General features: G+C 51.7%; 2 protein-coding genes across 2 annotated transcripts in view; both read left to right on the forward strand.

Moving 5' to 3' along the window:
• The window catches only part of FAM180A (family with sequence similarity 180 member A), a 12,675-nt gene extending 5,836 nt beyond the window's left edge, over positions 1-6,839 (forward strand). Inside the window, exons 2-3 of the mRNA XM_056124066.1 lie at positions 3,258-3,358; positions 6,339-6,839. Coding sequence (XP_055980041.1) covers positions 3,258-3,358; positions 6,339-6,764 — 527 coding nt within the window. The 3' untranslated portion in view covers positions 6,765-6,839. The remainder of the gene's footprint in view (positions 1-3,257; positions 3,359-6,338) is intronic.
• Positions 6,840-13,898: 7,059 nt separating this feature from the next.
• SLC13A4 (solute carrier family 13 member 4) lies at positions 13,899-60,410 on the forward strand. The gene is made up of 16 exons (XM_056123991.1): positions 13,899-14,042; positions 21,454-21,582; positions 37,165-37,301; positions 40,643-40,815; positions 41,158-41,212; positions 43,056-43,095; positions 44,009-44,072; positions 46,349-46,547; positions 50,959-51,078; positions 52,619-52,720; positions 55,045-55,146; positions 56,078-56,175; positions 56,408-56,532; positions 57,421-57,582; positions 58,701-58,838; positions 60,227-60,410. Exons 1-16 carry the CDS (start codon positions 13,944-13,946, stop codon positions 60,362-60,364), a joined length of 1,881 nt encoding a protein of 626 aa, XP_055979966.1. The 5' UTR covers positions 13,899-13,943; the 3' UTR covers positions 60,365-60,410.
• The last annotated feature ends 538 nt before the right edge of the window (positions 60,411-60,948 follow it).

Genomic DNA, 60,948 nt, shown 5'->3' on the forward strand with positions numbered 1-60,948 from the left:
GATGTGTGCACTTAAATGGGGTATGAGTATGTGTGTGCCTGTGTGTGAGTGCATCTTTACACATGTGTATATGTGCGCACATGTGTAAATGAGTACAGATGGGGAGTTTACATGTGTGTGTCTATGTGTGTGTTTAAATGAGAGATGAGTGTGTGTGTGCCTATGTGTGAGTGCTTCTTTACATATGTGCATGTGCTTGTGTGTGTGTGTGTGAGTATGTGTGTAAATGGGTGGGTATGGGTGCAGATGGGGAGTTTCCGTGTGTGTCTACGTGTGTATTTAAATAGGATATGAGTGTATGGGGCTGGAGCGATAGCACAGTGGGTAGGGCATTTGCCTTGCAAGCAGCCAACATGGCCGACCCAAGTTTGATTCCTTTGTTCCTCTCGGAGAGCCCAGCAAGCTACCAAGAGTATTTCGCCCGCACAGCAAAGCCTGGCAAGCTCCCCGTGATGTATTCGATATGCCAAACACAGTAACAATTGTCACAATGGAGACGTTACTGGGCCCGCTCGAGCAAATCGATGAACAACGGGAGGACAGTGACAGTGACAGTGATGAGTGTGTGCCCATGTGTGAGTACATCTTTACATATGTGCGTGTGCGCACGTGCTTATGTGTGCTATTGCGAACCCCAGTGTTGCCCGGTAGACTTCTAAACTGGGAACAGAGATGAGGGGCAGCGGAGAGTCAGTGTGGCTGGGAGAGTAGAGGGAACTGAGGACGAGCCTGGAGTCGGAAGCATGAGCTGGGTGGTGGGAGCCGGCAGCAGTGAGCGGGAGTTTTAAATAGAAGCAGCAAAAGTTTGCCAGGTTGGAAGGAGAGGAGGAAGGAATGAGAGAGGAGGGAAAGGGGAGGGCCTCGGGCACAGGAGGGGACCATGGCATGCTCTCGGTCTCTCCCTGTCTCTGTCTCTGTCTCTCTCTGTCTCTCTCTCTCCTCTCTCCTCAATCTCTCTCCTCTTTCTCTCTCCCTTTCTCTTTCTCTCTGCTCTCTCTCTCTGCGCTCTCTCTCTCTCTCTCTCTCTCTCTCTCTCTCTCTCTCTCTCTCTCTCTCTCTCTCTCTCCTCTTTCTCAGCAGGAGTATCAGGCAAGAAACTGGGGCCTGGTTTCGGGGAGGCAGATGGGGCAAGGGGATCCTCTGTTTCACAGGCACCGAGCGAGCGGGAACAGAGAGCTGAACCCTGGCTCAGAAAACAGTAGATGGGTCAGCAGATAGGGAATTGCACAAAAAGTCAGATCAAAACGGATTAAAGACCAAACATCAGGCCAAAATCCTTAAGGCAACTGAAACCACTTTCACTTCCACCTGGCAGGTGGTCTTCCTCCCAGGGTACTCCAGGCCTAGCTCCACTCCGTGGAGGGAGAGAAGGTGCCTTGGCCCAGGAATTTGCAAAAGGAGGGAGAAAAAGGTCTGGGCTGTGGGGAAGAAAGGGATTGGAGGATGTGGATAATTCTCTTCCAGTGCATGTGGGGTTTATGCCACCCCACTGCCCTGTGACTGACAGCAGTCTCAGGACCAAAAAGAATGCCTGAGGTGTGTGTAGGTGAGGGGTAGGGGGAGGCCCCTACAAGCAGAGAACATTGTACCCTCTCAGGGGAGCAGGGTCAAGGGAGAATTTAATCCTCATTGCCAACAAACTGGGTGACCTCCGGGCAGACACATTTCATGAACTCCAAGTTCAGTCAAAGGGGGCACCCTTGTCCAGACACCAAACCTCACATAGGATTTCATGAAACTGTGCCTCACACAACTCCAGGGGGTGCCACTGGCATGGGTGCCTCATAGGCTTTCATAATTCACAATCAAATGTCTGGAAGAAGCTGCACCTTCCCAGAAGCAGCCAGAAGCTGCCTCGCCCATCAGACTGTGCTGATTTGGGGTGTGCGGGGCTGTGGGGGGAGGCTGACTCTCCCTTCCTGCTCTCCCTGACTCCCCTCTGATGCAGTGACCACTCCGTTTCTGTTGCGGTTTGCTTTGGGGCCACAACCGGAGATGCTCAGGAAGTTCTCCTGGAAGTATTCAGGAGACCATATGGGATGTCAGGGATCGAACCCAGGTCAGTGGCAGGTACTAGGGCTCATGCCCCTTTCTTAATGGAGCTCTGGGACCAGTCCAGGAAGCTGCACTCAGGCAGCGCCCTGAGCAGGGAGCCTGAGACTCCACCGTCCTGGCCCCTACTCAGAGCCCGGGGCTGGTGGCTACTTTCTCCTTTGTTTCCTTGGTCACCCGCACACACAGCTGCTCAGGGACTCCTCCTGGCAGTGCTCGGAAACCATACAGGACAAGGACAGGATCCAGGCCTCCTGCATGCGCTCAGATTCCGGGCATCTGGATGTGGATGGAGGGTGGATAGCTGGATGTCTGGAACTCTTATTTGAAAAGCTCTTCTGGCTGCACCAGGAGATAATAGGGCAACTGAGAATCTGGCACTGGGTGGGTTCCCGCCCCATGTAGCCCCTGGGTAGCAGCCTGGGGCCCTGCATTGAACCACCAGCCTAGTGAGGTGGAAACTGAGCTCAGCGTAGGAGCCCCCCCCACCCCGCAACCCAAGAAAAAATATGTTCTGATTTAAAAGCTTGTGAAGATCTCCAAGCACCACTGTGGGGTGAGCTTGGGGTCCCCCACACCCAAGCAGCAGCAGGCTGGGAGTCGATACTTGAGCAGAATGTCCTACTGATGAGGGACAGAGCTGAGCACCAGCGCGGCCGAGGAAGGGGATATTTAGGAAACTCTGGGACTGAAGGGGAGTATCCCCACATTTCCGCTTCCTCTGAGCACAAATCTCTTAAAGGAATCCCTAGTTCCACATATCACTCTTTTTACAACTTTCTACGATACCAAATGACGACTTGGTCAAATTTGAAATCGATGAGATACTAACATCAAACTTGACTGGAAACTTCCTGAGACACACAGTTTTGGGGCTGTCACTTCTCCAGCTTGACATCCATCACCTCACCCCGACTCCCCCATTCAGGCTGATGGCCTGCAAGGCCCATGGGCTGGACTCTGGGTTTGTTTTGTTTGGGGGCCACACTCGGTGGTGCTCAGAGCTTACTCCTGGCTCTGCGCTCAAGGATCACTGCTGGCCATGCTCAGGGGATCATATGGGGTGCCGGGCATGGAATACGGGTCAACCACTTGCAAGGCAAACACTCTCCCCGCTGTGCTATCTCTCCAGCCCCATGTTTCCGGTTTAAGAGCAGGGGTGCACGCAGCCCCTCGAGCTGAGCTTGCCCCTTGCTCCCTTGCAGCTGTGCTGTTCCCTGCTGCCCAGCGGCCAAAGAGAGCCTCAGCGGTGCCCTTGAACCCCATCCTGCAGACCTCCCTGGAGGAAGTGGAGCTGCTCTACGAGGTAGGCACCCGTGCCCACTGCTTGGGAAAAATCACGGCGAGCCCGGGAAAGGCTGGGCTGCTGACAGCCACAGGAGCTCATGGGATCGGACCCATCCCACAAGGACAGGTCAACCTGTGATCCTCATAGCCCTGTGGTCCGTCTCTCCTGCCCACCTGCTGTTGCAGGGGTGTGGCCTGCGATACTCTGGGGAGGCAAAGCTAGAGGCTGGTGCGGCCCAGCACCCAAGCTCCAGAGTGGGAGGTGCGCATGCGCGAGAGACGGTCTGCCCGGGACACCTCAGCTGTGGCACTCGGCAGTCACCCAGACACTCTCTTCCTCCACCTTCCACACCCTCATTCTTGAGCACCCCCTTTCCTCCTCTAACGCCACTGGGAAATTTCCCAAGGCACTCAGCTCAGAGATGAGAGTCCAGCCGGCTGGGGTCTCCAGGCCAGCAATGGGACCCTGCATAAACCAACCCCCAACTCCTGGCTGGACTCCCCTCAGCTGTTAAACAGGAGACTGACACAAATCTGACATTCTGTCTGCCTAAGAGCCAGCCTGCTGTGCCCCCTGGCATGGTGGGTGATTCCAGATCACACCTCGAGGAGCAGACTGGGCTAGAGGTGGCTGTTGTCAGTCTGGAACATGGGTGCGATCAGAACTGATGTGGGTTCCAGAAAGGACCGAGTATGCAGGGAGGCCAAGGGCAGAGTCAGGAGCACGAGGCATCTGCTAGGTTCCTGATACCAGCCCGGCACTGTGCAGGGGGTAAATGATGAATGATGGACCCAGCCCCATCTAAAACAGGTGACAAAGAAGGACAACGTTCTGGACCCCTCTGTGTGTCAAGCACCATTCTTTGCATCCTCCAAATGCCTGGCGACTGACTAAGATGATCCCAAAGAGTCCATGCTTTCTGGGACTGGAGAGAGCACAGCGGGTAGGGCGTTTGCCTTGCACACACCCAACCGGGGTTCGACTCCCAGCATCCCATATGGTCCCCTGAGCACGGCCAGGAGTAACCCATGTGCATCATCGGGTGTGACCCAAAAAAGAAAAAAAAAAGCAAAAAAGAGTTCATGATTTTTGTTTTGTGTGTGTGTGTGTGTGTGTGTGTGTTTTGGGTTTTTTGGGGTTTTTTTTTTTTTTGCTTTTTTGGGTCACACCCAGCAATGCACAGGAGTTACTCCTGGTTCATGCACTCAGGAATTACCCCTAGCGATGCTCAGGGGACCATATGGGATGCTGGGAATCAAACCTGGATCGGCCGCATGCAAGCAAACACCCTACCTGCTGTGCTATTGCTCCAGCCCCAATGTTTTTTCTTTTTAAGAGCATGTTTGTGCTAGAAAGGAGGAAAGAAAGAAGATTCCATCTGGAACACCAGAAAACTATGATGAGTCACATGGCTGGTGACTTTGCCCCCCACCCCCCATTAGGTACTGTCCCTTGGAGTGGAAGGGGGAGGACCAACCACACTCAGTAGTACTGGGAAGTGATTCTAGCTCTGTGCTCAGGAGTAACCTCCGGTGGTGGTCAGGAGACTATATGGGGTGCCAGGATATAAACCAGATCAGAGAAATTCGCACGTTCTTTCTTTTTTTTTTTTTTTTTATTTATTGAATCACTGTGGGAAAGGTTACAAAGCTTTCAGGTTTATGTCTCAGTCATGAAAATATCAAACACATTTCCCTTTACCAATACTTATTTTTTACCATGAAGAACCCCAATAAAACCCCACCCCCCACCCCTCCTGTGAGGCAGATGAATTCTAGTTAACACTCTATTTGCTTTGATTAGATTCATTGTTTCAATAAAAGATTCACCACTATTATTTAGAGTTTACCCCCCCCCCCAAATCAGACATGTTGAAAAAGCATTGTGAAGTGATTTGCTTTCTACGGCTGGGTTCAAGAATTAAATGTTGGTTTTGGATTTCTGCTCTTTTACCTATTGACCCTGGAAGTATTTCTACTGAAAGTCAGATAGTTAAGAAATTGGTTTCTGTGTTCTGGAGTCCTGGCCGTGCTGGAGAGCCGCTCGCGGGGGGCAACCGGTGGCCTCGGTAGGGCATGAAGGGCGGAGCGAAACACCCCCCTTCCCATGAGGTTTTAGTCGCCCCCACACTCCCGGCTCATACCTGCTGTCCACAAGGCTCCCATGTGGCCGCCATCTTTCTTTCCAGAGAGGAGAGGGCAAATGGGGCAACACCCTTTCCCCTCCGGCAGACTTGATGGCCTGGATCAACGCATAGTCCGTTCACTTTTCTGCTCCAAGCTGCTGGGTTCTGCATTAAGTCCTTGTGCTTCTGGGGCCGTGGCCGTCGCACGTTCTTTCAATCTGACCTAGATGTTCTCCTTCTGTGCCTTGTCTTAATTTTTTTTTTTTTAATTGAATCATCGTGAGCTACAGTTACAAAACAATGTTTGAGTTTCAGTCATACAATGATTCAACACCCATCCCTCCACCAGTGCACATTTTCCACCACCGATGTCCCCAGGATCTCTCCCCCCATCCCAACCCCACCCCACCCCACCCCACCCCTCCCCCTGCCTTCATGGCAGACAATTTCCCCCATACTCTCTCTCTCTACTTTGGGGCATTATGGTTTGCAATACAGATACCGAAAGGCCATCACTTCCGGTCCTTTATCTACTTTCAGCACACATCTCCCATCCCGAATGACCCCTCCAACCATCGTTGACCCAGTAATCCCTTCTCTATCCCCGCTGCCTTCTCCCCCAGCTCACCAGGCAGCCTTGTCTTATACTTCCCCTTCTGGTGGAGACTGTTACTAACTGTTTCAGAGGAAGACACAAAGCTCAGAGAGGTTAAGGAGATTGAGGGGTGAGCAAGGCAGAGGTGGAAACCGGGACCCACCGGCTTTTTTTGTTTCATAGTCCTTTTCCCTAGCTGCCTTCCCAAAGTAGGGAAAGAGACTCAACCCACACGCCCCTCTCCATGGGGCTTCCTTTCTCCGCCCTGTGCCCCGCAGTTCCTGCTGGCCCAGCTGGACATCAGCCCTGACCTGGAGATCTCCATCAAGGACGAGGAGCTGGCGTCGCTGCGCAGGGCGGGGACCTTCCGCACCGTCTGCAACGACGTGATCCCCAAGCGCATCCCGGACATCCGCCGGCTGAGCGCCGCCCTGGCCCAGCGCCCCGGCATCCTCCCGAAAGAGGACTTCGAGCGGACCGCGCTGACCTTGGCCTACACCGCCTACCGCTCGGCCCTGTCGCAGGGCCACCAGAGAGACGTGTGGGCCCAAGCCCTGCGGAGCCTCTTCCAGGCCCTCAGGCATGACCTGATGCGCTCCTCGGGGGGCATCGGGGACTGGCCGGCTCCAGATGGTCTGCACGGGGACGCACACGCGCGTCACCCGGACGGTCACCAAGCCCTGTCCCCGGACCCAGACCCCTAGCGGGGACACTCCCCGCGACGCCAAGAGACGGAAAGCCGACAAGGCGGTCTAAAGCTCTGTGCCTGCCCCTTGCAGCTCTCTCTGATCAGGAACCTCCGGCCGCCGTCCGGGTGGGACCTGGGCGGGAAGGAGCGGATGGCAGGGAAATTCCAGATGCTTCCAAAGGGTACATAGTTTGTTAGCAGAAGTCTGAGACAGGCTTGGACAGTTTGCCACTAACACCCAAGAATGGGGAGAGAGGGTCAGGGAGACGGTTCAAAAGGCTGGAGCTCATGCTGTGTAAGTTCCTGAACACCACCAGGAGCAACCCCTGAGCACTGAAGCCAGGGGAGCTTCTGAGCAACTGCCAGGTGGGACCCGCTCTCCAAACAAAACAAAACCAAAGAATGGAATAGGACTCCAGGAAATCTGGCGGGGGCAGAAAATGGTGGGGACATGTAGTTTGACAAAGCTCTCTGATCCTAAAGGATGGAGTGCGGGTTCCAACAAAATTTCTCTTATGGTCCTATAGTAAGATAGGAAGAACCGAGGCTGGAGAGATTGTATGGTGAGTAAAGCATTTGCCTTGCACGCAGCCAATCCCAGTTTGATCCTCCGCATCATACAGGGTCTCCCAGGCACTGCCAGAAACGATCCCTGAGCACTGAACCAGGAGTCAGCCCTGAGCACAGTCCGATGTGGCCCCCAAAGCAAGCAAACAAGATATAAAGGACCTAGAGGAATAGCCAGACAAATGGCTTGTCAGCAAAGGAAATGCTTCTCAAATTTTTCTAAGAGCTGCCGAGAAGAATCCACTTGAAAATCAATAACGTTAGGACCTAGATGCTTTGACTCTTATTCAGGCTGATAAAATACAGAGAACCAGAATCGGAGGGAGTGGGGAGGACCCCAGACTTGTCTTCCGAAGAGAGAAATCACGCTAACATGAAGAGGCTTAGCCTAAGGCAGGAGATGCCCCACCTACACCAGCCTGTCCCCAGGTTGAATTCTCCAGCAGCAACAGAAAAGTGCAATAAAAAGTCAATGAAACAAGTTTTCAGAAGGCGGAAGTGTGTACTTCCAAATGTCAAAACTTTTTGTCTTCGATACATTGACTTGATATCATTCTAGCAATACATATATGTCTTGGGCTTGTATTTAAAGAGAGAATATATTTTAATATTAGTATCTTAAGATAATAATTTGAGGAACTGGGGTGGTATGATAGCATAATGAGAGTGCTTGCCTTGCATGTAGCCAACCCAGGTTTGATCCCTGGCATCCCATATGGTCCCCTGAGCCCACCAGGAGTGATCTCTGAGCACAGAGCTGGAAGCTAGCCCTGAGCACCCCCCCTAAAAAGAATTAAAGATAATTTGAGACACCTGAATTAAGGTGTTGGAGTCTCTGTGTTTCTTCCTCCTCTGGAATATCCACCGCTGTCTAATGTCTGTGTGATGCTACAGAAAGGACGCCCACATCAGAGGAGTTTTCTGGACACACAAAGTTTTGCTGATTCTGTGTCTGGAAAGAGTCTTCCTGCCGCCTTCTTTGCAGTTGGACCCCTTTTCTTTGTTACCAACATAACTTGATCTTAGCCCTGCATCTTTCTGAAGTTGCCAGCTCCCAATAACTCAATGATCACTAAACAGGTTCCACGCTAATGTTAAGTAGGAGATGATGGGGGAAGGTCTCTGCTAGGAGGAGCCCAGCTGGATGCTGATAAAGGTTCCTCACAGCTCCAAGGACTCTGCGATGCTCTGCTATGCCAGAGGCCCCCAGATGCTAACAGGATGCTGAAGCCTGCAACACCGGCCTTTGCATTCATAGGGTAAAGCCTGGGTGTACAGTGGGCATTCAGCCACTGTCATGGGATGGTGACAAAAGCCGGTCTGGAAATCTCTGGACACAGTTTTTCCCAGCAATACAAACTTTGTGGTCTTATGGAAAGAAATCCTAGGAGGCAAGAAGAAGGACGTCATCCCCCAGGAAAAAATATGCTTTGCACTCAGATGTTCTCAGACTCAGCCCTGCAGTGCTCCCTTCAAAGGCACATGCTCAGATCAACCTTTCTCTTCAGCTTTTCTCTTCCACATCAAGCATTCCCTCTCACACTGCCACTACGCTCGCCACTTTCCATTTTATTTGATGTCTCGATCGGTCTAAATTGTGGCTCAATTCTCATTGTCTTCAGAGCCTTTTCTTTTTCGTAGGGAGTGGGAACTCCCCCAAGTGGTATCTAAGAGGCCCAAGGAGCTCTCATGGGGATTCTTGGATTAGAGGCTCAAGGATGCTTGAGTCCATCAGTGTCAGGGACCACCAGGACTACCCTAGCAGTGCTTAGGGGCTTTCAGGGCTGCAGATAGTGGTTCTCAGGGGACCCTTTGGTGCCAGGGATTGAACTGGGTCAGTTGCGTGCAAGGCAACCCCTGGACTAGCTATCTGGCTCTGTACCTATTGATTTGTTTTGTTTGGCGGCCACACCCGGTAATGCTCAGGGTTTACTCCTGGGGATGCTCTGGAGACCATGTGTGGTACCCAGGATCAACTTGGGACCAGCTGCATGTAAGCCTTAACCTCTTACAAACTCTCAGGCCTTGTATACATTTCTTGATACAAGTTTCCTCTAGACACCTCAGGCTTGTTCTACTCCAGTCTCTCTGTCCTCTCATCTCAGCCTTTAGACCCTCCAGGGCCACTTGCTGACTGGTAAAAGCAGAGATGTTAAGTGCAGCAAGGAAGTCCCAGGGCCAACCAACTCCAGGCCAACCTTCACTATATTGTTTTTTTTTTCCTGCATGAGAGGTGGGGAAGGGGCCAGTAGGGTGCCATCCCCATGCTCTTGCCTCCCGCCCCCTGTAATCACCCCATCATAAGGACCTGAGCACAGTGGCTTGGTCACCAGGACAGACTTCCTGTGGAGCTCCATACCCACCTCGTGTGGATCTGGATTTCTGCTCCCCTAATGGTGGCAACTCAGGAACGGCTATGAGGACCAGGAGAACCGTGCAGGTCAGGACACCCAACAATAACCTGTACTCAGGAATGGGAGGCCTTATTTCAGGGACCCTCAATCTTGGGTTGCAGAGGGGGAGGAGTAGAAATAAGCACAGCATGACCTTTTCAAGAACAAATGAAAAGTTCCTTTCAGTAATTGATTCTTAATTGCCATGCAGGAGCCATGGGGGGTAGTGTCTGTGCTGGCCCACGATTCCTGGTTCATCAGTACTTCCAAGAATGGAAAATATGGAATAATAAAGTTGCTCGGACACAGAAAGATATCAAAGTTTACTGAAAGGCATAAAAGAGAGAAGCCAGAAGAGGACTTAGTATAGGACTGTCAAATATCGATCTTTGGGGGGTGGGGGAGAGGGGAGGCAGGGAGTTAATAAGAAAACTGGGCCTTTGTATCTCTTATCAAAGCATCAGGACTCCCATTTGTTTCCCAGGGTTGTCTTGTTAATATAGGGCCCACTTGTGTTGTTCAAATCAGATGGAAGTCTTGCGTTTCCACTGAAGCTGGTGGGGACTGCCTGTTTATTTAAGACCTCGTAGGTTACTTCTTTGACCATCTGTCCAGGCATTGCCCGTTATCTCTTAATCTTCTGTGACCCAAGACCTGGGGAAGAATTTATGGTCTTGGGAAACTATAAACTTCCTCGGCCTCAGAGAGAGTCCAGACATTTGCAGGAATGCTTAAAACGTAGAACAGCTGAAACAGAGGCAGGCGGCCAGAGGAAACTGAGGCTTCCTCTTTCAAAACCAAGCAATTCTTTTTCCCGCAGAAAGGCTTGTAATCATGACCTCAATTCAAAATCAAATATGCTCACTACCAGCACTGCTGAGACTTAAGCAGCACTCCATTTTGTCCTAGCAGAAAGCATCAGGCTGAGCAGAGATGGAATCCTAGGGCCTCCATGAGCTGTGCCGCAACCCCCTCCCCGAATACAATCGATCACATTTTGTCATGGTTACTCACATAATAGGAACTGGAGCGATAGCACAGTAGGTAGGGCGTTTGCCTTGCATGCAGCCGAGCCGGGTTTGATTCCTCTGCCCCTCTCAGAGAGCCCAGCAAGCTACTGAGAGTATCCCACTCGCACGGCAGAGCCTGACAAGCTCCATATGACTTATTTGATATGCCAAAAACAGTAACAACAAATCTCACGATGGAGACGTTACTGGTGCCCGCTCGAGCAAATCGATGAACAACAGGAGGACAGTGCAGTGCTACTGGCATAATGATGTGGGAATACCATGGGTGTTGTGGCAATGTGTCCGTGGTTAGTGAACCCATTCTGCCGTGCCTATATGGCTGTGATATTCTCGGGACCTAAAGACTCTGGAAGTTTCCTCTAAGGTTAGCACTTCATGGCTACTGGTATCACTGGTGTCAAGGATAAGATGCTGAAAAACACCTCTCATATTGTAGCTTTCATTGCCCTGTTCTTAAAAGAGAACTACCTGAATCAGTCAGAAGCTGTTTTCCAAGTAAACTGTTCTAAAGTGCTTATTAAATGACTTTGCATGGGACCTCTGATTTTTCCTAACCCATTTTAATGTTTTTACTTTCTGTGATCGAGACAACTGAGTAACATAAAATTTACCAGCCGAGACTTTTTTTTTAAGTGTGTGGCTTAAGGGGGTCACACTGCAAAGTCCACTTTTATTCAGATTGTTGCATGATCTGGAACAATGGATCTTGGTACAATTCCCCTGCCCCTCCTTAGTTCCTGACAACTCCCATTCTAAGTTCTGTTTCTAAGCCTTTGACCGCTTTAGATATCTCTCGATACATCACTTAGTGGGATTTGTCTAACAATTTTTCAAGCATTGTGCTCTGGCAAAAGTTCTCCTTGTGAGCTCAGATAGAGAAGAGCGCACCAAATAAAGGGTGTTGGGAGGATCCTCCCAGGGTGTGAGAAACATGCTGAAAGTAGACTATAGACCAAACATGACTGCCACTCAATGCCTCTCTTGCAAACCACAGGACCCAAAAGGAGAGAGAGAGAGAAAACAAAAGGGAATGCCCTGCCACAGAGGCAGGGTGGGATGGGAGGAATAGGGAATGGGAGGGATGATGGGACCCGTGGTGATGGAGGATGGGTGCTGGTGGAGGGATGGGTACTTGATCATTGTATAACTGAAACCCAAGCACAAAAATTTGTAAGTCTATAACTGTACCTCATGGCGTTTCACTAATAAAAGAATAAATAAATAAATAAAAGTTCTTCTTGTGGCATGAAAATAATGGAATCCTGAAGGAGAATTGCTGGCCTCAGTTTCTCTCATCTTATCTGGTTTAATATAACAAACATTCACTCGTGTAATAAAAATGCCTTTATGAAAGTCACTAGGTTCTGTGGAGTCTTTGGCTCCAGATTATTTCACTAAGGCATCTGCAAGTGGTTCCTGGGTGCGAGAATGATGTTGACTTCGTTATTTATCCACAGCTGTTCATTATTTTCTCGGCTCTTCAAAATATGCCACCAAAACATCACCCATATGGTACTCGTTCATTCTGAGTTTCAAAATCATCACCAAAAATGAGGCTCAATGGTAGTAAACACAGAGCCAGTCTTCAACAAGCATCTTGTAAGAACAACAGAATGTCAGAGGGACTTGGGTTCTCAAAAGGTAAAGTGGGGATGAGTACAGAAGGATAGTTCAGGGGTTAAGGTGCTTCTATGCATATGGCCGGCCTGAGTTGAATCCCCGCCACTGCATAAGGTCCCCTGAGCATCACCAGGAGTGACTCCGGAGTGCAGAGCCAGAATAACCCCTGAGTACCACGAGGTGTGGCCCGAATACCCTCCCTCAAAAAACACCCAGAAGGAAACAGGGAAGATGGTTCAAAGGGCTTGGGCGTATGCTTTACCTATAGGTTCAATCTCTGGCATCGCAATGCTCCCCCCTCCCCCATCCCGCGCTGAGCTGGGAGTGGCCCCCAAGCACCACTAGTGTAATCTAAAAAAAAAAAAAAATAGGGGTTGGAGTGATAGTACAGTGGGTAGAAACATCTGAGCCACTGCAGGCTGAAAGGCCGTTGCCATCTGAACTTAAAGGAGCTAGAAATGAAGTTGGCATATAGACTTTGACAGAGTTCCCTCTAAGAGACTCTGTGTCTACCCTAACAGGCTAATTCTTCTGCTGGGTTGGGCACGGTGCATTCACCCAGGTGGCGGGAGCAAATGAGGCCACGTGAACGTCTACTCTTTTGCACCCTGGGGCAATTTCTCTAGATTTAATCATTCTTCCTAAGAACGAGTCGGCTGTGGCCATCCCAGGGCATGCTCTGCGTCTACAGCAGGGCTTGGGGCAGCGACGTTCTGCTGAGGAAGACGCGGTCATCGCTCCAGCCCCTCAGATGTTTGGGAAACAAAAACAGCTTTGCACTTTGCCGAGGTCCTGCAGCATCAGCGGGACCCCGCTGGGACCAATCAAGCAGGGCGTTTGAAAGTGATGCCGACTCCGCCCTTGCCGTGCGCTGATTGGCTGTGGCGAGTGGGCGGGGCCACAGCCTCGGTCCGGCTTCCCATAGGTGAATGAAAGTTAAAGGTGGGCCTCCAGCAAGATTTTGTCCCATGACAACAAGGAATGTCTTGGGGATTTTTCCCCCCCACCCGGGCTTTGGAGGCTCTGGCGGCTCCAAGGCCAAGTGGGAAACCAGGTGGAAAGAAAGAACTTTGAGCTGAATTAAGGTGCCAGGGCCTGGGGGAGAAGTGCAGCCCATCTGGTCTAGCCTCGGCTGCACAGGGGGATCTGTTTTAAGGGGAGAAAGGGGGTGCTGGATTTCCCTCTGCACGGGGGAAATTGATCCTGCCCCCCAACACAGGCCTCCAGGGAGGAAAGATGACGGGCAGCGCCCTAGGTTCTTGGTAGCTTTATTTTAAGTCTTTCAATGACGCTTTGGAAGAGTGAGGCGTGACTTTGACTGGCTTAAAGGTGCTTTTGCTGAGCCCTTGCATGAAGTTGCTTTCTCACTAAGCAAGCCGGGAGGGAGCCCCACTATGCACCCCTCGGTCCTCCTTTCCCAGTCCCTGTTTGCTGCCCTTAAGACGATGCTCCCCAGTCCCACCTAAGAGCAAAGCCCACGCTTTGGTGCCCACGGGGCAGCGGGGAGCTCCGTCGCTTCCCAGTGAGGGAGGTTGAAGAAGTCTTTCCGGCGGGAGCCCGGCGCGGCTGCTGAGCGCGTCCAGGATGGGCTGGCTGAAGAGGCTCCTCCGGGCCAGGAACCTGCTGCTGGTCATCTTCGTGCCGCTGCTGCTGCTGCCCCTGCCCATGCTCCACCCCAGCAGCGTGAGTACCGCCTGCCCCCGCGGGCTGAGGGAGCCCCACGGGGCCCAGATTGGAAGCGGGACCTCAGCGTGGTTTGGGGGTGGCTTGAAGGAATGGAAATGGTTTTTTTTTTCTTTTTGGATCACACCCGGCGATGCACAGGGGTCACTCCTGGCTCATGCACTCGGGAATTACTCCTGGCGGTGCTCCGAGGACCATATGGGATGCTGGGAGTCGAACCCAGGTCGGCTGCAAGGAAGGCAAATGCCCTGCCTGCTGTGCTATCGCTTCAACCCCTAAAAGACTTTTTTTTTATTTTGGGGTCACACCTGGCCATGCACAGGGGTTACTCCTGGCTCTTCACTCAAGAATTACTCCTGGCAGTGCTCAGGAAACCATATGGGATGCTGGAGATTGAACCTAGGTTGGCCGCGTGCAAGGCAAACACCCTACCGGCTGTGCTATTGCTCCAGCCCCAAGACTTTTTTTAAGAGAAAATTTAGATTCAAAACAAAATCTAAGAGGAAGATAGAGACATTCCCCAAGTCTGCCTTGCTGCTACTGGGAATCAAACCCAGGACGGCTGCATGCAAGGCAAACACCCTACCCACTGTGCTGTCACTCCAACCCCAGGAATGGAAATGCTTTTTCTGGAAGGGGGGAAACCCTCACTTTCTGCCCCTCTCGATTCTGAGAGGCGAGGAGGGGTCACAGCTGGTGGTGCTGCCAGCCTGCCTGGCACGCAGAAAAGGACACTGGGGCAGTGTCCCAAGGGTTCATGTGGCCCTCTAAAGTTTTGAGCCCTGGAGAGGGAGGGGGAAAGTCCCTTCGGACTAGAAGGAGGTGGGAGGGGGTGGGTGGACCTTGGAACTTGGACACCCCGGACAAGAAGTTCCCCATCTCCCAAATTGCCTCTGAATTTCAAGCGGGAATCACGGAGCATGGCCTCTGGCCCAGGTCCTGTGTGCGGGGTCCTTGCATTTTCACATCTTGTTGCTGCTGCCAAGGAGAGACAAATTATAGAATAAAAAAGAAATGGGAGCACTCCCACCCCACCCCCCATGACCTTGACCTAGTTCTGTGCCAGGTCGGAGAGGGCTGACACTTGGTTTGCTTCTTGAGCCTTGGCTGGTTCCTTCCCTTCCTTTCTCTGCTGCCCTCCCCCCCCCACGCTCTCCCCTTCACCTCTTCCTCCCTCTCTTCCCCTCCCCTCCTCCTCCTCCTCCTCCTTCAAGTCAGCTTCCACCTCTTCCGCCTCTTCTACTTCTCCCTCCTCCTCCTCCTCCTCCTCCTCCTCCAGCTCCTCTCTCCCCACCCCTGCCCTCTTTTGCTTCTTCACAGGGGCTATGAAGTCCTCCTTGAGCCCCCTCAGGGAAATAAAGCTAAAACCAGCTCACTACTCTTTTTTTTTTTCTTTTTGGGTTACACCTGGCCATGCACAAGGGTTATTCCTGGTTCTGCACTCAGGAATTACTCCTGGTGGCGGTGCTCAGGGAACCATATGGGATGCTGGGAATCGAACCCGGGTCGACCACGTGCAAGGCAAACGCCTTACCTACTGTGCTATTGCTCCAGCCCTAAACTCACTACTTCCACGGGGCCCAGATTGGAAGCGGGACCTCAGCGTGGTTTGGGGGTGGCTTGAAGGAATGGAAATGGTTTTTTTTTTTCTTTTTGGATCACACCCGGCGATGCACAGGGATCACTCCTGGCTCATGCACTCGGGAGACTGCCTTCTTCTCACCTACCAGAGTAACTTGGTAACCAAGATTAAGATTGTGAAGTTAAATCAAGAGGCCTATGGGGCTGGAGCGATAGTACCCCCCCCAAAAAAAAATGCCCCAAAATAAAATATCAAGAGGATCAAGAAGTTCTTAAACACAAACTAGCTTAAATCCTTTGGGGGGGGGGGGGGTTGAGATTGGGGCCACACCCAGCTATGCTCACAGCTTACTCCCGACTCTACACTCAGGGATCACTTCTGGTGGGACTCGGGGACCATATGGCGTATCAGGGACCAAACCAGGTCATCTGGGTGCAAGACAAGCCCATCCTACCTGCTGTACTCCTGCCCTACCCCTGACTTAAATCTTTAGAATGAAGACAGCAGAATGCCAGAGATGTTGCTCAAACCCAGGCTGGACTGGTCTCCAGGGGTCACTGCAGAGGGCTTCCTGGGTCTGAACCATCCAAAGGGTTGGGGGGTTCTTGATGGTCTCTATCCTGGTGCTTTCCCCGGGGTCAGATGGATCTAAGGGAAGTTCCCCACAGCCAGCGCCTCTTCCTTCTCATACAGGACCAGGAGCACCCACAGTCCCCTTCAGCTAGCCTCATCTAGGGGGGCCTTGGCTGGAGGCTGCAATGTCCCCCACATCTCAGTGGGGGGCCTTCTTAGTTATGCATGAATGGAAAAAAGTATCCACTGGAAGGGGAAAAAATTAGTTATTAAAGTAAGCAAGTGGGGATGGAGCGATAGTAGAGTGGACAGGGCATGGCCAACTTGGGTCAGATCCCCGGCATTCCATATGGTCCCCTGAGCCATGCCAGAAGTTATTCCTGAGTGCAGAGCCAGGAGCAAGTCAGGAGTGCTGCTGGGTGTGGCCCCAAAACTAACAAAACTAGGTTGGGAATGTAATCTATATATTTGCAGGAAGAACACTGGGAGAGAAAGTGCAAGGCAAGCCAGTCCTGGAGAGATGTTTGAGAAGGAGACCCCACCTCAGAGGACTCGGGGCCACTCCTGGCTCTGTGCACTGTGGACCATGTGGTGCCAGGCTGGAACCCAGGTCTGTGTGCAAAGCCTGCACTCAGGTCTAAAGTGATGTTTAAAGCTGGGCTTGGGGGTGTGAGAGATGTAAAAAGGCACTTGTGTTGCACCCAGCACACCTGGATTCCGTCCTCGGCACTGCATTTGGTCTCCTGAGCCCCACTAGGACTTATCCCAGAGCATTAAGTCAGGAGTAAGCCCTGAGCACAGCTGTGTGCGGGACCCAAACCAAGATAAATAATCAATGAAGCTGAACTTGGTCCATAAGCAGGTGCCCTTGTGATAGTCTCTTCCCTGAGGACAGTTTCCAAGTGGCCACATGTGATTTGGGGCCAGAGTGGGACTTCTCTGGCAGGGCGAGAGGCTGTCCCATGTCAGGAGAGTTTAGCGCCCAGTACCTGAGCACGCTTGCATCAGCGGAGCTCACGGGGGCAGCCAAGGGAGCCCCAGTGTGGGTGCCCTCAGCCCCCCCGTAACCTGTCACTGTTCCTCCTGAAGAGGCTAGCCGCACAGGAGGGGGTCGCCACATCAGCAAGGATGCCGTTCTTCCTCCTCCTCTTCAGGGAGGCTAAAGCCCCCTGGGACCCCTGGGGCATGGCAGCACCAAATGAGAGGAATGGTCCTCTCACCTCTTCCCTCTCCACAAGCCACGGCACCATCTGAGGAAGGGAGGGCTACCTCCAGCACCTGGCCTCAGTTTACCCTGCTCCAGAAGAAAAGGGCCTAAGTATAGGGGCCAGTCAGCCCAGTTAGTAGGGAATATCCAAGTGTCTCTAGCTTCCAGGTAGCAGGTGGACGGTCTCCCAAGGCCTGCAGGGAGGCGGAGGGGTGTCATGGTCTCCCAGTCGGGCCAGATCTCCTTCATCTGTGAACAGGAGCCAAGAGAGAACCAGCCACAGGGTCATTATAGACAAGTGCTGGGACTCGCCGGCCTCTCTCCTCCTGCTGAGCAGTGGTATAGTGAGGAAGGGCTTTCTAGAAATAGGGTTTCCAGATGGTTCTGTCCAGTAGATAAGAGAAGGGACCCCGATTCTGTCCACCCAACATTGACTAGCAGCAGGGACGTGGGACTTTCACATGCACATTTTGGCCATTGGCAGTGCAGCCTTTGGGATACTCTGGCTTAGAGTTTACCTATTGGGTTTTGCTTGTTTGTTTGTTTGTTTGTTTGCTTTTTGCTTTTTGGGTCACACCCAACAATGCTCAGGGGTTGCTCCTGGTTCATGTACTCAGGAATTACTCCTGGCAGTGCTTGGGGGACTATATGGGATGCTGGGAATTGAACCTGGGTTAGCTGTGTGCAAGGCAAATGCCCTATCCACTGTGCTATCAAGTACAGCCTCTACCTATTGGGTTTTGAGGGGGTTAAGAAGAAACAAAGAAAATTTCTTTAAATTCAAAGTGAATAGGTGGAGGGATGGGTGTTTGATCGTTGTATAACTGAAACTCAAGCACAAAAATTTGTAAGTCTACAACTGTACCTCATGGTGTTTCACTAATTAAAATAAAATAAAATAAATAAATTCAAAGTGAATAGAGTGGGAAATATACTGAGGACATGTAGTGAAGGACCCTGAAGGTGTCCGTCCTTCTGCACTCAGCACAGTACTGAGAAAAATAACAGCTCATCCTGTTCTTAATGCTTCAAGATGGATGAAGATGACTTCGTTCACGAGCTGCTTCAGTACCTGTGATTAATCATAGCTGAAAAGTTTACTCTGGGTCTAGGGCCAGAGAGATAGTACAAATGGGTGGGTAGAGCACTTGCCTTGCACGAAACTGATCTGGGTTTGATCCCCTGCACGACATATGGTCACCAGGAGTGATTCCCTAAGCATAGAGTCAGGAGTAAGCCCTAAGCACCACTGGGTGTGGCCCAGAAGCAAAAAATCAAAAAGTTTATTCGGGGATGGGGTTGGGAGCAGAAGATTGTGTAGGGGTTAGCGCTCACGCCCAGCATGCACCTGACTTGGATTCAGTTCCTGGAACCTCATAGACCCCAGAGCAACAGCCCCTGAGCCCACTGGGGTGACCAAGGATCCCTGGCAGTGCAGAGCCCGAGTTGTACACATCCTTGAGCCTTTGCTTCGAACCCTTGGCTGGATTGACCTAGAATTGCCCAAAGGGGACCCCCTACCTTCTAAGCACTGCTTGGTAAGCCCCCAAGCCTCCCACAGAATGTTTACTCTGGGGCTCTGATGATTCAAAGAGGCGATTCAAAGGGTTGGAACACGTGTTCCAATCCCCATGCTGCAAAGCCCCCCACCAGGCACTGCAAGGAGCAATCCCCTTCTCCAGCACAGATGTGACCCCAAAACAGTCTGTGCTGGCCTGCCACGATTCTGAGCAAAAATGGCCCAAATAGAGGAAAGCTGCAGTCTCTCTCTGTCTCTCTCTGTCTCTCTGTCTCTTTGTCTTTCTCTGTCTCTCTCTCTCAGTGGATTGGTAATGGCTGACATAACCCCCCACCCCGCAGGTCCCAGTGTGGAGGGAGCAAGGTCCCTTCCTGCCAAGCCCTGTTCTCTCCCAATACCCCTCATGAATCACGCGACCTTTTGTAACTTTTGTGTCGGGAAGGCTTTGAGGACCCATGTTCTGAACCCAAGGGAGAGATCAACAGAACCAGAAGTGTCAAGTTCCAGATCCCCAGAGTCCCTGGGGTGGCTCGGAGCCAGCGCGGATGGGTCAGAGCCATGTGAAAATTGAGAAATGCAAAGGCCAGGGTGAGAACACAGCGGCTAGGGCCACCTGCTTCCCATTCCCCCAGTGCCAGGCCATCCTCATCTCTAGCACTGCAGGGACCCCGCCACCACCACCACGTGGCCCTGGTGGCCCCGGTGCCACAGGGCTCAGACCACACCACATCCTTCGTGGTCAGTTGCCAGCCTGGGTGGCTGAGAACCACCAGGAGTGGCCCTGGAGCCCCTCGAGTGCTACTGGGAAGCCCCCCACCCCCAAAGATTGTAGGAATGCAGTGGCCCTCCAAGTCCACCTTAAGGAACTTTCAGACCTCTCTCCAGAGAAAGCCAGTGACCTTGGTCAGCACCATGAGTCAGTGCCAGGACCCACCAACAGCAGTACTGGGGACTGAGGTCAAGGGCGCTGAGCCTTTGGAAAGAACCGTGGTCGGAAACGAGCCGCTGGACAAGACTAAGCACTGGGAGTAGGCAAAGGGCTATACCTGGTTACCTTTCAGGATCTTTATTGCAAAACCACAATGCTCAAAAGGAGAGGTGGGGCGGGAAGGAGAGAAAGAGAGAGACAGAGAGACAGATGACAGAGAGACAGAGACAGAGAGACAGGGAGGAAAAGTGCCTGCCAAAGAGGCAGGAGGATGGGGACATGGGAGGTGGGAGGGAAACTGGGGACATTGGTGCTAGGCAACGTACACTGGTAGAGGATTGGGTGTTAGGACACTGTATGACTGAAGCCCAATCCTGAACAGCATTGTAACGGTCAAATAAATAAATAAATGGTGACCTCACGGGCTGGAGAAGGAGCACATGATTTGTGTGCAGGGGGCCTAGCTTCTGAGGGTCCCCCCACCCCCGCTTCCCACCCCAGCACAGCCAGGAGCAGCCCCTGAATACAGCCAAGTGTGCTATCCCACTCTCCCAAAAAGCACACACACTCCCAAAAAGCAGCACGTAAGTCTGGTGTGCTCATTCACCCTGGGCACCCCTCAAGGCCTCACGGCCAGCAAAGCAAGGGTACCTGGTCAATGTCCATGTCCCCCTTGCAGACAGCTGACCCTCAGCTCCCCCTTGCTGGAGGAGGTTTCCTCTGCACTGGTGGGTGGTCAGGAGAGCAATGAGAAGGAGACACTGCCTAGGGCCCGGCTCTCTACCCCCTCCGGCGACATTTGGTAATTGGAAGGTGCTACTGACATCTAGTGGGAAAGACCAGGGATGCAAGGAACCCACCCCCACCCACCCACCACCCCCACCCCAGCAAGGGAATTTCCAACGCAAACAGGAGGATCTCGCACACAGGTGACCCTATCCCTACTTTCCACTCCCCAGAGCTTCTACTGTTGGATGAATGTAACACCAAAATATTTGATCCTAGTTCAAGTGGAATGTTAATCATAGCACAGCGGGTAGGGTGTTTGCCTTGCATGTGGCTGACCCAGGTTCGATTCCTCTGCCCCTCTCGGAGAGCCTGGCAAGCTACCGAGAGTATCCCGCCCTCACGGCCAAGCCTTGAAAGCTACCTGTGGCCTATTCGATATGCCAAAAACAGTGACAAGTCTCATAGTGGAGACATTACTGGTGCCTGCTCAAGCAAATTGATGAACAATGGGAGGACAGTGCTACAGTGCTACAGTTCAAGTGAAGCCAGGAACCACCCCCTAACATCCCCCGCCCTCCCAGCCCACCCATACTGGTCCTGGTCTGCATGCTGTCATTCATCTCCATCCGCCTTCCACAGCCTTGGGGTCCAGTCAGCCCGGCAGCCGACACCCCACCAACAAATGCCAGACTTGTTCCAGACATGTTTACACTCCTTCCACAAAGTAGGGGACAACATAAGGCCATCTGACTCCTACACCTCCCCAGGCTGTGTCTCTGCACCCCTGGGGGGTCCCCAAGCCCTGGGGTCTCCCTCCCATTCTCAGGGTGGTGGCTGAGGCAGTGACCCCAAGCTCCCTCTCGCCCGCTCCAGGAGGCCGCCTGTGCCTACGTGCTGATCGTGACGGCTGTGTACTGGGTCTCGGAGGCCGTGCCCCTTGGAGCTGCAGCCCTGGTGCCCGCCTTCCTCTACCCATTCTTCGGAGTGCTCCGGTCCAATGAGGTGAGTTTCACAGGCCGACGTCCTGCCCGGGCTGCTGGTCAACCCCAGAAATCAAAGATCAGAGTCCAGGGCAGGGTCAGGGAAAAACGGAGAAGAGTGAGCATCAGAAGGATCTTTCTTTCAATCTCTAACACTAAGCTTTTGTTTGGGCTGTTCCAGACCCTGAGTTCCTCCTTCAACCGATGACTCCCCCTCTTCCTCCAACTCGCTCAAAAGGCATCTTTCAGGAATCCTGGTTGGATTAATCACACACACAATGGCTCCTCCCCTCTGAAATCCTTTAAGCACACCACACAGACCCTCGGCTGCCACTGATCCTTCTTAGTCCTTTGTTCATCAGCCATGAGCAGTAAAGCAGGAAGGGACATTCTAGAACTCTAATCTCACTAGAAAGCTGTACCTCTGTAGAGTAGGTGCTTGATAAATGTTTCCAGAAACACTTCCCATGTAGCCTGGGGACTGACAATGCCTTCACCCACCTCCCCTTCAAACACATTTCCATGACATCTTCCCTGTTCATTGGTTAGATGCCACAAAGTAGGTGGCAGTGCCTTAACCGTATGCATGCTGCAGGCCAAGCAATAGCCCAGCGGGTAGGGCATTTGCCTTGCACATGGCTGACCCAGCCAACCCGAGTTTGATTCCTCTGCCCCTCTTGGAGAGCCTGGCAAGCTACCGAGAGTATCTAGCCTGCACGGCAAAGCCTGGAAAGCTACCCGTGACATATTCGATATGCCAAATACAGTAACAACAAGTCTCGCAATGGAGATGTTACTGGGCCCACTCAAGCAAATTGATGAACAACGGGACGACGGTGCTACAGACAGTGCTCCCCTGTTCAAGGAGATTGCAGGTCCTTCCTTTGCTGTCTCCCAGGATCTGCCCTGTCTGGGTGTGTTCTCCAAAGCACAAATGCACGTGGTCCATGGGAAGCCCCAGTGGTGGCTAAATTAAATCATATTTCATTCCACAGAGGAAAGACGCAAAGCCAGGAGAGACAAAGGATGGGTCCTATTCACGGACACTAGTTCCATCCCTGATAAATTCCATCCCGAGAGTCTCATTCTAGTACATGGTCTTTGCTTAGAGTTTCTGATGAAGACCAAATGATAGAGCTTGAGCAAAGAGGCAGAGAAAAAAGAGAAAAGGGGACCAATATTTAAATACCTTCTAAGAACCAGGCATTCTACCACAAGTGCTATATCTGTCATTAGAACTCTGCAAAGCAGCTGTTACTATCTACACATTGGTGTTACCAATCTACAAATGATGGTAGAGGCTCAGAGATTAGATTCCAAAGTAGGAAGTCGCTGAACTGGACTAAATCACATACCCATTAGATTACAAAGTATATGGGCCAGAGAGTAGGGTAGGGTGCTGGCCTTGCACATGGCCCACCTGGGCTCAATCTTCAGTACCCCATATGGTCTTCCAAAGCCCTCGAGGAGTGATCCCTGAATGCAGAAGCAGAAATCAGCCCTGAGCACTGTCTGGTGTGGTCCTGAAACAAAACAGAATATATTTGCCAACTTAAAATCCCTTGAGAAATTCGTGCATCACAGGTCATATGACTTCATGCAGAATTATCACTGAACCCTGAGGCTATGAGGAAGGAAGGAAGAATTGAGCTCTGTGATGCCTCAACCATGGATAACAGCTTTCCTGAAAACTCAAAGGCAGAAACCGTATGTCCCCTAATTGTTATACTTGATGGACTCAGCTAATCAGTTTCTGTTTGTTTGGGTTAGGTATATTTTCTTTTTGTTGCTTTAGGGTTGCATGTGTACATGAGAGAGAGACAGACAGACAGAGAGACAGACAGACAGGGTGGGGGGGGAGAGAGAGAGAGAGAGAGAATAATGACAGAATCCCAAACACCCTCTGCAGAGTTTTTATTTCTGAAGATTATGACAGCATAGAATACTCACCCCCAAACTAGCCTGTGGCTCTAACCTAGGCGCCCCCACACTGTCCCCATCCCTTTGTGGAGAAAGAATCAGTAGTTGGGTCTGGGAGCTTACTGCAAAGAACAATCCTGATTGTCACTTAAGAAACACTTGAAGTGAACTTAGACTCTGGTTTCTCTTTACATCCGTGAAAACAAAAACCAGCAAGATAGGCAGGGTGAAGAGAAGAAAAACGAAGTTGTAGAAAGAAATGAATCTTAAATATGTTGGGGAAAAGGGGGACAGGGATAGTATCAGGTAAGGCACTATCTTTGCATGCGGCTGACCCGGGTTCAATTCCCAAGAGCCTATAATACCCCAAATAACACCAGGAATGATCCCAGAACACAAAGCCAAGAATAAGCACTGAATACCACTGGGTGTGGTCCCCTCAAAATAAAAATATACATTCTGGGGGGCTTCTAATTAGTGCTCTGAGTCCAGAAGCCACTCTTGAGTCTCCACCAACCAGGCTGTTGGTTCAATGTAGGGGCCCCAGGATGGTCCTTTGTCATGCTGGGACTTACTCAAGGGCCTCTAGGACCATATGCAGCACTGCTGTGGCTTGATGGGTCAGGGGGTGGGGGGACATGTGCTTTGGGGAATAGAAATGAGATATAATCCCTGTGCTTTCTCCTTGGCCCTTAAATAAAATTTAAAAGTGAGCAATCCTCAGTGGGTTGGAATGTATGCTTTGCATGCAAGAGGTCCAGGTTCAATTCCTGGTACCACAAGGTCCCTCCCAAACCCAAAAGGAGAGATCCCAACTTCTGAGTCAGAAATAGCCCCTGAGTGAGGCTGGAGAAATAGTACAGCAGATAGAGCACCTGCCTTGCACACGGCTGACCTGGGTTCAATCTCCAGCACCCCATATGGTCCCGGGACCTCCAGGAGTGATCCTGGAGTGCAGAGCCCTGAGCACTGCCAAATGTGCTCACCTTTCAAACACACACACACATGCACGCACATATAAATAGCCCTTGAGCTCCACTGGGTGTGACCCAAAAGGCAATCAATGAATCAGTCAGTTGACTAGTGTGGCATATCTTTTTTGCATACCATGCATGGCAGCTGGAGCACGTCAAGAGCGGGCATCTCTCTATAGGGGCTGCCAGTCAGCGCTTCCTCTGGGTGGAGCTATTGCCAAGCGATGCTTCATGCCAGTACCATGCCTTGCACAGCTCAGAGTATAGGGAGGCAGCCCTTTGCCTTCCGGAGGAGAAAAGGAAGCCTGTGTGGTCAGAGACTTCATTGCAGTGGCATTGCTAGAACAGAGTGCCATTCCCAGGTGAGAAACACTGGGGCAAGTTTGGTTATTGGAGCGAAAAGCCCTACTCCAGCCGTCTGGCCCAATGGCCTTGGCTGAGGGGTACTAGTAAGCAACTGAACTCTAGTTTAGCCCAAATGGATTCGCTTTAGCCTGGTTTCAGAGGAGAGAGAAATGCTGGTGAGGGCATGCTGACAGGGAAAGTTAGAACTTCACAAGTGTGAGAGAGAGAGAGGCAGACAGAAAAAGAGATAGAGACAGAGAGAGAGAGACAGAGAGTTGGAACAGGTGTTAGAGCATTGTATGACTGAAACCCAATCATGAATAACCTTGTAACTGTGTATCTCACTGTGATTCAATAAAAACAAAAAAAATTAATAAAGGCATTTGCCTTGCATATGACTGACCTCCATTCAGTTCCCCATGTATTACCAGGAGTTACCCCTGAGTTGAGAACCAGGAGTCAGCCCTGAGCATCACCAGGTGTGCCCAAAAGTCAAACAGTAGAAACCATAGTTGGTCAAGTCCTATGTAACGGCTCCTGGTGGCCGTGTGAGCCTGCATGCAGTCTGGCTCCCAGAGCTCCATTCAGGTCCAACACCCACCCGACTCTCCTCAGATTCCCCACTCAGGGCCCTCACTGGGACTCTGGTCTTCTTTCTCCTTGGAATGTTTCCATTCTTTTCTTTTTTTTAAAAAAATTTTTAATGGAATCACAATGAGACACACAGTTACAAAGTTGTATGGTTGGGTTTCAGTCAATGTTCCAACATCCATCCCTTCAGCAGTGTACATTTTCCACCACCAACATCCCCAGTTTCCCTCCTGCACCCCTGCCTGGGAGGCGGCAGGTACTTTTCTTCTCTAATTCTTGTTCTCTGAAAAATCCTGCCTGACGGCCCCCTCCATGGAGCCTCTCCAGAGACTGCAGCTCAGAGAACTGTTTCCTCCTTGGAGCTGATATCTTTACTCTGAGAGAGGTACACAGCCGGGCCAGACATCTGCCTCCTGGACACAGCCAGGGGGCCCTGCTTCCGATTCCTCCCCACGGTGTGTCCTGGTCTGGGTCCATCTCCGCAGGAGGCCATGTCGGGGTGACGGTGCTACCTGGGCTCTCATCCTCCACCCCCCCTTTACCCTTCAGCATGCATGAAACTGTTTATGACTCTTCCTCAAGTTTAAATGGGATGTTTCAGGTCCCAGAAGGTGACTCAAAAGAAGGAAACCCTCTTTACTGACCCTTAAATCTCTTTTTTCTTTTTTTTTCTTCATTTTATTTATTTATTTTTGTTTGGGGTCCACATCCAGCAGTGCTCAGGGCTTATTCTTGGCTCCGTGCTCAGGGATCACGTCTGTCACAACTCAAGGGACTATATGAAGTTCTGGGGCTCAAACCCAGGTTGGAACACATGCACGGCTAGTGGTTTACCCACTGGACTATTGCTCCCACCCCTTTCTTAAAAAAAAAAAAAAAAGCATTAACACTTTAATTAAGCTCAGAGAGGTTTTTTGGGTCACACCCGGCAATGCACAGAGGTTACTCCTGGCTCATGTACTCAGGAATTACTCCTGGCGATGCTTGGAGGACCATATGGGATGCTGGGAATCAAACCCAGGTCGGCCGCTTGCAAGGCAAACGCCCTATCTGCTGTGCTATAGCTCCAACCCCCCAGTGAGATATTTAACGGCCACCAGGGGCCATTACATAGGGCTTGACCAACTATGGTTTCTACTGTTTGACTTTTGGGCACACCTGGTGATGCTCAGGGCTGACTCCTGGTTCTCAACTCAGGGGTAACTCCTGGTAATACATGGGGAACTGAATGGAGGTTAGCCATATGCTAATCTTTTTAATTTTTTCATTGAGTTTTGTGATTTATAAAATTGCTAACAGTAATTCCCTATGCATATGATTCCAATACCATAGCCCTCACCAATGTAGGACCCTTATGCTCCTCTCTCTCAACTTGCCCCTCAACCCCTGACCCTCTTGAGTCTCTTGGCTGGAGCTCCAGGTCCCATGTCACGGACACACAAGTAAACGACTCACTTTCTTATATGGCGGCTATGGGTGGGTGGCTTGGAGTTCGCTCTGTATAGAGCGTTGGTGGTCTTCAGGGAGCTCACATGCTGATGAGAGATACAAAAGAATAGAAGCGACCCCCAGAAACTTTCTCTTCTAGCAGGATCAGCCACACTCAGCCCCTATGTAAACAGCACCCAGCTTTCTGGTGCTACAAAGGATTTAATAAATTGTCTCTGAGAATTCTCCCTGAGTAATAGATGGGATTCCCCTTGAACACGTCCAGACTTTGTGCTAGCTAGTTTTTGATTAGGGACTTTTTTTTTGCTTTTTTTTTGGGGGGGGGGGTCACACCCAGCGATGCTCAGGGGTTACTCCTGTCTCTGCACTCAATAATTACTCCTGGTGGTGCTGGGGGGACCATATGGGATGCTGGGAATCGAACCCAGGTTGGCCATGTGCAAGGCAAACACCCTCCCCACTGGGCTATCACTCCGGCCCTGATCAGGGATTTTATAAAAGGCTTTATAATGACCTTGAACTTTAATGCACAAATCATTGACACATGTAAATTAACTTTTTCTTTAAAATTTCCCTGGGTTGTGGGGTGGGGTGGGCACCAGGGGACACACTCTCAATGAGAGGGGTCCAGCAAACTGATGAGAGCACCCAATGGTGCAAAACTCATGTGCAGACTGGACAGCTGAACTTAAAGAGTCTTGGGTGACGTGTGGGCACTGGACTAGCAGGAGAGCTCAAAGGAAGATGCAGTTGGCCTGGCATCGAGTTTCCAGGTGGACCAAAGCTGCGTGGAATGATCCATGATGACCCATGATGGCTCAGTGTAGACAGGGTGAGAGCGTGCACTGATGCTGACAAAATAAAGCTGAATAAGGACAAATGTGAGTGGTTTGTATAAAGACCCCTGGGAAGGGGCTGGAGTGATAGCACAGCAGGTAGGGCATTTGTCTTGCACGAGACTGACCCAGGTTCGATTCCCAGCATCCCATATGGTCCCCCAAGCACCGCCAGGAGCAATTCCTGAGTGCAGAGCCAGGAGTAACCCCTGTGCATCGCCGGGTGTGACCCAAAAAGAAAAAAAGTTTTTTTTAAAAAGGCTCTTGGCTTTGAGCTGAGGAAAGACTCCGTCTGAAAACATGACCCAGCATGATCTGAAGGTGCCTTCTGCAGCATCAGGAAGATTAAATTATGCTTAACACATAAAAAAGGAAAGACTCGGAAGGAGTCATCTGTCAGTCTATAGTGACTGCCAAACCCTCGAGGACTTTTCCTGTGCCGGGTCCCCTGGGAGGTCCTGTACATCACAGATCACTGAATCCTCTGGAAACTGGGCTGTTAATTTTATCTTCAGATTACAGGAGGAGGTTAAAGTGCAGAGAAGGTAAGAGACTTGCTCAAGGTCACATAGCAGAAATGTAAGGAAACCAGGATCATAAAATCCCAGGAAAATACTCTTATCTTTTGGTTGTTATTGCTCCTGTTTGGTGATGTTGTTGCTGCCAGCATTCGAGGGATTACACCCAGTAGTGCCAAAGATTGTGCTCACTGGTGTGGGACAGAACCCCCAGTGTTTGGGATTGGCCACAATGCACTGAAATCTTGACCTGAATCAATAAGCCTATGTGTCCAGCGCATCAAATTCTGGCCACGGAGTGGTAGCCAGAGGTGGGACCCTTGAGGAGTGAAGTGCTAAGAGTAGTGTGAGTTCCAGGCTGGGAGCATCAGCCCAGGGCCAAGAGCACCGAGGAGAGAGCCGGAGAGAGAGGACAAGGCTTTGTTTCATGTTTATTTGTTTGGGACCCACACCTGGCGGTACTCAGGGCTTAACTCAGGGATCACGGCCAGTGGACTCAGGGGACCATATGCAGTTGCCAGAGCTTGAACCCAGGTTGAAGGCAAGCGTCCTTCCCACTCTTACTCTCTCTTTGGTCCCAAAGAAGATGCTTGCCGTGTCAGAGACTGACGCAGATTCCATCCCCCATGTGTGGTGCCACAGACCCCACTAGTAGTGATCTCTGAGCTCAAAGCCAGGGGAGCAGGCCCTCAGCACAGCCGGGTGTGACCCCAGAACAAGATAAAAAAGAAAGTACTTTCAGGGAGACTCCATTCCTTGTGAGGAGGCTGGGCTGGCAGCCGCCCGAGGACCATCTGTCCTGGTTCAGCCCAGAGAGCGGGGCCTGGAGTGGGCGAAGGGTCCCTTTCACCTGCTCCTAAGCAGCCCCTTGCTCCCTGGCACCCGGTACTTCCCAGGCTGGCACAGCATCTCAGCCCTGCACCTAGCAGCGTTCTTCTGGGTGGGCTGCCACGAGGCTTCTTGTCATTCACAGCAAACTTTCTCCTTCCATCCTCTGAGCGCTTCTGATCTGCCCGCCAAGGCCAGGGTCTGTCCAGTGAACTAAGACCCCAACTGAGGAATGGAAGGAGAATAGAAACCTCCTGGTGGGGACGGGGGGAAGCCCTGGGCCCAATTCCTGGCAAGAAACCCCAAGCAAAGCCCACCACCTAAATCAAGTCAGACTAAGATGGAGTGTTTATAGAAGAGTGGGCGAGGTGTGCTACAGGGTCCTCTGGGGAATAAACTGCATGGAGCTGGCTTGGAGCAGCCTCTCAGAGGGGCAGGGTTAGGAATTACTTCCGGTAATGATCCTCTCATTTGCTTTCTTCTTCCTTCCCAGTACTGTTGCATGTACACACACACACACACACACACACACACACACACACACACACACTCACTCACCCTGTCTCCCAGTCTACTTCTGGTAGTGATCATTTTTTCCCCCCGCTTTTTGGGTCACACCCAACAATGCTCAGGGGTTACTCCTGGCTCTGCGCTCAGGAATTACTCCTGGCGGTGCTCAGGGGACCATATGGGATGCTGGGGATCGAACCCCGGTCTGCCATGTGCAAGACAAATGTCCTACCCGCTGTGCTATCGCTCCTCTGGCCCAGCCAGTAGTGATCATCTTGTTTGCTCTCTTCTTCCTTCCCAGCACAGTTGCGCGCGCGCGCGCGCGCACACACACACACACACACACACACACACACACACCGTCCCCCAGTCTCCCAGCCCCACACCACAGTCCACCAGCGGGTGGATCTCCCGTAGCTTCTCACACCTGCCAGGACCAGCCATGAGGAAACTCAGCCAGGCCATGCACAGCTGGGAAAACAGCATCCCGGTGCGGCTGGAAGCCACAGTCGGCCGAGTCCAGCTCCCCGCTGGCTCCTGCTCCTTCTGACCCCTGGGTTCTTGACCATTACCCAGGACTGACTCTGTTTGCTTTAGCCCGTGGGTGTTTTGCATCACACTCTCTCCTCTCCCTCTCTGGCTGCCTCTTGGCAGGGAGGCCTCACCCCTGCCCAGCCACCTGCCTTCTGAGCCCAGGCTTCCTGCCTGGCCCCACGTGTCTCCAGACATGGCCCAGCACTGAGCATCCCTGCACAGACCTCCAAAGGGGCCTGAGCCCGTCGATGACAAAGGTTGAAGTCCCACTCACATTTTCCCATAGGGGAAGAACCGCCCTATTGGAAACTGTTCTCTGGTTTTGTTTATTAGTTTGGGGGCCTCACGGGGTTAATCTTGGGGCTTACTCCTGGCTCTGCACTCAGGGATCATTCCTGGCAAAGCAGGTGGGATGCCGTGTGAAACCCAGGTCAGTCGTGTGCTCAGTGCCCTTTCCACTTCAGGCCAGTCCCTATGACTCCCCAGAAAATGGGGACAGTTGATGCATCAGTATGTCCAGTTCAGCGGGAGGAAGTGGCCAACTTTGGGGCGAGCTCAGCATTGACCTGGGTCTCTCTGCTCTGTCCACTCCTGTGCAACAGAATTCGCAAAGAATCTTGAAGCAACAAAACCTTTTTATTATTATTATTATTAGTGAAACACCATGAGGTACAGTTGTAGATCTACAATTTTTTGTGGTTGGGTTTCGATTATACAATGATCAAATACCCATCCCTCCACCAGTGCCCATTTTCCACCACCATGGATAATATCCCCCCCACCCCCATCCCCCCCATCCTACCCTGCCTCTGTGGCAAGGCAATCCCTTGTGTTCTCTCTCTTCTTTTGGGTGTTGTGGTCTGCAAAAGAGGCATTGAGTGGCAAACATGTTCAGTCCATAGTCTACTTTCGACATGCATCTCCCCTCCTGGGAGGATCCTCCAAACACCCTTTATTTGGTGCTCCCTTCTCTATCTGAGCTGCCCTTTCCCCTAGAATGCCCAGCTGGCCTCTAAGCTATGGAGTAATCCTCCTGGTGCTGATCTCAGCTATTCTTGGGTATTAATCTCATATTTTGTTATTTTATATCCTCCAGATGAATGCAGTCTTTCTATGTCTGTCCCTCTCTTTCTGACTCATTTCGCTTAGCATGATACTTTCCATGTTGTACCACTTGTATGTAAATTTCATGACTTCATCTTTTCAGCTACATAGTACTCCATTGTGTAGATGTACCAAAGTTTCTTTAACCAGTCATCTGTTCTTGGGCATTCAGGTTTTTTCCAGTTTCTGGCTATTGTAAAGAGTGCTGCAATGAACAAACAAGTGCAGATGTCACTTCGACTATACATTTTTGCCTCTCTGGGATATAGTCCCAGGAGTGGTATTGCTGGGTCAAATGGGAGCTCAATTTCTAATTTTTTGAGAATCGTCCATACTGTTTTCCAGAAGGGCTGAACCAGTCGACATTCCCACCAACAGTGAAGGAGTGTCCCTTTCTCGCCACATCTGCGCCAGTATCGGTTGCTTTTGTTCTTTTGAATGTGGGCCAGTCTCTGAGGTGTGAGATGGTATCTCATGCAACAAAACCTTTTTAAACCAAATCCTAGAAGACGCCTCATGTAAAACAGATGGAAGAGGAAGTTGGACTCAGATTGGGAGGAAAAAAGGCTAGAGCTCAGACTGATCCAGAATCCAACCCACAGAGCCAGATTAAATGAGAAAAGGCAAACTTTAATTATGAGCACAAGAAGGGCATCTGATACCCGTGGACCTTGACCTTTCAGTGAGATGACAGAGTTTCTTAGAAGGAAGTAATAAAATCTGGGAGAGAAGGACAACAAAGAACTTTGCAACTGAGAGAAAAAGGACTTTCTAGGGGCCGAAGTGATAATACAATGGGTAAGGCATTTTTCTTGCAGTTGGTCAAACTGGCATCCCATATGGTGTCCCAAAGTACCACCTAGATGATTCCTGAGTGCAGAGCCGGGAGTAATCCCTGAGCATCGCCGGGAGAAATCCCTGTGCATCGCCGGGTGTGGCCCCAAAACAAAAACAAAAGAACTTTGCCAGGGTTTATTTATATATGCATGGAAAATGCACCCACCCTAGTACAGAATCTGGAGGGCTCTCTCCCTGACAACCCAAGACTTCGTTATATCCTGTCCTAAGGAGATAGATGATGAGGCTCAAACATCATTCTTGGATCTTATCTTTCAATTTCTTTCAGCTTGCCACATAGGGACTTTGAAGACATCTCTTTGGTTCCATCAGCTCCAGAGCCCTGGACAATGGCCCTTTTCTCAGGATCTTCCTAACCCCAGAATAAAACAAGATTGGCCACACTAAATGAGGTCATATTACCAGCCTAGAGTCTAGAGATTTTGATGCAGAGTTTTTCAGATGAGTATAACAAACTTAAAAAAAAAAGGTGCATTTCCCAAGAGGCTGCAAATCTCCCCCCATTTGAAGAGGCATCCCTTAGCCAGGGGGATTCTGGGAAATGTGTCATGGGTGAGCCCATCGTTGCTTGAACATCTTAGAGGTCTGGTGACATAAAGCCTAGATGGTACCACTGTTGCTCAGCCAGGCTTCACCTGGCATGCACCGACCTGAATCCCAACCCTGGAACCGTAGACCATAGAGTGCTGCAGACCCAGAGAGTCTGGTGGGTTCTCTGCAGTGTAGAGTCTGAGCAGCACTGCACCAGGTCGAATCCCCACCCCAGCACTGAATCCTACCTCCTGGTTGGCTGAGAAAGGAAAGGGACCCTGCCCCCCCCACCCCGCATTCTGCTAAAAAAGTGTGGTCCTGTATTCTCAGTTTAGGAGGGTTTCTAATAAGATATATAAGATGTTTTCTATCTTCTCCTCTTAGTTTTTGTCACAGTATCATAATTGAAAAAATTCTCCTACATAGGCTGGAGCGATAGCACAGCGGTAGGGCATTTGCCTTGCACACAGCCAACATGGCCAACCCAAGTTCGATTCCTCCGCCCCTCTCGGAGAGCCCAGCAAGCTACCGAGAATATCTCACCCGCACGGCAAAGCCTGGCAAGCTACCCGTGATGTATTCAATATGCCAAACACAGTAACAACAAAGTCTCCAATGGAGATGTTACTGGGCCAGCTCAAGAAAATCGATGAACAACGGGAGGACCATGACCGTCTGACCGTCTCCTACATAGTTTACTTCAAAAGAGACATATCTCATGGTACAATTCCTTCCCTGATCAAATATTATTCTTCTGGCAGTTAAAAGTAGGGTTTTTTGTTTGTTTGTTTGGGGCCACACTCAGCAATGCTCAAGGGGTTACTCCTGGCTCTACACTCAGGAATTATTCTTGGTGGGATATGATCAGGGGACCACATGTTCCATCACCACATGTGATGCCTAGGATCGAACCCAGGTCAACCATATGCTAGGTAAGCTCCCTAGTTGCTGTACTATCACTCCAGCCCCCAGTTGATCTTCCTGGGATTGGGAGCATTCAGGGGTATGTATCAGGACACTGTTAGGGAGGAGTTTCTAGAATATCACTTTTGGAGACATTGAGTTATTGCTCTGGCTGTTTTTTTTTTCTTTTTGGATCACACCTGGCAATGCACACGGTTACTCCTGGTTCTGCACTCAGGAATCACCCCTGGCGGTGCTCAGGGGGCCATATGGGATGCTGGGAATCAAATCCGGGTCGGCCACATGCAAGGCAAACACCCTACCTGCAGTGCTATTGCTCCAGCCCTCTCTGGTTGTTTTTAATATTAAGGAATTGTTGTTGTTTATTTCCAGGACCTGTTGGTTCTTTGAGGCCACTTGAGGGTCGCTTTCTGCTCAGGGGCACCCTTTGGTGTCGGGGACCTGAATCTCCCATCAGGGAAGCCTGTTTTTCAGTTCTTTGAGCTCTCTACAGCCCTAAAAAAAGATTTTAAAGAATATAAGTGCTGGGGGAAAATTTAGTTTATTAACTTATCATTGACTTACAATTTTGTGGGATTTCAGGAGCTAGGTTCCATTTATCTGTATATATGTAGGTGCTGCCACTCCGCAGCAAAAGAGAGGAGTAAGCAGAGTCCCACAAGTGTGATTTAAAAAAAGAAACACAGTAAGGGGACAGCAAATGGCCAAAGCCACAGGAACTGGAGACTAAAGAACTGAGCTTACATGGGGTTAGGAGTGGGAGAGCTCCTTGGGACACTGGTGGACGGAAGCGGCTCTGGTGATAGGTGTCATTGGTGGGGGGGTGATATATACATGAAAAGTACAATTAGGAACTGGAGCAATAGCACAGTGGGTACAGGGTTTGCCTTGCACACGGCCGACCTGGGTTTGATTCCCAGCATCCCATATGGTCCCCCGAGCACGGCCAGAGGTAATTCCTGAGTGCAAAGCCAAAGCCAGGAGTAACCCCTGTGCATCGCCGGGTATGACCCAAAAAGCCAAAAAAAGAAAGAAAAGAAAGAAAAAAGAAAAGTACAATAAACAGTACTATAAATTCCAGTCCCTTGATAAAAAGGGTTAAAATTAATTAAATTTTTTAAAAAATTTTAGTAGTGAAACACCATGGGGTACAGTTGTAGACTTACAAATTTTTGTGCTTAGGTTTCAGTTATACAATGATCGAGTACCCATCCCTCCACCAGTGCCCATTCTCCACCACTACCAGTCCCAGTATCCCTCCCACCTCCCATCCCCCCATCACGCCCTGCCTCTGTGCCCTTTTCTTCTCTCTCTCCTTTTGAGTGCTGTGGTTTGCGAAAGAGGCATTGAGTGGCAGTCATATTTGGTCTATAGTCTACTTTCAGCATGCATCTCCCATCCTGGGAGGATCCTCCCAACACCCTTTATTTGGTGCTCCCTTCTCTATCTGAGTTGCCTTTTCCCCTAGTGTGTGTGGCTGGCCTCCAAGCTATGAAGTAAACCTCCTGGTACTTATCTCAGCTATTCTTGGGAGTACTATGTAGCTGTTAATTAAATATTTTTAATTAAAAAAGTAACTTCTAGACACTGCAGAAGCAGTACAGAAGGTAAGTGCTTCTTTGCATGCGGTTGACCTGAATTCAATCCCTACTTCCCTGAACAGAGAGCCAGAAGTAAGCTCTGAGCATCACCAAGTGTAGCTCAAAAGCAAACAAACAACAAAAAAAATGACTTCAAGGAGGCCTCCCTAGCATTCCTGGGAATGACTTGGACGTGTGGGGTCAGATCACTTTTACAGTGCTCAGGAGCATGCGGTGTAGGGGATCTAACTCAGGCCCTCATACACGCCTGACTCTATACTCAGAGACTCTTCGGTACTTTAGAGTTATTTATTTTTAATCGTTTAAGTTTTAAGGCAAGTTATGAAAGTCTCTGAGAACTATATTCTAAGGGAATCATCAAATTCGTAGGTGGCTTTGAATGGAAGCATTAAGCTGTTGTTAGCTCCATTTTAATAGATAAAAAATTTAAAAAGCTGACTAGTCAATCAAAGAAAAATGACTAAAATTCTAATGGTATGTTGTGCTGCTACCAACATGCATTTTCCCAATAATTTTCTCATAATAAAAATGACAGGGTAGGGGCTGGAGTGATAGTACAGCGTGTAGGGCATTTGCCTTGCACACGGCTGACCCGGGTTCAATTCCCAGCAACCCATATGGTCCCCTGAGCACCACCAGGGCTAATTCCTGAGTGCAGAGCCAGGAGTAACCCCTGTGCATCGCCAGGTGTGACCCAAAAAGAAAAAAAATGACAGGGTATAATGGTTTGGGGGGGAAGGATCTAACTAAAGAAAATATATCAAATATATATCAAAGTATATATTATAGTAGTAGGATGAAGGATAAATCTTGTCTTTAAGAGTTTCTATATCCTGGAGTTTTCCATGGTGAGCATGCATTTGTTTTCTAATAAAAATGCACATTATTTCCGAAAAAAGCTGAAAGAAAAGAAACATTAAAAGATGTTTTTTGAGGGGCCAGAGAGATAGCACAGGGTTGGAGGGGGGGCTTGCCCTTGCCAACCCAGCTTAAATCTCCAGCACTATATTATGGCCACCCCACCAGTGGCCCATAAGTGCAAGGACAGGAGGAACCCTTGAGCATCATCCAGTGGTCCAATACCCACAAAAATCCCTTTTGGGGACCAGAGAGAGACTTCAGTGGACTGAGTGCAGGCTTAGCTTGCAGGAGAGCCTAGGCCGATCCCCAGCACCACACTACCATGGTTTCCTGAGCACTGCCAGGAGGAGGGACACTGGGACACAGGGTGGGAGCACCCCCAAGCACTAGCAGGAGTGGTCCCCAAAACAACATTTTAAAAAACAGAGATTTGAGGTTATCCTAATTTTTTAGGATTGATATAAAATTCTAGCTCTGTTTATTCATTGAAATTATATCCATGTGATAAAAAATTATATATTTTTAAAAGTTGAAGAGAATACTCTCTGGGGTAACTAGGTGAATTAGTGAAATACACTTTGTAAAGTGCTTAAGCTGAGTACTTCCTTATATAGTATTATATAAAAGAGGTATATGCTGTATGTTAAATATAATAAACACATTATTTTATTAATATATTACTATGTATTCAATATATTGATAGCACTAAAATATGATATAGAACAATATATTGTGATATGTAATTAAATAGTACATAGTGTATTGTATAGGATATAAAGTTATATTACGTTACACATAAATTGAATGTTTTGTTGATATAGTGATATATTTATAAACTTGTTGATAAAGTAAAGGTAAGGTAAAGGTAAAGGCTCTCCCATTGATCGTCGATTTGCTCGAGCGGGCTAGTTATTTATAAGTATAGTGTGATATATTACGTATTTGTGTTTTATTAAAATATGTAAATATTTTTAATCTATCATGTTTTAATAATTAACTCATATATTAATGATTTGATGGTTATCATTTAATGATTAAATTCTATTTTGATGATGTATTAAACTGTATTTTAATAAATTAAAATCTATTTCATATATTTAAATATTCAGAACAGACTGGTGCATACAGTCGCCTATTTTTCGTTCGGCCCCTCGGTGATGGGCGTGGGCAACGGCCACTCCCTGGGCTCCCTGCGGGATTGACAGGCCTGTCTTCCGCAGGTGGCGGCCGAGTACTTCAAGAATACAACGCTGCTGCTGGTGGGCGTCATCTGCGTGGCGGCAGCCGTGGAGAAATGGAACCTGCATAAGCGCATTGCCCTGCGCATGGTCATAATGGCCGGAGCCAAACCGGGCATGTAAGTCACATGCGTGGGCACCCAGCCACAGTGGGCAACCCCCAATATGCATCTCCGAAGGGGAGCAGAGCGCTGCCCACCTCAGTCCGCCTTTCTCGGTTCCGGCGCAGGTGGTCCCAGCATCAAGGGGCTCGTGGCCGCGCAGTAGAGATAGGGAGTGTGGACCTGGTATGGGCATCCCCTGGGTGGCCAGTTTACACCAGTGCCCGTTTAGATCAGAGAGGAGGGACCCCTGTACACTGCTGGTGCTCAGGACTGACTCCTGGCTCTGCAACTCAGGGTTTGGGGGCCACACCTGTCTGTACTCAGGGCTGACTCCTGGCAGGCTTGAGGGACTCCAGGGTGTACCAGGGCTCTAACTTGGGTGGGCTATGTTCCAAGCAAGCACTCTACCCCACTGTCCTAACACACACACACACACACACACACACACACACACACACACACACCTGTGTACATTATTGCCTGAATTTTTTCTGCTATATTGAGGAACAGAGCCTGGACAGTGAAAGGGGCATCTTTTCCTTCATCCTTAGAGAGATGATGCTTTCTGCCATCCTGAGTTTTTATTCTTATAGGTTCAGGCGCAGTGAGAGGCAGGTGCTGCCTTGGACCCCAGGACCCCAGGACCCTAGGCAAGACCTGCCCTGGGCCACAGCCCCAGGCACCATGCAGAGAGACCCACTTGGCAGAGTGGAGAAGACTCCCTCCTGCTCCTAAAGGTCTCTGCCTTTATCTCCCCACAGACATCCTGCTGTTTACACCATTTTGTAGCCCTGAATACTTTGGGAGTCACAGAGTCTAAATACTGTGGCATTTGCTTTCAACATCAAGATATGCTTTAAATGTGTCTGCTGGGACATTACAGCTTCTTTGGGCACAGTTCACCCCTCATGCAGTCACCACCCACACCCCACCTCCTAGGCATGCAGGCAGTTCAGCCTGGGAAGGGGGCTGTGTGCTCTCTGCCTCAATGGACCTCACATTCTTGTGCCTCAGAGAGTCCCCACTGGCCACTGTGAATCCAGGGCAGGCAAATTCATTCCGCTCTCAGCCTACACCAACCCACACCTGGACAGGAGCCAGCCCCAGACAGTCTCTGTGATACCTATGCAGCCCCCCAAGTTGTTAAAACCAGCAGACCCCACTGGAAGCAGTAGATAGGGACCGTGTTGGCATGTCCTGATATCAGCACATGAGGCCCATATCTGCAGAAGCACACGTGGCATATTTTCAGTGCCCATGAGAAAGAACATCATCAGTGGGCAAACTTGAATCCTTCAGGACACAGTGCACAGTGACCTGCGGCTTCCTGAGTGACTTGGAGGAGACTGTCCTCTTAGGGGGCAGACAACAGAGAGCCACAGGGAGAACCGTGAGCTCCATACTTGTCGCTAGTCACGAGGGTGACTTGGCTCCAACGCAAGGAATGTAATGGTAGGAATCCGAGAGATAGCACAGGGATAAAGCACTTGCCTTGCACACAACCAACCCCCGTTAGATGCCCAGCAACCCCCCAGATGATTTTCTGAACACCAACAGGAGTGATCCCCAATATAGACCCCAAAGTAAGAACTCCTGGGGCTGGAGCGATAGCACAGCGGGTAGGGCGTTTGCCTGGCACACAGCCAACCCGGGTTCGATTCCCAGTATTCTATGTGGTCTCCCAAGCACCTCCAGGAGTAATTCCTGAGTGCAGAGTCAGGAGTAACGCCTGAGCATCGCCGGGTGTGACCCAAAAATAAAAAGAGAACAAAAAAGCAAAAGTAAAAACTCCTGAGTACTGATGGATGTGTTCGCCCCCCTCCCCCCCAAAAAAAATAATAAAAGAAATGAAATGTAAGAGTATTCATAAACTTTCAGGCTACAAGAAAAAATGAAAAATAATAATTCTCAGTCACAAAACATAGAATCACTGAGCTATTGTCCACAAGGAGGACTGAGCGGCTGACCAGGGCGTTCTGCCTGGGAGTGACCACCAGAGCTGGTCTCTGCTGAAGCCGTGTGATTCTGTGCCCAGCCAGTAGGATGGTCTGTTCACTGAACAAATATAGGAGCCTCCAGGGCCGGAGTTAGAGCACAGAGGGCAGGCACTTGCCTTGCATGCAGACAACCCAGGCTCGATCCTTGGTGTACCATCGGATCCCTGGAGCCTGCCAGGGGTGATCTCTGAGTGAAGAGTTAACAGCAAGCCCTGACACTGACAGGTGTGGCCCCAAGTCCTAGGAGTGCACTGCTACATAGCCCCGGCATGACATACTTATCTCGCCCATTTCCTTTTCTTTTTTTAAAATGTCATTTATATAAAGTTGTTCACAACAATTTATTACACTCACTGTTCCAATACCAATCTTATCACCCCTACACCTTCCCACCACCACTACTTTGAATTTTTCCTAAACCACCCAAGCCTGCTCCAATAGCAGGCCCTAAATAATGCTTTATTTTGCTTGTTACACATAATTTGCTAAAAATGATCCCCCAAATTTTCCTTACAAGAAGGTATGTGGAGATTGTTGTGTCTTACCCTGGAGCGATTAAGCCCTCGTGTAAGAGATTACTAACATGTTGTTTACAGGGTGAGTCTTGTGTGCTAATATTTTTTTTTAATCGAGATGGATTGCCTTCTACTTTAAATCCCATTCAATGTGGTGTGCTATTCCTGGTATATCAGTGGTGTAGGGTATGAGATGTCATGCTCCAGGAATTCTAACACTTTAAATAGGATGATGCAGCCAGAGTTAAATTTTTAACTGGGGGGGGGGGGGGGGGGGCGCTAGAGTGGGTAGGGTGTTTGCCTTGCACGTGGCCAACCCGGGTTCGATTCCTAGCATCCCATATGGTCCCCTGAGCACTGCCAGGAGTAACCCCTGTGTGTCACCGGGTGTGACCCAAAAAAGAAAAAAAAATATTTTAACTGGATGGTGACTTTGGGGGTGTGAAGGCATCTCTACAGCGTGTTGATCTCTTCCGAGATTTATTTGTGAGTCTCTGGATCATGACCAGTTAGTGAGCTTATATGGTGCCAGAGGCAGTTCATGGGCATGCTACCAGGATCCCAGAAGAACAGGGGGATGGGGGAAGGTTGCCCATCCCTGACTCTGTGAGATCCTGGAGATTTTGGTTACAAAGCCCTCATACCTGGGTTTTTCAGCAGATTCACTCACGCATGAGGCTCCTCCCCAGCCTATGGAGGTCAGCCTGGAATCTCACCCGTTTTCTGAGCGAATGTTAGCTGTGGTCCTTGAGCTGGCCTGGTAGGGTTTGGGGGTGCAGGACAGGACCCCCGGGGGCGTGGCTTGCCCACACTCTACTACCGCCCCCCACCCCACCCCTTGCAGGCTGCTCCTCTGCTTCATGTGCTGTACCACGCTGCTGTCCATGTGGCTGTCCAACACGTCCACCACCGCCATGGTCATGCCCATTGTGGAGGCCGTGCTACAGGAGCTGGTTGGGGCCGACGAGGACCAGCTCGGGGCGGAGGACTCCAGCGCTGAAGAGGCCGAACCCATCAGTACCATTGGCTGTGGTTCACTGCCCTTTGCTCCTCCACTGTCCTCTTGGGGCCCACCGGCCTTGAGCACCCTCCCCGCTGTCCCTACTCTTCTGCTCCCCTCCCCTCGAGCCCACCCGCAGTGTCTGGATCCTGAACCTCCTCCCCCCTACAAAGCACAAGGGTTATGGCCACCACCACCCCAAGGCCTGGGTGTGCACCCATAGACCCACCAGGCACCTTCAGAGCATGGGAAGGACGTGCCGGCACCCACCGGGCCTTGGCTTCCCCAGGGAGCACCAGCCCTGAGCCCCCACTCTAGGGAACCAGCTTCTCAGGTGCTGCTCTCTCTTGCTACTCTAGGTCTCACAGTGAACACCAGCCAGCCCTCTCTGGAGCTGATCTTTGTCAACGAAAAGTGAGTATACCCGTCCCCCGGCTCAGACAGCCTCTCTGCAGCCCCTCGAGACACTGGGGATGGATTTTTTTTTAGGGGGTGGGGTCACACCCAGTGATGCTTAGGAGTAATTCCTGGATCTGCACTCAGGAATCTGCACTCAAGAATTACTCCTAGCAGTGCTCAGGGGACTATATGGGATGCCGGGAAGAAAACCCAGATCAGCAAATGCAAGGCAAAGGCCCTACCCACTGTGCTAATGCTGCGATCCCAGAAAGGGAAGGCTGGAGCCTTCAACTCCTTAGACGGCCAAAGGCATCATCTTTGTTGTTGTTGTTTGTTTTTTGTTTTGCTTTTTGGCGATGCACAGGGGTTACTTCTGTCTCTGCACTCAGGAATTACCCTGGCGGTGCTCAGGGGACCATACGGGATGCTGGGTATCAAACCTGGGTCGCCCCGTACAAGGCAAACGCTGTGCTATTGCTCCAGCCCCCAAAGGCATCATCTTGCAACACCTCCCCCTGCCTTGACTTCTCCTCCCTTTGGCCAGGATCTTGAGAACAGCTCCCCACATCACGGAGAGTGATGAGAGAGGAGAGAACAAGGCAACACCCAATCTAATTATCCAACACTTCCCCCATAGAGTTCCCTCTACAAGAATATCCCTAGTAGGGGGAGCCCGTGTCTGTCAGTGGAAACTTTTCACATGGCAGAAGTCACTGGAGAATCTTAGGAGCACCCCAGGCTGTATCCTGGCTCTTAGAGATGGATGGTTTTACAAGGCTTGGTCTTGTCCCAGGTACAGAGACAATTAGGTGGCAAGTGGCAGTGGGTCAGGGGAATCAGAAGACAGGGAGTGAGGGAGAGACCCAGAAGGGAGATATGGTGTTCAGCATGCAGGTGACCACCTCCCTTCACCCCATGCCAAGAACAAGTTCTCTCTGCAGAGTCTGTGTCACCAGCTGTTTGGTGGTGCCCCCCAAACGCAGTGTGGAGTACATGCAGTGATACAGTATGGTGTGCAGTGACACGGTGTGGAATGCATCACTGCACTCACTCCAGACTGCATCATCATACTCACTCTACACTGCGTCACTGTACTCACTCCATTCTGTGTCACTGCACTCCATACTGCATCACTGCATTCACTCCACACTGCGTCACTGCACTCATTCCACACTGTATCACTGCACTCACTCCACACTGCATCACTGCACTCATTCCACACTGTTACTGCATCACTCCACACTGCGTCACTGCACTCACTCCACACTGCATCATCACACTCACGCTACAATGTGTCACTGCACTCACTCCACACTGCATCACTGCACTCACTCCACACTGCTTCATCACACTCACTCTACACTGTGTCACTGTACTCACTCTATTCTGTGTCACTGCACTCCACATTGCGTCACTGCACTCACTCCACACTATATCACTGCATCACTCCACACTGTGTCACCCCACTGACTCCACACTGCATCATTACATTCACTCAAGAGAGAGTGGCCTTGGCCCCGTGAGCAGGTCAGAGTGTGGCCCAGGCCACAGCACTCAGCACTGGGCACTGCGGGCAGCCCAGCCTCCCCACTCTGAAGACTGAGAAGGGGCAGGGCAGCTGAGAAGGGGCGGGAAGAGTGGTGCAGTGAGGGGAGGTGTCCACAGTGCCCTATGGAAACAGCTGGCAATGTCAGCCAGAAGGAGCCTCTGGCTTGATGCAGGAAGCGCTGTCTGAACACGAGGAGGGCACAGGCTCCTGTCCCCCTGCTCCTCAGTCTCCCGGCCTGCAGACAAGGGAGGGGAAGCTCCCGCCTGTGTGGACTCTGCCCCTCCACTCATTCCCTTTGCTTCATTCCAGCACATCCACTGCAGACCTCACGTCACTGGTGCAGAACAAGGTACGATCTTGGGCTTCTCTGTGCTCTGAGTCCCCTGAAAGTCCCTCTGGGCAACAGTCGCTGCTGGGTGACAGACAGACCGAGGCCCAGTCCTGAGTCAGGTGCTCCTGGGAGACCCAGACTTTCCCAAGGACAGCTGCCCAGGGCTTCCATTCACAAAAATCTTTGTTACAGGGGCCCCTTGAGGGGCCAGCGGAGTAGGGCAGAGATTAAGGCACTTGCCTGGTATCTCGTGCACCCCAGTTTTGATTCCTGGAACCTTGGGTGGTCCCCCGAGCACTGCCCGTTGTGACTCCCCAGCACGGGACCAGGAGTAAGGCCTGAGCACAGCCAGGTGAACCTCTAAGGCACAGTTCCAAGGGACCCCAGGGAAGGGGAAAGTCAGTTCATCTGTGTACTGCTCCTGGACCATACCCCACCTGCCCCCACACTGCTCTGGGCTCTTACGTGGGTCCAAACGGAAAAGTTTGGATCTATCTAGATGATGTGCCCTGTTATGGGAGATGCTTCTTTTCATTTCCTCTACATTTTTGTAGTGGTTGGTTGGTTGCTTGGTTGCTTGGTTGGTTGGTTGGTTGGTTGGATGGCTGGTTTGGTTTGGGATCACACCTGGCAGTGCTCTGCATTTAGGAATCACTCCTGGTGGTGCTCGGGGGACCAGAGGGGGGATTGAATCTGGGTCAGCTGCATGCACATGGCCACCCTCCTGGCAAACTCCCGCCCTACCCGCTGTGCTGTTGGTTGCTCTCAGCCCTTTTGCCTCTGGGTTTAAAGGACAACAAAGCAACAGGACAAAGAGCTTCTTTAGCTTACACAGGTCTGGAAAGTCACATTCTCCATAATGAGAGCTGAGGCCTGGGGCGTTTCCAGACCCACATTCTCCTCCTGACACTAACAGTCTTTGTCCCGGCAGAACCTGAACGGAGTGTCCACTGTCACCAGCCCAGTCAGGACCACCAGTCTCCAAGGCAGGAAGCAGCTCCCAGGCCTGGTAAGGCACCCGCGCTTGCCAACACACACACACACACACACACACACACACACACACACACACACACACTCACTCACGTTTTCTGCCGTGGCTTCTTTATCCACCAGCATGTCTGGCCTGTCTGTGCCCGTGAGATAAAACTCCAGCTCACTGGGGACATCAGCAAGTCATCCAGCCTCTGAGGCCCATTTTTTCATCTCCAGGAGCTGAGGCTTGGACTGGACAGATAGACCTGGGGTTAAAGCACTTGCCTTGCACACAGATGACCTGCCATAGGGTCCCCAAACCTGTCCAGGAATGATCCCTGAGCATAAAGTCAGGAGCTAGCCCTGAGTACTGTCAGGTGTGGCCCAAAAACTGGAAAGGGGGGAGGGGGAAGGTTAAAAACTGAGGCTTGGTCTGACTCGGAGGTGTTCAAACTGCTCCTCTGGTAAAGGTAAAGGTAAAGGCCCTCCCGTTGATCGTCGATTTTGCTCGAGCGGGCCCAGTAACGTCTCCATTGGAGACTTTGTTGTTACTGTGTTTGATGGCGAATATTTTATTTGCTCATCCCGAAATTTGGTTTTGTTTGGGGTCACATTTGACAGTGCTCAGTAATCACTCCTGGTGTGCTTAGGGGACCATATGGTACCATATGGGATATGAATCTGGATCAGCAAGGCAAACACTCTACCCACCAGACTATCTCTGCAGCCCCGTGAGCATTCTGAGACTTGAAGGCAAACTTTTCTGTGCAAATAAGGATATTCCAGCGACTCTCCTACGAAAACAAAGGACAGACTAAAGTAGGAGTGTGGGCTGGATGGAGTTCAAAGGGAGAGGAGTGGGGTTCATATGTGTGAGGCCCAGGATTCGCTCCCCAGCACTGTATGTTTCTCTGGGCACTGCCAGGAGGAACCCCTGAACATTGAACTGGAGGCAGCCCCCAAGCTCCAGGGATATGACCCAAGAACAAAGCAAAACAAGGGGACCGGAGCGATAGCACAGTGGGGAGGGCATTTGCCTTGCACGCGGCCAACCCGGGTTCGATCCCTGGCATCCCATATGTCCCCCAAATTACCACCAGGAGTAATTCCTGAGTGCAGAGCCAGGAATAACCCCTGAGCATCACTAGGTATGACCCAAAAGGCCAAAAACAAACAAACAAAACCAAAAACAGAACAAATGGTCAAAGAGATAGTGCTGAGGTTAAGTGCACTTGCCAACTGCAATTCAATTCCAACACTGCCTATGGTCCCCTGAGCACTGCAAGGAGGAGTGATCCCTGAGCTCAGAGTCAGGATTAAGGCCTGAGCACAGCTTGGTATGGCTCAAATCCCACTACCACTGGGGGAAGAGGGGTTGAAATACACACACACACACACACACACACATACACACACACATATACATTTATATATACATATTTATAATTTTTGCTGGGATTCAAGTCAAATGTAGAATATACTGCCAATATTAACAACATTAATAACAGAGGCACTAATACCTCCTTATTTTATTAAGTAGCACTGTAGCACTGCAGCACTGCCCTCCCATTGTTCATTGATTTGCTCGAGTGGGCACCAGTAACGTCTCCATTGTGAGACTTGTTACTCTTTTTTTTATATTTTTTATTAATTTTTTTGACTTGTTGACTTTTTGGGCTGGAGCGATAGCATAGCGGTAGGGTGTTTGCCTTGCATGCAGCCAACATGGCCGACCCGAGTTCGATTCCTTCGCCCCTCTCGGAGAGCCCGGCAAGCTACAGAGAGTATCTTGCCCGCACAGCAGAGCCTGGCAAGCTACCCGTGCCGTACTCGATATGCCAAACACAGTAACAAGTCTCATGATGGAGACGTTACTGGGCCCGCTCGAGCAAATCGATGAACAACGGCAGGACCGTTGACTTGTTACTATTTTTGGCATATCGAATACGCCATGGGGAGCTTGCCAGTCTCTGCTGTGTGGACAGCAAGCCCGGTAGCTTGCCGGGCTCTCCGAGAAGGATGGAAGAATCGAACCTGGGTTGGCCATGTGCAAGGCAAATGCCCTACCCTCTGGGCTTCAGGTGCATTACTTCACAACAGTCTGGCAGAGAAAAGAGGACTTTGCCCCTTTAAGGAAGCAGCTGCAGCTCAGAAAGGGCTGCCCTGTTTGGTAAAGGGTAGAACTGGGGCAGGGATTCTTCTTTCGGACACACCCAAGTTCAGGACCAGGCCACGGCCCTCAGTGCCCATCTCGGGGGCTCTGCGTGCTGGCAGCTACATGCGAGACTCTCACTGACTTTCCTCTGGCAGGCAAAACCAGGCACGCTGACCTCCAGCGCCAGGCCCCAGGAAGGCCACAGGAAGTACAAGTCCCAGCATGACCAGATGATCTGCAAGTGCCTGTCTCTGAGCATCTCTTACGCTGCCACCATTGGGGGCCTCACCACCATCATCGGCACCTCCACCAGCCTCATCTTCTTGGAACACTTCAACAAGTAAGTAACTTGCTGTTGACGAGCATCTGCTGACCCCTGACCCCGGTGGCAGCCGAACTGGACTGGGAGGGTGGGGGGGGAACCACAGCACTAAGGCACCAGGAGCAATCCCTGTGGGAGAGGGAGAAAGAAGAGTGGATGACGTCATTGCTCTGGAAAAGATGAGGCTGGGCCCGGAGAACCCCACCAGGGGCAATTCCGGGAGGCAGAGGGAAGAAATGACCTCCGAAGGGAGCCCCCCAGCAAGGGTTGGGGTCAGACACAATCCTGTCTTCGCAGAGCTCGGAGCCACGGAAAAGGGGATGAAACTGCCTGCAAAGATGCCGGGACAAGGGCTGGAGTAATAATTCAGCGGGTAGGGCGTTTGCCTTGCACGCAGCCAACCTGGGTTCGATCCCCGGCATCCCATATGGTCCCCTGAGCACCGCCAGGAGTAATTCCTGAGCGCAGAGCCATGAGTAACGTCTGAGCATCGCTGGGCGTGACCCAAAAAGAAAAATAAAAGATGCTGGGACATGACCAGTGAGGCCAGGAAAAGACTTGGAAGGATCCCCAGCAGGTTGTGAGGTGTCAGATGCACAGTCTTGAAAACTCACTGGAGGATGACTTGGAAAGGAGACAGCGGGCAGCAGGAAACCGTGTGGGCATAGCCAGAGATGCCCAGGAGAGAGCTGCTGTGGGCCCGGGGCCCAGCGGCCAGTGGAGGGACCTTGGTCAGCTCACGCAGAGACTCATGGGGAGGATTAGGAAGAGCAGGAGGGAAGGAAGGGCCACGACAGGTTGCCGGCACCCCGGTGCCCAGGCCTGGCTGATGCCCCTGAGCCTCCCGAGGGAAGCAGTGAGATGTTGGCACTGAAGCTGCGACGTCTCTTTAGCGATGCAGAGCTGAACGTCAAGAGAAACACTGAGTCTGAAGGTGTTCGTTTAAAGTCCCGGGATGGGTGCTGGAGTGATAGCACAGCGGGTAGGGCATTTGCTGCGCACACGGCTGACCTGGGTTCGATTCCCAGCATCCTTTATGGTCCCCCGAGCACCACAGGAGTAATTCCTGAGTGCATGAGCCAGGAGTAACCCCGGTGTATTGCTGGGTGTGACCCAAAAAGCAAAAGGAAGAAAGAAAGAAAGAAAGAAAGAAAGAAAGAAAGAAAGAAAGAAAGAAAGACAGCCCCGGGCTATCGCCCAAGGCCACTGTGCCTGGAGGGCCCCACACACTTGGCTCAGTGCTCCGCCATCAGCATCCTGAAGACCTTCATCCTTTTTTTTTTTTTTTTCGGTTCTGTGTTGGGACTGCACCTGGCAGTGCTGGGTGATTACTCCTGACTCTGTGTTCAGGGATCACACCAGCACCAGGCAGGGGCCGGGGGAAGTGTAGGGGATGCCAGAGATGGAACTTGAGCTGGGTTCTTCTGCTAGGCAAGCTCCCTGCTCTATGTGCTTCCCCTCTGCACCCTTTTTTTTAATTTTTTTTAGTGAGACATCATGAGGTACATTTGTAGACTTACAAATTTTTGTTTTTGGGTTTCAATTATATAATGATCAAATACCCATCCCTCTACCAGTGCCCATTTCCCACCACCACGGATCCCAGTATCCCTCCGACCCCCCATCCCCCCCATCCCACCCTGCCTCTGTGGCAGGGCATTCCCTTCTGTTCTCTCTCTCTCCTTTTGGGTGTTGTGGGATCACACCGGGCAGGGGCCGGGGTGACAATGGGTGACAATCATGTTTGGTCTATAGTCTACTTTCAGCATGCTTCTCCCATCCTGGTAGGATCCTCCCAACACCTTTATTTGGTGTTCCCTTCTCTATCTGAGCTCCCTTTTCTCCTAGCATGTGTGGTTGGCCTCCACGCCATGGAGTAAAATTCCTGGTACTAATCTCAGCCATTCTTGGGTGTTAGTCTCCTATTTTGTTACTTTATGTTCCCCAGATGAATGCAATCTTTCTATGTCTATCCCTTTCTTTCTGAGTCATTTCGCTTAACATGATCTTTCCATGTAGTACCACTCGTATGTAAATTTCATGACTTCCTCTTTTCTAACAGCTACATAGTACTCCATTGTGTAAATGTACCAAAGTTTCTTTAACCAGTCATCTGTTCTCGGGCACTCAGGTTTTTTCCAGATTCTGGCTATTGTAAAGAGTGCTGACGTGCATCCTTTTTGTTCCCTTTTTTTTTATGCTTTTTGGGGTCACACCCAGCAATGCTCATACTCATTACTCCTGGCGGTGCTTGGAGGACCATACAGGGTACCGGAAATTAAACCTGGGTCAGCAGCGTGTAAGGCAAACACCCTACCCGCTGCACTATTGCTCCGGCCCCCGTGCATTCTTTTTGAACAAGGAGCTCCACGTTCCCGTTTCTCACTTCTCCCTCCCGCACTCCCGAAGGAGATGATGGCCCTGGTAGCAGTGACGCTCCCCACGAGAGGGAACAGAATGTGGCCACAGTTAAGCACCAGTGTGTAGAGTTGATGAGAAAAAGAATCAGGCGTCTCAGATGGGACAGAGAAAATTGGGAAGCCATCTCAGAGGGGTGCTGCGCCCAGCCCACCCGGGAAGAACCCCGAGGGAAGGGAAAGGTTGTGTGAGGCCCAGAGAATCCTGGGAGGAAGGAACTGCCTTGGGGGTCACCTCTGGCTCTTGCAAATAGCAGCGGTTGGTTGGTGAAGGACTTTGGCCACAGTTAACTCAGGGCTTTCGGAGGCTCGGAAGCCTGAAGGTCTCCTGGTGCAGCCCTGGGTGCACCCTGCCCTGCCCTAACTCTGAGCAGGCAGGCCACAGTTGACCCTCACCACCCCCCCTCCCCCGCACTCTCTTTTCTTTTTTTTCTTTTTTTGGCTTTTTTTGGTCACTCTCAGCAATGCACAGGGGTTACTTCTGGTTTTGCAGTCAGCAAATTACTCCTGGCAGTACTCAGGGGGTACCATAGGGGATGCTGGGAATCAAACCTGGGTTGGCCATGTGCAAGGCAAACGCCCTACCCACTGTGCTATGGCTCCAGTCCCTGGGCTCTCTTAAAACCCATGTGCAGGGGCTGGAGTGATAGTACAGCAGGTAGAGCATTTGCCTTGCACACGGTTGACCTGGGTTCGATCCCCAGCATCCCCTATGGTCCCCCCCGAGCACTGCCAGGGGTAATTCCTAAGTGCAGAGCCAGGAGTAACCCCTGAGCATAGCTGTGTCTGACCCAAAATGAAATAAATAAATAAATAAAAGAAACCCATGTGCAAACTGACCACCTCCTTGTCACTAGGAGCAAACAGCCCCAAATACCTGTCATGAGGGCCAAGCACGTCCACCCCAGTGGCAATCTCGGCTGTGACTGCTCAAACCCTTCGGACCTGCGTCTTTCCCTGCCTTTGGCAAGGGTCATCTGTCTGGGTGCCCTGGGACCAGACGTGAGCTTGACCGTGTTGTGCTGCTGGCTGCGGCTCCAACAGCAGATTGTGGCCCCACACACTTAGCCAAGGGGCTCTGTGGACTGGCACTGCTCTTGCCATGGAGATGACCCACACGCTGGCCAGGGGTGCTCCTATGCACTGGGGTGCAGTGTTGCCAGCAGCCACAAGGGTATTCATGCAGTGCCCGCAAAGGGTTGGTATCCGCATCATAGAAAAAGGCAAGATTTCATCTTGTTCCTCATGGCTGAATCATACTCCACTGCAGAGACACTCCAGGCAGCCTCTTTCTCCATCCACCGCTTGCCGGACACTCGGGCCTGGCTCTCACACAGGGCGTAGCAGCGAGCATGCATGTGCATAGTTATAAATCCACGTCTTGAGTTATATGCCCAGAAGTTCACTCGCTGGGTTCTAAGGGCCCTTCTTAGTCTACTTCCTGCTGCCTGGCTGGACTCTTCACACTTCACAGCTGTGAAACAAGTGACTTCTGGGTCCCCTCTTACAATATGATCGTGTGGGGCTGGAGCAATAGCACAGCGAGTAAAGCATTTGCCTTGCACGTGGCCGGTCGGGGTGCGAGCCCCAGCATCCCATATGGTCCCCCGAGCCAGGAGTGATTCCTTAGTGCAGAGACCCTGAACATTTCCTGGTGTGACTCACACACACACACACACACACAATCCAATATTATCACAATCTGCATCCTTAGTTCCTTTTTCTGGCGGGGGGGGGGGGGGACAGAGGGCACACATCCCACACCCAGCAGTACTCAGGGCTTACTCTTGGCTCTGTGCTCAGGGATCACTCCTGGCGTGCTCAAGGGACCATCTGGGATGCTGAGGATTGAATCCGGGTCAGCAGCGTGCAAGGCAAGCGCCCTCCCCGCTGTGTTATGGCTCCGGCCCACACTGTAAGAAGGCTCAGTTCTGAAGGAGCATTTGGCCTTTCCACCTCTGGGCCGCCAGAAAGCCCTTCTCTAACCGCAGCCCTGCTTCTCTCCCTCACAGCCAGTACCCAGCCGCCGAGGTGGTCAATTTTGGCACGTGGTTCCTCTTCAGTTTCCCCATCTCCCTCATCATGCTGGTGGTCAGCTGGTTCTGGATGCACTGGCTTTTCCTGGGCTGCAAGTGAGTCTGGGGGCCGGGCCCGTGCTGCACAGGGGCTCCCCGTCCATCTGGGCCAAGGCGATGGGAACTGCAGAGGAAGCAGCAGGAGGTCCTGGGAGAGAGCAGCAGGCTGGACATGGTCAGGCAACGCCTGGCCTCGACGCTCCAAACACAGTACCCTGCGCTTTACCAGAAGCTCCCTGCAAAGCTCCCTTTGTTCCAACGTGCTGCTCAGAGTACTTGTTTATCAAGTTTAAAAAACTGGGGCCAGAGAGATAGTCCAGGGCTGAAGGCATTTGCCTTGCATGCCGCCAACCCTGGTTCAATCCCTAGCATTCCCAAATGGTCCCCTGAACACTGCCAGGAATGATCCCTGAGTCCAGAGTAAGGAGCAAGCCCTGAGCATTGCCAGGTGCTGCCCCAAATTCAAGCCCAAACAAAACAAACCAGAGTTATACAGTCTACACCAGAGGTGCTGTTTCCCTGCTCTCAAGGTCTGAAGGGTCCTTTTAACTATGTTCTAAAGAAATAAGATTCAAGTAGAATTTGCATTAAGACTTCATTTTATTGCCACACCCAGCTGTGCATCCTCCTGGCTCTGTGCTCAGGGATCACTCTTGGAGGTGCTTGATGAACCACATGGGGTACCAGGGACCAGCCTGGTGCAGCTCCTGGCCAGAGTGATCATACAGCGGGTGAGGTGCGCTGGCCTTGCACTGGGCTGACCCGGGTTGGATCTCCAATCCCCCAAATGGCCTCCCAAGCCCTCCAGGAATGATCTCTGAGTGTAGCACCAGGAGTAAGCCCTAAGCACAACTGGGTGTGGTCCCAAAAGAAAACAAACAAACAAAACCTGGGTCAGCCGCAGGCAAGGCAAGTTTCCAGCACAGACTTCATTTTCTAGACCCAAGGGATCCATCCTCAGCAGCTGTCTGGAAAATGCTCATATTCCTCAATGGAACAATGTTGTATCTCTTGCAATGATTCGGGATATTAACGGACTGAGCCAGCCTTCTCTACATAACTATCTCTACGCCAAGTTTGATCAGTTCCACCATATAAAGGGAAGATAGAGAGGGTGTGATGCTATTGTCCGAGGAACCCAACGCTCATATGGGCCAGGGATTAGCCCCTGAGCTTTTGACATATTCCTCCTAAGAGACTGTTGTCAAACCAGTGTTCGCTGTTTGCTTCTGCACCTTCCGTGGTGCTAGTGGGGAGCAAAGCCCACTCTCCCCTCTGACCATAAACACACACACCTGGGCGTGTGAGTGGCACTCAAATAAAGAAGAACGTAGACACCTCCACCCTCACCCCCGCCTCACTCTAAGAGACACGTGTGTGGAAACAACTGCCTACCGATGCCTGCCCAGATCACGAGCTCTCACACTAACAGACAGAGATGCACGAGACAGACATGCCCTCAATGCCAGGGTACAGGCAGGGGCTGTGACCTGGCGGGTGGCCCCAGAGGAGAGATGGGAGTGGAGGGCACAGGAGAGCTCAGGGAAGTAGCTGCTTACGGTTTCATCTGCGTCTTTCTCCCTGTGCTCCTCTGCAGTTTTAGGGAGACCTGTTCCCTGAGCAAAAAGAAGAAGACCAAGAGGGAAGAGGTGTCCGAGAAGAGGATCCAAGAGGAATACGAGAAGCTGGGGGATGTCAGGTAGGATGCGGTCCCAGCCGCCCACTGGCTCAGGGGTCACAAGCCAGCCATGTTCCGAGGCCCCGGAACCAGGCAAGTCCCCACAAGGATGAACACACACATTCAGAGGTGTTGTTACTGCCAATCCAGCCCGCAGGCACCCACTGTTCTGCCCAGGGACTCACTGAGGTGTGGGGTGAAGTCTAGGAGGTGGGTGGGAAGAGGACAGACTTACTGCCCTCTCTCTCTCCACGAAGTCAGTAACCCCCACAGTGCTCAGGTGGATCTGCTCCCACCACAGTGCTCAGATGGACTCCTCCCCATAAAGTGCTCTGAGAGGGGGTGGCTCCCCACTGTGCTCAGATGGATTGCTCCTCACATAGTGGTCAGGAGGTCGCTCCCCCCACACCAATGCTCAGGGAGTGGATACTCTCCGGGCACTGGGAGTTTGCTCTGAGTATGGGACAGCAGGCAATGCTCACCACAGCTTGGTAAAACAGGAGAATTCTTTCAATGACCCTCAACACCCCGCAGTCCAGGGGCCATTTAGTGCCATTTCTATGGCAACTGACATGTGCGACATTGGATTAGGTTTCAGGTCTAAGCTACAGGTTTTGAAAGAATGGTGGAAGTTCGAATTCAAGTCCTAAAGCTGCTCCAGATGTTTATTAAAGAAATAGCTGTTCCTGGGGCTGGAGCGATAGCATAGCAGGTAGGGCGTTTGCCTTGCACATGGCCGACCTGGGTTCAATTCCCAGCATCCCATATGGTCCCCCAAGCACCTCCAGGAGTAATTCCTGAGTACAGAGCCAGGAATAACCCCTGAGCATGGCTGGGTGTGACCCCCAAAAAAAAAATAGCTGTTCCTTGTGGGAAATACAGGAAAATAGATTCTTGCAGTAGACCTGGGTTCCAGCCCCCCGCACCTGAGTACCACCACCAGGGGTCACTCCTGAGCACAGAGCCAGCAATAAAACCAGCACCACTGGAGTGACCCAACCCTGCCCCCCCACGAAAAAGAAAACCAGAAAAATATAATTCAAGTGATTTCATCACTGATTAGCATCTCAGGGTTATGTAGCTTCCTTTATGCTTTTTTAGCATAAAATCGCTTTTTTTTAATTGCATTCTTGTAAAATTGAACCAGTCCCTGCTGAACCAAAGGACACGTCAGGTCTTTGTGCACCTGGCATTAGGGCACCCCTGGCTCCGGCCACTCCAGGGTGCCAACAACATGGAGTAACACTCACATGTCGTCGGTGTTTGGGTGTCACTGATAGGCAGGTTGCTTCCATCTTTAAATGATAACTTCTTTCATTTAATTTATTTTTTAAATGGAATCACAGTCACAGTGAAATACACAGTGACAAGGTTGTGGATGATTGGGTTTCAGTCATACAATGTTCCAACACTGTCCCTCCACCGGTGGACATTTCCCACCCCATTTGACAATCTCTTTCTCTCTCTCTCTCTCTCTCTCTCTCTCTCTCTCTCTCTCGTTTCCCTGTGCGTTTCTGGTTATTTTCATGGCTGCAAGGAATGGTGGGATTTCCAGATGCATCCCGGCCCCCCGCATGTTGGAGGGAGTGCTGCCTGCCTTGCAGGCCACTTCCACAATAACAGAGGTGCAGGGTCGGAGAGATAGTCCAGTGGGGAGAGTGCTTGCCCTGCTCGCAGCTGCCCGGGGTTCGATCCCAAGCACCTCATATTGTCCCCCAAGCACCACCAGGAGTGTTCCCCAAGCACAGAGCCAGGAGTAGGGCCTGAACACCTCCGGATGTTGCCCCCCACCCAACCAAAACTTCTAAAAGGCCAAGATTTATGAAAAATTATTCTAGTCGTTATAAAATCCAGCTCCCGGAATCTTATCAGGACATCTTTTTATGACATCTTATTATCTCATTCCTACTTTGGACAAACTTGCAGGCTATCGAATGTAGCCTGCCCACAGGGCAGAGTCTGGCAAACTCCCCGTGGTGTACCAAATATGCCAAATACCAGTAACAATGATGGGTCTCATTCTCCTAAAGAGCCTTGAATATAATCTCAGGGCTAGGATGAAAGAGACATTACTGGGGCCTGCTCGAGGCAATTGACGAATAACAGGATGATGAATGAATGAATGAATTCTAGTCGTTAAGCACTTCCTTAAAGAGCAGCACCCAGGTGGACACAGAGACAGCCCAGAGGGCTGAACGCATCCCCGCGGGACCCTGCACCTGGGGTTCCCCCCATCTCCCAGCCACCCTCTCCAGCGGGCAGAAACACCCCCCCACCACAGTGCCAGGCGGGGAGCCCCCTTGCTGAGCAGGAAGTTACCGGTGCGACCCCTCTCTTTTCCCCAGCTACCCTGAGATGGTGACCGGATTCTTCTTCGTGTTGATGACCGTGCTGTGGTTCACCCGGGAGCCTGGCTTCGTCCCCGGCTGGGACTCGCTCTTCGAAAAGTGAGTGACCGAGGGCTCCCCGGCTCAGGGCCAACCCAAACTCTGCCCAGACTCAGGTGCACGCAGGTACCCGGGAAGCACTTGGCTTGCAGAGGGGCGGCAGAGTGGCATGGAGAGCTGGTGTCGCCACTTTCCACACGCTGGCCCTTGGCCATGTTTGCTTCCGCCCAGGAGAGGGCCCCAGAAGTACAATGCCTATTAGAAAGTGTCTGAGTCCTGCATATCCCCACTGGGGCCGAGGTCTCACACACACACACACACACACACACACACACACACGCACGCACGCACGCACACGTGCACACACACACTTATACACACTCATACATGTATACACACACTCATACATGCATGTGCGCACATACACACACACTGTAGCCAAGGTCACGTGCATGCATGCACACACACACATGCACACATGCATACACACACACACTCATACATGCATGCGCGCACACACACATACAGATACACACTCACACACGCACATGCACACACACTCAAACACACACACTGGGGCCGAGGTCACACACACACATGCACACATATGCACTCATACACACACGTACTCACACACTTACACAGATTCTCACAAACACCCACATGCACGCACACAGGACACACACACATACTCACATATGCACTCACACACATGCACACACATCGCCAGCTCCCCCAGCAAGGCCCTCTCCTGAGAAAGGAGACTCCTGCCTGGTGCCCTGCCAGGAGGCATCTCCCCCTCACTCCTTGTCATGGGCCTGTGCACCAGACTCTGGTCCACCCTGGCCCAGTGCCAGCCACTGGAGCAGAGGCTGCTGTTGCCCCCGACACAGTGGCTGAGCAGAGACCTCAGGTTGTACAGACTCTGCCGAGAGCCGAGCCCCCCTGGGCTTCCCAGCCCCTTCCTCTAGCCCCGCTATCTCTTGGCTAGGAAAGGCTACCGCACGGACGCTACAGTCTCCATCTTCCTTGGCTTCCTCCTCTTTCTCATCCCCGCCAAGAAGCCCTGCTTTGGGAAAAAGAACGAAGGTGAGTGACATTCAGGGGTAAGAGACTGGTGGGGAGGGGGGCAGGAATCCCCCCAGGTTCGAGTCCAGAAGAATTTCCAGGAGGAAATCCTGCCCAGGCCCTCCTGTCCAGCTTGACCCCAGCACCAGGGAACAGAGTTGACCCCGATTCCTCTGTGGCAGATCAGCCTAACCCCTGTGATCCCACCCTGGGGGGCTCACCCCGCTTTCCCTGCCTGTCTCCCGGAACTCAGGGGAGAGCCCAGAGTCCTCGCTGGGGATGGAGCCCATCATCACGTGGAAGGACTTCCAGAGGACCATGCCCTGGGAGATCGTCATCCTGGTCGGGGGAGGCTACGCGCTGGCTTCCGGCAGCAAGGTAAGAGGAATTCTGTCCTGCCTGGGCCGAGCACACCCCAGGCTTCCTTCCCTGGAGGCATTCAGAGGTGCTAGAGGAGGGGCGACTGTCCAGCTAAGTCCCTGGGAGGAAAGGAAGGAGCCAGGACACTCTGCCCTTCCGTGTCCTCCTCAGCGGGTCCTGCAGTCAGATGTGAATGACACATGGTCGAGCCTCCCTCGTGGGCCCACACGCCCACCAACAGGTTTGTCAGCTTCTGTGGCTGGCTCCTGCCAGGACTCGAATGTGGCCTTAGGACAACTGTCCATAAAGGCCCAGAGCGACAGTACAGTGGGTAGGGCATTTGCCTTGCATGTGGCGGACCGACCTGGATTCGATTCCCAGCATACCATATGGTCCCTCAAGCACTGCCAGGAGTAATTCCAGAGTGCAGAGCCAGGAGTAACCCCTGAGCATCTCTGGGTGTGACCCAAAAGCAAAAAAAAAAAAGAATAGAACTAAGGATCACAGCTGGGGGTTTGTAGCTATTAATTGGATGGAGAGAGAGAAAGTGTGTGTGTGGGGAGAGAGGACGGGGAGGAAGTTACCAGATTGAAGTGGAGGGGCTGGTTAACCCCAAAGATCTTCAAGCCCTAGTGACAAAGTCTTCACGAGGATGGTGACAGTTGGGTAGGGGCCCCGCGGAATGTGGCACAGTGCTGAAGACTGTCCTGGGCTACACAGATGATCTCACTCATCCTTCAACTCAGGACGGCTACAGGGGCCAAGGGATGCGCCCTGGGCGTCCCTTCCAACCCCATCCGCTTCCCTCCACTTCTGAACTCCACGGGGCGGGGGGGGGGGGGTGGCTCGCCAAAGGGACTTTCCCTCCTTTCCTCTGACTCGGGTTCGATCCTTCTCTGCCTCCAGAGCTCGGGCCTGTCCACCTGGATCGGCCACCAGATGTTGTCCCTGAGCAGTCTCCCGCCCTGGGCCGTCACCCTGCTCGCCTGCATCCTGGTGTCCATCGTCACGGAGTTTGTGAGCAACCCGGCCACCATCACCATCTTCCTGCCCATCCTGTGCAGCCTGGTGAGTGTTGCGGGCACCTTTGCTCTGCAGGGGTTTGAGCACCCCAGAAACAAGCAGGCCTGGGGCGACAGTTTGGGGGCCGGGGACTGCCGTCTGGCTTACTGGGGCGAGCATGGGAGTGTCCTTAATTAGAACCTCATCCTGTCGGGCAGGAGACAGGGTGCCAGTGGGTAATGGCACCAGCCATACACATAGCCAACCCTAGTCTGATCCTTGCTACCAACACTGGTTCCCTCTGGTGCCCTGAGCACTGAGCAAGGATTAAGCCCTGAGCACAGCCAGGTGTGGCTCAAAGAACAGAAAACCCTAAGAGACCCTGACCATATCAAATCCCACGTATCTTTTCTTGAAGAAAACTTTACTTCCGGGGGCTGGAGTGATGGCACAGCAGGTAGGGCATTTTGCCTTGAATGTGGCCAACCCGGGTTCGATCCTTGGTATCCCATACAGTGCCCCGAGCACTGCCAGGAGTAATTCCTGAGTGCCAGGAGTAAGCCCTGAGCACTACTGGCTATAACCCAAAAAGTTAAAAAAAAAAAAAAGTGTTTACTTCTGCACACACCCCCGCCCCTAGGGGTGGGATCTTCATTTGACCAAAGCAGGATATTCATGAGATCTGTGTTTAAAATGTTTCCCACAGGGCTGGAGCAATAGTACAGTGGGTAGGGCATTTGCCTTGTATGTGGCCAACCCAGGTTCGAATCCCAGCATCCTATATGGTCCCCGAGCACCGCCAGGAATAATTCCTGAGTGCACAGCCAGGAGTAATTCCTGAGTGCACAGCCAGGAGTAACCCCTGTGCATCACCGGGTATGACCCAAAAAGCAAAACTAAAATAAAATGTTTCCCATGAAGGGATAAAACTTTAGAGCTGCTTCCTTAGACCAAGAAATGGCAACTCCTTGGTGGCCCCTCACAGTCTGGGGTCCCCGGAGGGAGCTGGTGCTGGGCACCCTTCTGGGTCGGCCACCACTGCCCGCCCTGCAGGGTGATGATGTAACTGCCGGCATGTGGTTTCCAGCGGTGCTGGGCATCGCTCACACACACAACGAGGCTGCGTGCACAGGCCAGGCGGGTGTGCCGCCCGCCCCAGCACCCCCGTGCATTCTCTCTTCCAGTCGGAAACTCTGCACATCAACCCTCTCTATACCCTCATCCCCGTCACCATGTGCATCTCCTTCGCGGTGATGCTGCCCGTGGGTAACCCTCCCAACGCCATCGTCTTCAGCTATGGGCACTGCCAGATCAAAGACATGGTGAGTGGAGAGAGAGAGAGAGAGAGAGAGAGAGAGAGAGAGTGTGTAGGTGGGGGGGTCACGGGCAGTCAGTGCGGGGACGACACGATCCACAGCTTTCCTTCAACTCTTCTGCCTTGTGGCTGTCTCGCTGGTGGGTGGGTCGGTACTCAGTGAGGTACTCAGGCGGTAGGCGCGGTCCTGGTGAAAGGCTTAGCAACATGCCCTCCCTAACATCTGGCCTCTCGACCCCCATCTGGAGTAAGTGTGTTCCCATGGACAAAGACAGGTGGGGCAGACAGAGGAGGTGGCCCTGTTCCAGAAGGTTCAGCAAGCATGAAACTCTGCCTCCACTTCTCAATGGTCCTGGGTGGACAGTCTGAAGCAGGGCCCACTCTGTTTTGCTGAGGGTCTAAAGGAGACTTTCCACGTGCGTTCCAACTCAATCCGGCATACCCCTGTAAGATCAAACTCTTCATCCGAATCACCTGCAGGGCTTCAGGAAAAGGGGGAGGGCTTCCTCTATCCACTCTGACCTTCAGCCATGCCCCAACCCTCTGCTGTTGTGGCCCTGCTAGCAGGGACTCAGCCTCCGGCCCACAGTCCCATGATCAAGCGTGGCCCAGCCTGGCACTTGTGTGAGCCTTTGGGATCACCCACTGCTGGAGGCCCAGGGGCCCCCTAACCCCTCGCATTCAAAACCATCTTTATTCATCTCCTCCAGAAGAGGCGTCGTCATTTCTTGAGAGGGTTTCCGAGCGCTTGGCCTTCCCCTGTGACTTTTCCGACGTAGCTCTTTAGTAGACCTGTGGCTCTGGGCTGCGTTCTCGACCTCTCCCTGGCAGGATGCCAACCATCTGTCCCCACTGGACACTGTGCCATCTGGTCCTGGCTGTCACCCCGTCGCCAGCACCCCTGCTCAACCTGTGTGTCTTCCCCTGGACCCAAAGCCAGGCCAACGGGCCCAAGCCACCACCTTGGTGGGGGCAGCTGTCCCGGGAGTGCCAAGAGCCGGGACCCCTGGGAGCCACTCCACAGTGGCAGACGCTGCCCCCCCTGGGGGTCCCCATGGGTCAGTCCAGGAAGGCCGGGAGCCGCTCCTGCATCAGAGGGCCCCGCTTAGTCTGTAGCATATCTGCCTATCAGGAACCTTATTTTAGCACAGCTCTTAACATTCCAGAGCCGGTGGGCTGTGGGCTCTCCTCCCAGACCCCCCACAAGAGCAGGAGAGGGCTCAGGTGCTGAGAAATCCGAGGCCCGCCCTTCCCCCACATAGCGACAGGCACAGCAGGTCACAGCTCAGACGGGCCAAGGGGGTGCTGAGCCCTGGATGGGGAGTCTTGGGGGGGGGGGGTCCCAGGCTGCTGCCTGCTGGAGTGACAGGTGGTGCTGGCTTTTGCGTCCTGCAGGTGAAAGCTGGCCTGGGTGTCAACGTCATCGGCCTGGTGATCGTGACGGTGGCCATCAACACATGGGGAGTGAGCCTCTTCCACCTGGACACCTTCCCAGCCTGGGCAAAGGTCAGCAACCTCACTGACCAGGCCTGACGCTAAGGGCGAAGTTGCCAGCCTACAGCCGCCACCCTCCCCCCCACCAGGGGCCCCAAAGATCCCACCACCGCCCCCCTTCAAGTGTAGGAAACCTCCGAACACCCACGCCCCATGCTGGGCTGTGTTTTCCCTGCGCCCCCTCGTTCCGCCCCAGAGCTCCAGGAAACGTCAGTTCTGCCCACCTCCCTGTATCTCCCTGTCGGGAGACCTCAGCTGCCCTGCCGATCGAATGACGAGCCTGTCCTGGGTTGGCAGGGCTGAGCTCTTCAAACTGCATCGGGGCAGAAGGAGAAACCCAAACCCTCCAGGCTCCGTGCAGTGAAAGCTGCCGAGCCCCCGCTCTGGGGCGGTGGTGGGGGACGGCACCCAGGCGCTTTTCTCTGAAGTGTTTCTTAGGTTCTCTCCCCCCACAAATAAAGGGCATTTCTTAGAAGTCCGCCTCGTGGCACTTGAGCCTCTTTTATCAGGACTCCGGCTCCGTTTTCAGCCTCGCTCTTCAATAGCTTCCCTTGACCTCGGCCCCGTTTCTGTGCAGACACAGTGCTCCCCTTTAGAAAAAAAAAAAGGCCAGGGCGGCTGTC

This window comes from Sorex fumeus, unplaced genomic scaffold (assembly GCF_029834395.1).
Source record: "Sorex fumeus unplaced genomic scaffold, SorFum_2.1 ptg000048l, whole genome shotgun sequence".
NCBI classification, from domain to species: domain Eukaryota; kingdom Metazoa; phylum Chordata; class Mammalia; order Eulipotyphla; family Soricidae; genus Sorex; species Sorex fumeus.

Coding starts and splice junctions, on each gene's coding strand:
- SLC13A4 (XM_056123991.1), top strand. CDS start 13,944: ATGGGCTGGCTGAAGAGGCTCCTCCGGGCCAGGAACCTGCTGCTGGTC. Junction 40,816..41,157: donor TGAAGAGGCCGAACCCATCA/GTACCATTGGCT, acceptor TTGCTACTCTAG/GTCTCACAGTGAACACCAGC. Junction 56,176..56,407: donor CTTTGGGAAAAAGAACGAAG/GTGAGTGACATT, acceptor CCCGGAACTCAG/GGGAGAGCCCAGAGTCCTCG.